The following is a 68,651-nucleotide window of genomic DNA, read 5'->3' as shown; positions in this document are numbered from 1 at the left end:
GAGGGACTCAAACGGCGCTTACTGAGCCGTAGCGGCCACCGTGTATTAGCAAACTGAAAGCATTTGTCATGCCATTGAATTGTGGCGTCACTTGTTTTGAGTAATTAATCGTGTTGATGAAATTAAATGGTCACAGTCTACAGATTCTGTTTTCGTTCGGCAAGTTTTATTATTTCGCATGATTATGTTTTATGCAGCAGGTGTGTTTGAACATATAGCAATGTGTAAGTCGGTCGTATAATGTAATTAAACGATTATATAATTCTATAATGTAGATTTCCGGTTATTAAACATTTTCTTCATTTTTTTTCCAAGATGTTGGGGCACTTCAAGGGACCATAAAGTTGAAGAAAAGCATGTTTATTTCACCTGCAGTCCGTTCCTGAATGGGCTGTTCCCTTGCGTTCCTGCCAAAGTTGACATTTGACGTTTGATACAGGAGTGCATGCCTTGTTAGGCTCTTTGCCTGCACAGTGCTGCTCTTGCATTTTCCTCCCGGAGGCGAAGTGACTCAGAGTTTCTCGGATGCATCTGTCCCTGGATACCGTGAGCATGGTGGACGACGGCTGCCTGTCGGCGACCAACTTCCACGAGATGGTGAAAGGCGGGGGGGCATCGGTGGGTGGCCGCGTCCACAGCATCGATGTCATCTTGGGCTTCAGCAAGGACCAGGACCCACTGCTGAACCAGGCCGAGCAGCTCAAGGCAGGGATCGGGCCCCTGGGCGATCCAGGGAAGCAGGGCCCAGCTCATATCTACGGACACCCTCCTGCTCTGAGGGAGAGTGTGGCTCAGTCTGACTTCCAGGGTAAGTGTGCAGTCCTGCACACAGGGACACAGTAGGGTCATGGACACCCTGGCAGATTCCGGGGCCCAACATTTTACAGGGGCCCCAGAGGACGTGAAAGGGACGTGATAGTGGGGGGCGGGGCCATGGTGACATTTTGTCAGAATCTCTAGTTACGCTCCTGCTTGCACAATTACTCCTGCCTGTATTCCCCACCTCTTTTGGCTTTGATATAAACAGACCCAGATAGCAGGTACCATAAGCGCAGATTGACCCGAACTCCTGGCCATGATGTTCAGACGCCCCAGAACCTTCTCCCCCCGCATTACATATTCTGCTGACTACAGGGAAAATAAGAGAGCATGAAACTGAGTGGAAATCTATAAATAAAACATATTGCTTAATATCTCAAAGAATAAGTCAGTGAAGACTGAATACCAACAAGTGACATCATGTTTACACTTATATACAGCAATTTAACCATTTTCTGAGGCTGGAAGTGCAAACTGGAGCACATTGCTAGTTAGATTAACCCAGGGACAAGTGTTTTCTCCAGAAATTAATGCATAGACAAATCTGTGAAAAGAGCCAAGTCTATTAACTTAAACGTTACAGTCCAAACTGGCGCAGTACTATACAGCACATTGACCTGTACGATTGTGTTGCTTTTATTGCTTGCTGTCCTTTACCGCTTAGGAGTTTGTGGTCTTACAATGGCAGTATTTCAGGAGTAACTCTTCTACTCTCTGTCCGATTCGCAGACTCGGGTCTGTTTTCCGACAAGTGCGAGGGGGAGGTGAGCGGGGGGCCGAAGGGCGGCGACGGTGAGGCGGACAGCAAGTCCCCGGACGGCCTGAGCGAGGAGCCGCCGAAGAAGAAGCACCGGCGTAATCGCACCACCTTCACCACCTACCAGCTACACGAGCTGGAGAGGGCCTTCGAGAAGTCCCACTACCCGGACGTGTACAGCCGCGAGGAGCTGGCCATGAAGGTCAGCCTCCCCGAGGTCCGCGTGCAGGTAGGCCTGCTCCAGCTCACCCTCATCCCTAGGGTCTCCATATACAGGACCAGTCAAAAGTTTGGACCCCCCCACCCATAGAAAGGTTTATGTGTACTATTCTCCGCATTGTACAATAATTATAAAAACATCAAAACTATAAAACATAAATGGAAATACATGCTGAGATTTTATTTGTTTGGGGGCAGCTCTGTAGGTTGAGCCTCAGAAGGCTACTGGTTCAAATCCCTGGGTGAGCAGAATGATCACACCACCGGGCCCTTAACCCCAGTCGCTCCCGGGACAGGCTGCCCCTCCTGTCCCCTCTATGCCAGCTTCATGAGGTGGCCTCCTGGGATGCTTTTCCAGAAGGAAAATGCTGAGCACTCATTGGCCGCATTTCCTTCACTCTCTGATCAAACCAAACCATTTCTGCTGTGTTTAGGTCAGGTAACCAGGTCACGTGACGTGACACTATTACTCTCCTTTGCAGGCGGCTTGTCGTGTCCAAAGTTTTGACTGGTTCTGTATGTCATCAGGCTTGAATCCAATTCCATCTAATACCATGTTTTTGTACATACTGAAGTACACAGAGGACTCTTACGTAAGGCTTGTGTGCAGGAAGCCATTAAAGATGCCGGGGGACGTGCTACAGGTGTCCGTGAGTTAAAATGAGCCCGTAGATCCGATTATTCTCTGGCAGCTGGAGATGCTCAGGACAGCCACAAGAAGTCAAGATGTCATTAATGAATGGAGGATATGGTGAAGATATGGAAGCGATTTGATATGGAGATCACACAGAATTTCTGTCAACGAGAGTTGTGTGTGTTCCATCATCTCCACAATAGGAATAGATTGATACTGAATTGAATTGAATTGAAAACTTTATTTGTCATATTTACAGGTATAAAAGTACAAGTGCATTTCTTGTAGAATTCCCTTGTTTATGATTTAAAAACATTAACAAGACTATTCATGTTTTACTATACAATTAAATAATTAAACAGATAAAATAGATAAACACGGTGCTCGATTGATAAATAAATTAGGTGCCTTGAGTGATAGAGATTGTTGAGGGTGTTGATTGAAGAGGCTGAGTTCAGTTTGAGCATGATGCTGGGGAGGGGGGGGGGGTATGTCTCTCTATACTGAGGGTCCTTAGTGACCAGCCTGATTTCTGTTGGAAGGATGCTGCACAGTCTCCAGTCTCCTTATTCTGCCTGCTTCTCCTTCCCAGGTTTGGTTTCAGAACCGGAGAGCCAAGTGGCGCCGTCAGGAGAAGATGGACGCCAGCACCGTCAAGCTGCACGACTCGCCCATGCTGCCCTTCAGCCGGCCGGCCGTGCACAGCGGCGTCGGCACCGTCACCAGCTCGCTGCCCCTGGACCCTTGGCTGACCTCGCCTCTGTCCAGCGCCACGCCGGTACACAGCATCCCCGGCTTCATGGGGGCGGCACAGGCATTTCCCGGCCACAGCTTCCTGAACACGCCCCCCACCATGGCGCAAGGAATGCAGCCGGTGGCTCCGCCCCCCTACCAGTGTCCCGCCGCCTTCGCTGACAAATACCCGGTGGAGGACGTGGACCAGCGCTGCTCCAGCATCGCAGCGCTGAGGCTGAGGGCCAAGGAGCACGTCCAGTGCATGGATAAGACCTGGCAGCCGATGTGACAAACCATGAGTCACAGCTAAAGTCACGCTGGGAAGAAGCTCTTCTCCATCCATGATTTAAACTCTGATTTTTGGATCTTTCTGAATAGTGAACTGGAAAGACGATGTATTAGGACACAGGTAGAGTTTCATAGGTAACATCGAGTTTTCCCCTGTTTCTTCCACCAGGGACCAATTTGGGACACTGGAGTGGCTGCCGTTTAATAAAGCTTCGGATATTTATAACGACAGCAGTGTTTTCCTGTTCTGAGGCCTTAGATTTCATGCTGGATAACTGTTATACCGTAAATATCAGCCGGGGCAGGGAGGCTAGTTCCAAGAAGAGTGAAGGTCACCAGTGTCACAGGTTGCAGAACCTGAATGTACTGGCAGAAGTGAAATACCTGATAAGACTGGTCGTTTTATTTTTCGTTCTTATTAGAAGCAAAGCTAATGGAATAGAGACCTTGTCGTTGTTTCTGCGTGGAAAATGTACGGTATTCCTCACAGCAAGAAGATGGCGAAATCTCAGCGACCTTGTGAAGTTTGCTGCACCACAACTCAAGGACCCCTGGCTTTTACACATTTTGTATGCATTAATACTTATAACAGATTAGATAAAGGGTGTATTTAAAATCTAATTTTGAATGAAAAAAATCAATTTTTTGAAAGAATCCAACCACAGAGGATCTTGCCTCACCTCATTGACATTATTGTTCTCAGTTTGTAATTAATGCAATAAATTCACTGGCCTATGCAATCAGTATGTTCAAGAACAATGTGTTCACCCTTGACAAATTGACTCTTACAAATAAATGTGTGATTCTAATGCAAAGCTTTTGTCGATGTGTTTTTAAGGTTTCGACTGGCTTTGTGTAGCCCGTGGTAGTTTGGGTTATCTGGGACTCCCCATGCAAGCATGACCTGAACCATCCCCTCTGCTGGAATGCATTCTGAAATGCGTTTTTCCCTGCTACTGTGTAAATACCCCCCCCCCCCCCAAATGCCGGTCCACGTTTCTTCAGCCAATCACAAGCAGTTTCACTGAGGCACAGTTTTTCTGTTTACAGAAGCACGGGTACATTTCATCCGTGAACAAGGTTATTACACCGACATTCTTAAATTCCTCTGAAGTTATATAACTTTATTCTCCACTAGCCAGCTTGGGGAAAAGTAAGGTTTGCCTGTTAAATTCCATTTTGCACTGTTACATAAAATTCATTTATGTTCTACTTGCCTTGACATGTTACTTTTACCAATCTAGGTTTTTGCCCATTCTACAATTTAAACAGACTTTAACAGGGTTAAACTGACTCTCGCACCGAGATATAGAAGGACAACTGGATTTGTTAATATGAAAGATGCAGCTCAGGTATGATACTACCTGCTCCTGGTCAGCTGGGAAGGTAATAGTTTCTTCACCTTTATCTAACCGATTATTTGAATTGTGGGGTTGTTATGACACTGAAGTGCTCAAGGTGTTATGGCATGGAAATGAGATTTCCTTGTTTCGTATCTTCTGTGGCACATGCACAAATGTAACCACTCACGAAGGCTTTATATCTTTTTGCTTCTTTCTACCTAATGCCTTTTGTAGCAGAAGGTTAATCCTGAGTCAGACCTTCAGCTCTGTCGTCATTCTGTGTATAACCATGGAGTGTGGGGGGGGGGGGGGGCTCTAACCACAGTCTGTTAGGTCATTAAATTTAGGCAGAAGCAAGATCCTCTTAACACTCAATTAACCACTTTAAAAGTGATTATCTCCTGCTCCCAGCTGATTTGACTGACAGCCGTCTGACAGCCTCAGCCTGTGTTTGGATCGGCCAGCGTGGACGGGGCGTCTCCCTCCGAGCTGTGAGCACCAACCTTCTGCCGCGGACATCAGCTCTTATCCAAAGTATATAAGACGCGCGGATTTCACTCTCCATATTTCAAGGCCATAAGTCATTTCTTTGCTGCTGCAGATTTGAAAAAGACACTTTTGAATGCCTGCTTGTTCAGATGGAAAGGATGATGATGACATCACAGGTGATAGTGTGCCAGGGCTCCATATCTAATAAAAGGCTGATTTGAGCATTTTGTGGAGAGTGATCTATAAGGCTGTGAACTAAGGGGCATAGAGACATGTTCCTACAGATATTTTGGGAGTACTGTGTGGGTTTGGGGACGATTTGGGCCTCACGCCCAATGCTATGAACGCCCCCTTTGCTGGGGCTCCTCTGCCGTTCCTGAGAAGAAGACGGTTTACTGAGGGGAACAGAAGCATCAAACACAAAACACTTGTATTAACCAGAGGTGGGTAATTCAGGTCCAAAGAGTAAAAGTCCAGACCAAGATTTTGTTTCAACCAATCAGTTGAGCATGAATTTTCACAGCCACAGAGTACACAACTGGCAGTACACAACTGGCATAACCAGAATGGTTTACATATCAAGCGGAATGTTTGATTACTTTGTTGATCGATATTAGTTTTTAAACTGTTCCATACACTGTTAAATGTTGAACTGTTTAAAACTGATATTCTGTATTCATTCATATTTTCTTCTTCTGTTTAATTTTTTTTGCATCATTCAGTTTTATAAACCTCATGACTGCTAAGAAAAGATCTAATAAACAAATCCAGTCAAATATTATTACATGATATTATAAGAACATAAGAAGAACATAAGAACTATACAAACGAGAGGAGGCCATTCGGCCCATCGAGCTCGCTTGGGGAGAACTTAAGTAATAGCTCAGAGTTGTTAAAATCTTATCTAGCTCTAATTTAAAGGAACCCAAGGATTCAGCTTGCACTACATTATCAGGAAGACTATTCCATACTCTGACTACACGCTGTGTAAAGAAGTGCTTCCTTAAATCCAGTTTGAAATGTTCTCCCATTATTTGATAACATGTTTAATAAGGAGTATCAACAGTATTAATATAATATATATATGAAATATTTATACAAAATCTGAATAAAATATTAATAATGATAATATTAAAAATATTATTTAAACTAAAAGTAGACACTTTTATAGTACAGGTTAAATTGTAAGTGTTACGGTACATGCATATTTGGCTATGTGGATAATTCGTGTAGATTATCTGGAGAGACATAAACATTCATACTCTAAATAAGCATAACGAGGACGTTTCGCTGCAGTGCGCTGTGTCACTGGGAAGCACCAAGCGGCTCCTGGGCCGGCGCTCTGCCAGCCCGTTAGGAAGATGAAGCTCCAATCAATCAGGCCTCGCTGGGAAGGGGGGGGTCCGCTCCACAGGACTCTCCACTCCCTAATCGCCCTCCCCGCCACTGCTCCAGCTGGGTTCGCGTTAGCAGCACGCAAGCTGCATTTCTGGGCAGATGGGAGACTGAGGAATGCCCTCGCTGGGCCATCTGCGGGGGGGCACCGGTGCCGTCTGAGGGGGGAGGTGCGCTCTGGTCTCATCTACAGGTACATTTATGGGGAAGCGAACACACACTGTGCCTGTTTAAAGGCGGTGTACTTTGCTGATGGGTAACTGCAGTAAATATTTGTCTATGAAAAGATCAGATTGATTTCTGAGTTGGTGAGATGGAGTGAACATCAAAGAAGCTACATGAAATCCAGCATTTTCTCTGGTTATGAAACATTAATCTTCGCTATTAATATTAAACTGATGACAGAGGAGGACTTTATATGGCAGAATCCATGTACAGAGGACTAAAGCGAATGAAAATGTGACCAAAGTGCACTGCGCTGCTAAACTAATGAAATAAACACCTTTGTTGCTTGTTTTCTGCAACATCGTGCTCCAGAATCAACACGAGACAAAGAAGCACCTTTTAGCAAAGCAGCGGCAGAGTTCAGTGCCTCTGTTTCAGAAGGCAGGCGAAAGGGTGCAGCCCTGGGAGGGAGGGAAGGAAGGGAAGAAGGGAGGGCTGCCCATGCAGCTTAATGATGTGGAAAATCCTCCAATTAGACCCTTTCTTCTGCTGGCCAGAATGAGTTCAGCGCGAGGTCCTCCGAGAGCCCCGGGATTGGGGCCCACGCCGGGGACCGCGCACACACTGACGGGTGGACATCTTGGCACAGGACGGCTGGGCTGGGCGAGCGCTTGTAAGAGCACGGGATCATGGGAAAAGAGCAGGACTGATACTGGGCTGCATTTCTAAAAGCCAGCTTTGTGGTGACACTTTGTTCTGTTCTGGGACTGACCTAGTAACAATTACACTAAAGAATTAGAACGTATCCTACAAGCAGCGTTCAGGGGAACAAGGATTTTACATTTTATGACTCCCAAAGTTCTATTTTATACATCACTTCATCAAGAACTCAGTTTGCCAGACACGGATTCCATTAACAGACCTAATTTTGGCCGATACCCACCATCAATGGACGGAGCATGACTATGGAATAAAGGCACACATTCAGATTTACCGCCGATGTCAAAGGAACATGCAGCCACATTCATAAATGAAGTTACTTGCACTGCAAGCACTGCAAACCACATTGACCATGGCAGTACGCAGTGTTGCAGTGACCTAAACAGTCTCACTAAAAAGCCTGCAGGTGTCGCTGTTACAGCCAGTGCCTTTAGTGCCGGCAAAGTGACAGGCTAGACTATTAAGAAATACGTCTGGATATCCTCTAGGCACCGGTGACCTTTGCTCAGGCTGGATGCTGGATACAAGGCTGAGCAATTAATTGAATTTCAATTCAATTACAATTTTGGCTTCCAACAATTAACAAAACAAAATAATAATCAAAAATGATTATTGTGCTGCATTTTGATTTGTGATGATACTCCCGTTTTGTCTTGTGTTATAAATCCAGAGCACCTCTTTCCAGAACCTTCTTATTAGATTCTCGGTTGAATTATATTCAGAGTTTAAGGAAATCCACTGTCAAAAAGACAAGCTTTTTTAAAGGTTCTATAAATGCACGGTACTTCCAAAGTCACTGAGTGATCGTGTCAAATAATCGTGATCTCAATACTGACCAAAATAACCATGCAGCCCTACAGGTGCCTGTTACACGGCTTTGTAAAAAAAGACACTTAGGTGGACGTTCACATCGGAAACAACACAGCACTCTTAAATCAGTGGATGATCCATGAACTGTAAGTAGTCTGTCGAAGCGCCACATTCATGAGATCACGAGGCATTATGGTGAATCGAGGCATTACGGTGAATCGAGGCATTGCAGTGAATCTCCCATTCTGTAATCGCTCAAATGTCATCAGCCGTGACTTGGACTCCTGCACTCAGCTTAGCCTTCACTACTATTAACGGCAGCATTTTACAGAGCTGAGGGTCTCTCACTCCCTCAGCCGCACGGAGTGTATCTGTCGTTTTACAGAGCTGAGGGTCTCTCACTCCCTCAGCCGCACGGAGTGTATCTGTCGTTTTACAGAGCTGAGGGTCTCTCACTCCCTCAGCCGCACGGAGTGTATCTGTCGTTTTACAGAGCTGAGGGTCTCTCACTCCCTCAGCCGCACGGAGTGTATCTGTCGTTTTACAGAGCTGAGGGTCTCTCACTCCCTCAGCCGCACGGAGTGTATCTGTCGTTTTACAGAGCTGAGGGTCTCTCACTCCCTCAGCCGCACGGAGTGTATCTGTCGTTTTACAGAGCTGAGGGTCTCTCACTCCCTCAGCCGCACGGAGTGTATCTGTCGTTTTACAGAGCTGAGGGTCTCTCACTCCCTCAGCCGCACGGAGTGTATCTGTCGTTTTACAGAGCTGAGGGTCTCTCACTCCCTCAGCCGCACGGAGTGTATCTGTCGTTTTACAGAGCTGAGGGTCTCTCACTCCTTCAGCCGTATGGAGTGTATCTGTCATTTTACAGAGCTGAGGGTCTCTCACTCCTTCAGCCGTATGGAGTGTATCTGTCGTTTTACAGAGCTGAGGGTCTCACACTCCCTCAGCCGCATCGAGTGTATCTCTCTCACATTTAATTTAAATAAGCAAAAGAAGTGCAGTGATTCCTGGGCCTTTGCGGTTCGTCCCAGGTAGCAAAAACCTTTATTTTAATAGCAAAAATAAGGAAGCCATTTAACACCTTTTAAGACAAACTGTGCTCGTCTTTCTGAAAATGGCAGTCAAATGAAATTTCAAGCAAGTTATTTAGTACCTATTTAAAGCAGGAAATGTTCCACATCCTCTATATATGTGTGTGTGTGTCTGTTAAATGACAAGGAACAAATATTTTTACACATAAATTATTCTGGTAAGACAAGTATGGGTTTAATATTGTATAATTTAATATTGTCACAGCATAATTTGCCACAAAAACTGTGGGATTAAAGCTATCGTGGGTTTGGGTAAAAAAAATGTAATCAAAGTCGTGTAATAATAATTTAATTAATGCCTTAGTGATGATTTAGTCAAGTTCAAGATGTGGAGTGTGTTATTAATGAGAACAGTCAGATAGTACTGCCTAATCTGAAAGGTGAAACCATGGAGAAAGGATCTGTGCTTTCACTGGTATTTATTTTAATTAGGGCATACTAGGACATTAAAGTAAAAGCCCATGTAGGGAAAAAAACAGGCCAGATAGGCAGGCAGTTAAAGCAGGTTACAGATTTAGGCAAATCGTGCCCAGAGAAGCTGGGGCCAGAATGGATTTAAGAGATTAGTAACAAGTCATTTAGGCCAGTGCTTGAGATTGTAGCTTGTTTTCTTAAACTACAAGTTTAACTTAAGGAACAATTTCAACTGGGCTTCTCCTCCTCTTCAACTTACTAGTACTTGTATGCTAGTTTGTTTTAAATAGGTCAGGCGTACGTCCAATTGCTCACCAACTCACTGTAAACTGCACCTGGTGTAATTAACTTGACTGACCACGCCTTCACTTCAGCCTGCACGTGACAATAATCACCAGCATTACTTCACGTGACAATAATCACCAGTGTTACTGCACGTGACAATAATCACCAGCGTTACTGTACGTGACAATAATCACCAGCGTTACTGTACGTGACAATGGCACAACCGGAGCAGACAGCAGCAAGTGTAATGGCTGAAAACATGGAACTGTCACAGAAAGGTTACAAATTCAGGCCAACGGCAGGCAGCTCCCCCCTGCCAAGCTATAATGGAAATTACCTCAGCTGTGATAAATGGTTTAAATTCTTGCACAAAAGCATCCAGCAAGCAATTAAATAAGAGCAATATCAGATGTAACACTTTCAGACAGCTGTATATGGATGCAGTACCACCAGGGATCATTAGATATCATACAATGACAGATAAAAATGCCTTAATGCCTCCCATTCTTAAAATTATATCTTGTGCAGTATACTATTTTAAGGTTATGAAACTGCAAAATTGCACAAGTTGCAGAAATTTCTGGCTTTTAATTAAATTCTTTTTTGGTACTGGATCTTCAGTCAAGCGGCGAGTGGACTGCGCAGGGAACAAGCTAAGGCTTTATTTTCCCCGCATGAAATGATGTTTTCTTTGAACGTTTCTTTGAATTGCAGGTACTTTCCTGTATGTTTTTCTAATCACGTAATGTCGTCGTTATTGTCCCTTCCCTCTTTGTAGGCTGGTAGGGAAGACGCGATCCTCAGTGGTGAAAATAAGGCAAAGGAGCGGAATTAATAGGGTTTGATTTCGACAGCTTTTCAATGGGATCTGGCTTTTTCACATGACATAATTAGGAGGTCAGTGGAGGAGGCCGCCTGGCGCCAGAGTTTGGGGATACCAGCGCGCGAGGATGAGGACAATCGGAAGGGACGCGAGAGTCACGAGGGCTGCTTGTCACTGTAAACTCAGAGTGACTCACGTAGGTCCTCAGTCGGATTTCTCAGGTTCCTTCTGTGTTAGTCTCCGTCTCCGAGCCCCACAGAGACGTCACTAAGAGGAACGGTCTGTCACGCACAGTTCGTCTGCATGTGCTATTTGTATGTATTCATGCTCTCGTAACCACACTGCAACAGTTTTCTAATTTTACCACTCGTTATTGTCACTGAATAATACTACTACTACTAATAACAACAGAAAGCAAACACCCTCTCGCCATGAAAGGCTAAAGGGACAGTTTAAGTGCTTTGAAATTTCCTAGGCTGCAGTTTCCATCCACATTCTCCACTTAAGTGTTTTATCAACGTGAAAATATGAGAAGTTACATTAACAAGAAACTAAAATAGATCTGCTGCTAAAAAGGTCATTATTTTCTAGTAGAAAAACAGAACACAGGGTCCACAGTCACCAGTAACCAAGGGTGTAATTTTGGCTGGAATATTGGGGGGGGGGGGGGGTTGAGGTCTCCCCCCATTACGGAGGAAACATGATTATTGGGGGGTTGTATTAGCTGGTTTTGATGTATTGGGGGGGCTACAACCCCCCCATAATTACGCCCATGCCAGTAACAGACATAGAGTAACGCATAAATCCATGTAACATCATTTTGGTTTTGCTGCGGCTTTTACAATCTTTTCAGCAGACGGAACTGCTATTGCAAGTTATGTTCAAGGTATCAGGCAGATGGTTTTCCGTAACAGCGTGATCCTCTGTGTGCGATACCGTAACGGCAAAAGCCAGACATTCAAGTACTCGCGCTCTGGCCGCACGCTCGCACACACAAAACGCACTACGTTATTAGCAGCCTCCAACGGGCAGTATTTGCTCTCCAGTGCCCTCTTGTGGTGTATTTTTAAGGATTACTTTTTTCACTCGCTTAGATCATCCCAGGCATCCATACAACATCCACAAAATAAAAGTCAGATTCTTATATGAATGAAACCTGATATTTGGAGTTAAGTTATACTTTCCAAGTTAAACTGTTCCAACCAAGACACAACTATAATTTTGTTTAAAAAAAAATAAATAAATACAAGAGGCACTCAAATATTTCAAATCGAATATTTGCCTTACAAAACATCAATACAGTGGTAAAACCTTAAGCCTATATTTTAATATTTTATTTAATATATTTACAAGGTCTAGTTTGTGAGAAACATTTGTGATGCTCCGAGAGCACAAAGTAGAAGCTGCATTACTGGCAGAGACCTCCCCCCCCCCCATCAGAATTTTCTCCAGTTTTAAGTGCAGTTGCTGCAGTTCTGGGAGAGACAGCATTGTTGTCTTACAGTTCTGCTGCTGCCAGTACTGCCAATGCCCCTTAAGCGCTCTACATATAACCTCACTGTTTAGCCAAAACACTGAAGAGAGCAGCACCAGAGTAAATGCAGTGGCCTGTACTACAAAGCGGGGTTACTGTCTTAACGGGGTAACTTGTCAGATTTAAGGTAGTCTGGGCAAAATGTAAATGAATGAATATGAGGTCCATTTAAACGGTGCTACCTTAAATCCGACAAGTTACCCCGATAAGCCAGTAACCCCGCTTCGTAGTACAGGCCACTGATCAGCACAAAGATGTTGTTTATACTTCAGTCTGACCAATCAGCATCTGAATATTTGTGATAGACCAAATCAGCCTGACCAGAACTCATCACTGCTCTGGGAGATTATACTACTATAATACTCCAGTAGTTAGTGGGTTTTGACAGCGAATGAATGCAATCCTGGGTCATCAAAGTGACACCAACATGACCATCTGCGTTGAAATAACTACAAAAAGAAAACACTGGTTTGTACAAAAATAAACTTTACTGCAAAACATTTTGGCATATTGACTATCAAACAAAACATTCTGAGAAGATGATTCAAGTGCAGTTACATTAGATCAGTGTTTCCCAACCCGGTCCTCTGGGATGTGCAGACGGTCCACATTTTTGCTCCCTCCCAGCTCCTGGTAAAACATGGACTGTCTACAGGTCCCCAAGGACTGGATTGGAAAGCACTGCATTCAAAATACAAGTTAGTTCTATACCTTTGATCTGACTGGAGTGGATCTTTGGCCCCTGACAGGGGTGTCTGCCGCTGTCATGCATTAGCAAGCCAGAAATAAATGTGCAACACTACAGACAGAGACCATGTGACTGTCACATGACCCACGCTTACACCGTAGTCTCTTGTATTCAGTTCCTCCACATCACAGGTAGTGATAGCTCCTCATCTCCTGCAATACGTCCTTCAAGGCCTCCTCCACGGTCAGCTTGGGGGACCTGTGATGTTTTATGAACTTCCAGAAGAGAGTGAAGAGAAAATGAGCATATTTTCATCCTAAAGCCACAAGGTAGTTTGTTAGCAGTAGTCAGTGTCGTATCGATAGAGCTGCGGTGTGTCGCTTTACCTCCCTAGTTTCCTCCAGCGTTGTGTAGCGGTACTCTGCAGGTTCCAGGGACTGGAGGGCGGAGGTGCGGAGATGCCTGCTGGCTTCCACAAACTGCCGGGTGAAGGCCAGCTGCTGCCTCAGCATGTCATTGAGGGCGAAGAGGGCTGGACTGTAGGCAGTGAGGGCTGCGGGGGGAACCAGGGGCCACAAGGGATCAGGTAGATTATTGGAGCCGTCACACCAAGCCAGCAGCTGGGGCTACAGTCAGGGCAAAAGGTAGCTTACAAATAAAGTTTCATAATTATTTACTCAATGGAAGAAACATTTGCCTAACAATACACAGAAATGTGCTTTAGTGGCAAAGGGCTTTGACATATGGGGCATGCAGAGGATCCAAAAAAACATTTCTGTGAACTTCGCATGACCAATATAAGCCGCATATGAGCATTGACACTGCCCGTCGACCATCCACACTAGAGTTACGGTATGGAGACGGAGCTGTAGTGCAGGCAGGGTGTTTGTGAGGGTCCATGCTTACCTTCCAGTGCTTCAGCACTGACGACGTGACTCGCAACAGGAGTAGGGTCTGCGTAGGACATTCCTACAGAAGGCCCCAAGGCAGCTGCATCCAAAACAACAACTTGGTTAAATCAAAAAAAAGGGATAGACCGCAGCGGGTGAGAGATATACAGCGACTGACCTGTGCCACAAGGGTAGGACGTCCCGTCTGGCTGGGTCTGTGTAGCTGCCTCCCTCGCATTCCTGCCTTTAATTCGAGGTGGGGAGATGGTGCCAGATCGGGAAGCCGATCTCGAAAAGGAACTCCAGTTACTTTTTTCGGATGACTCACGATATTTATGGGATTCTGACTGGAGGGACTCTTTTGCCGATCGTTGGAGGCGGCGGTCTCTCTCCGAGTGGCTAACGTCCTGGCCTTTGCTACCTGTGGATACGTCACTGTCCCCATGGAGATCAGAGGCGTCACAGACGCCCCCAACCGACTCCGTCTTGATCTCGCTCTCAAAGTCGCTTTCATAATCTTCTTCTGCTGGCCGAATCTCATTCTCGTTTGCGGTCTCCCTGGAATCCCTCACATCCAGGCCACGTGAGGGTAGCTCAGCATTAGTTACCTTTTGTACAACTTTGGTCTGAAAAAGACACGAGTACTTGACTGTGAAGGTCAACCTTAGCAGAATGCTAAGTGCTTCGGAATATTTAACTTGCCTTTTCTTCTCTGTCAGTCTCAGGTCTCCCGAAATCTGGCAGCAAGTCATCCAGGCTCATGACATTAATTCTGTACTCTGCATTGGACAGAAAAGATTTAACTGCATGGTTGCGCATGCTGAATTTTGCATACATGCTACCTTTGTCCGTGTATCTGTACGGACACCGTCAAGGGAAGTATGGATTAGGCGTTCAGCCCAACATACAACCAGCTAAAAACAAGAATGAGGAGTCACCCTCCGACGGCGTGGTCCTCCCACTAAAGGAATCGCTGGAGGATGGGTTTCGCACAAAGAGCCCCTCCAAGGACCTGATGTCACTGTGTGCCGAATCTGATGACACGGTGGTCCTCAAGAACCTAATCCTTGGAGACGTGGTCCTCTCAGGAGAGTGGGTTGTTGGCGGAGATGGGGACAGGGAACCTTCCACTGTGGCAGACCTCGCAGTGTGGGGGGGACCCCCCCGAGGATGAAGGCTGGCACTGGGGAGCTCCTGCAGCCCCCCACTTGGGGACAATGGGGAGGGCGGCTTGTCTTCGATGGAGGGTGGCGAGGCTGCCTGTAACTTAGTGCTGCTTTTAATGAAAGTCTTCTAATGAAAGAGAAAGAAACCACACACAGATAAACTGTTTCCTGTCTCTGGAATAGTATGATTAATGCAGACAGGAATGCTATAAATGAGACTGTTTTCCTAGAGTAATTTTTTCATTACAAGTGAACAGCAACGTAATTACAGTCAAACCTCAGATTGCGAGTAACTTGGTTTGCGAGCAAAATTTAAAAAATAAATTTTAACTTGATAAAAGAGAAAGGTCTTGCAATTTGAGTATTACGTAAACGCTTTGTCTGTCTAGCATCACGTAATCATAACTGAGCCGATGGTTCTTCTCTCTCTCACTGCGGGATTGAGGATAATCATCTACCATGCTCGGTCTCAGTCGGCGTGCCTCATTCGTAGTCAAAATTTAGTAGAAAAGCACCACCTGAATAAGGGTGTAGCAGTGTGAGTGATGAATCTGTTTAACGAAAATGCAATGTCACATTTCCGGGAAATCGAAAAGGAGGCAAAAGCGCCTGTCATTGGATAGGTTCCTTGTTAAAGTCGCACAAAAAGAAAAAGATTCCAGTGAGCCAACAGATAGCAGTGATTCCGTTATAGTTAAAGTCATCCTACAAAATAACCCTCCTCTCCTCTCTCTCATCTCCCTCATATCATCCACGATTCTTTTAAAAGGTAAAGTGCAGGTTAATTTGTTCTATGTATTTTTACTTTATACTTTGTATTAATAATTTTTAATGATTATTTTTGGATTGTAGAACGAATCATCTGAGTTTCCATTATTTCTAATAGGAAAATTCGCTTTGATATGAGTACTTTGGATTACGAGCACGTTTCCGGAATGAATTATGCTCGCAATCTGAGGTTTTACTGTATGTGCTTTGCCTTATAAATAAATAAACAAACACCTATTAGGTAAATGCATCCATCTGTTTTATAACCACTGACCCTAGAGTCCTATGGGGACCTAGACTTTATCAAGCAGGACAGGGTGAGCCAAGGGTGAGGGACACGCTAGATGGGATGCCAGTCCAACACATGGCAATGGCACATTCATGCACAGACACACAGACACACGCACGCACACACACAGACACACGCACGCACACACACACACTTTTGGTGAATGCCACACCCTTCCTTTCCTAGTACCTTTCCTTCGACACCCTTCTGAGATGCAGAGCGGCTCTCTTTCAGCAAACTGCCCTCTGAATCACAAGAACCTCCCAGTAAGTTCTCCATGTCCTCCTCGTCACTGCAAAGGCTCGCACCGTCGTTAATAAACCTGACGTGTGACGAGGGGAGGTTCCTGGGCGGCGCGATCTTCGGCTCCTGCTGAGCAGTCCTCTGCTTCAGGAAGCGACTTCCCCTCGCACTGAGGTCGTCGCTGGACGAGGGTGACACTGCGGTGGCCTCGCCGGGCACTGGCAGGCTCGCCGCAGGAGCCGAGGCAGCCTGTTTGCGGCTCCTGATGCGGTCCTCGATCACTGCGAGGCGGCTCAGTGCCACACTCCGGGAGCGGCCCTGCCACACGGAGACCGAGCTCGCTGCGGCCGCCTTACTCGCTGTGGGGGGAGAGACCGTCACGGGGGGGGGCTTCTTCAGAAACCTACTCCCTACCCCCATCGCCGGCTCCTCCTTAATGTATCTGTTGTCTGAAGTGTCAGACTCGCCATCCTGGGGTTTGGTTTCACTTTCATCAGATGAGATGTCACTCAAATGTTTGACTGCAGACTGCCTGGGCAGCAATGTACCCGACTTCAAAGACAGGGCGTTCATGTATTCCTTGAAACAAACAGATCATTTATTATTACAAAGTATGACAACGAACGAAACCTTCGTTAATATAAAATTTTAACTTCTTAACAATAAACAACATTTAAGGCGTTCTTTTTCATCTGACAAACACCTGGAGCTCATTCCTCTTAACAACATGTGATCTTGCCGAAAGTCTTTGTCCTGACAGCTGTCTGGTCGCCCTCTCCAGAGCAGCGCTCCGGCTGCCACTTCGGTTCCACATCGTAAACGTATAAAACAATTCTGGAAAAAGATCCAAAAACACAACAGGTTAATTTCATATATTTAGACAAGACAATTTTCCGCAGCCCTTTATCAGCACCGGCCGCTTCGTCATGCTAAAGCTACACCGTGAATTCCAGGTCTCGCTTTAAGATTGTGAAACCATCCCTTACTGTGCCGAAAGGTTTCACCATTATCACTCGTTGATGGCTTATCCTTTACGAGATCTGCATTTATAGCTCAAGCTTTTTCACAAATTATAGACTCAGATAGGCATACGGCAGGTGATAGCCTTTCGTATTACACTAATAACAGCCTTTCTACCTCATCTAACATTGTCGAGATGGTGGATTTCCACATGCTGTATATATTACCGAGATCGGTCACATGAACACCACTCTCAAATTTCTGCACAAATTCCTTCTCTTCGATTGTGATTGCTTTCCTTCTTTTCCTTCCTTAGCTTTTTTGGGGCCAAAGCACTGCACTGACCGAAATGACGCCCAAAAACAAGCGTATCTGGGTTCAGACTGACGCTGACAGGCGCCCCTCGGGCATCACAGCTCTTTGTTTACAGCCAGAGACACGTTTCGGCCTCGACCGGCATTCGGGTCGTAACCCAAGTTCTTCGTATGCCAGGCCGGCGTTCTGACAAAACGTCCTACTTTATCAAAACATCCTCCTGTAGTGCTAATCGACAGCCATAGCCCTAACCCTAACTCTTACCCTAACCCTAAACCCCCAAGAACCCCTAAAACTCTTACCTTAACCCTAACCCCTAAAACCTAATCCTAATCCCAAAACGGTGGGACTGCACATGCGCAGGAATGCTCGATAGGTAGGATGTTTTGTCAGAACACCGGTCGTAACTCGAGAGTCCACTGTACACAGTTTTGAGTATGTATTGAGTAATAATTTATAGATTCGAAACCTTGGGTTTATTTTTGATTTTCAAGTTTAAAAAGCAATTACTCGAACTACCAAAGCTTTTCATGACAATATGCAGACACGTACTACTACGGTATCTGTATCTCGTTGCAGAAACAAACGTAGATAGCTAATGATTTGGCTAATGTTTATTTTGGCACTGCATCATGCATTAGCTACATAATACAAACCTCACGGGCAGGCAGGCTGTCGGCTAGCTACGGTGACGGGAGTCGCTAATCTGTGGCGTTTACTGCATTGTCTTGCGCCGTTTTATCTTGTCTAATGCGTTAATTATAGCTATATGTATTCGTAGGGAATTTTCCTTTACGAAGCAGCTTGAAAACACATAAGCCATATTACTGCGGTACCCGTCTCCATAGCAAATGCAAGCGCGCGACTGTACCCTCTACGGAACGTGCGAAGGACAAACATCACAACAACCCCAACGCGTTGCCGCTAGGAGAAAACCCAAGCCGCTCTATTTATCGATTTATCATTCCATCTAATTTGGGAGATTATTCCCAGTTGTTTTTTGATTACACGGTATAGTTTACTTTAATTGCGTGATACATGTTGCGATATGTAGATATATAAATATTGCGAATGTAAACAAATTATCCTAATCAGACAGTTTGAATACTTCACGCTTTAAATTAGAATTACGAAAAAGCTAAACCGATTTTTACACGGATTAATTTAGCAGCTACATTTGAAGCGAGATAAATTAATTTTAATATAGCCACAACTCATTAATCTTCCTTTGTCACAAATATCAAGTTTAGGGGGGGAAGTAGCAAAATAGTAGAAACAGTAAATAGTAAAATAAAATAGTAAAACAATAAGGTGCATAGTACAGTGTTTAGCGTTTGCAAGAACTTATAAAAGACAGTAGTACAAGAAAGTGTGGTGTGTATATGTACATATGCACTCCTGCGTATGTACGAAAGAAAGGTTTAAAGTGAATGTTTTTTTAAGTGACTAGTTCTAAGGTCAGAGAAGGAACAGAGTTCATAGGGGGATGTGCAAAGTGTTCAGTATTTCAGCAGCTCAGTAGCCTGATGGCTTGCAGGCAGTCTTTATTAGAAACAATTATATCATGTCACGGTATAGTTAATTACCTTACAGAGTGTACATTAATTCTGGGAAAACTTTCATCTCGTCTTTCCCCCTCATCAATCACGCCGGCCGAACAGAGGGCGGACCCGCCTACTCCCGCAGCCCGCCCCAGGCGCGCACCTCGCGCCCCGCTCCGAAGCACTTGCGTGCACCTCCTCGGATTAATTCGTGGTGTCTCGCCATTGGCCAGTTTCTAGTCCAATGAGCGACGGCCATCTGTTCAGGAAAAGAAGTAAGAATTTCTGTGCGCTAAGCGGTGCGACGTCAGGTTACAGCAGAAGGGCGAAACATTGAGTTAAAACATGAATTTTTCTGGAGTGGTACTTGTTTTACTTATTGCAGCAATAGCTGCCAACGCAACTGTATACTTTAAGGAGCAATTTCTAGATGAGGGTAAGCTTTTCTTCTAATGTTGTTCATATGAAAAACTATCTTAAAGTGATAATGGTTATATTCATGCATCGGCCTTGTCGTCTGTAGTTTGACCTATCATATATTACTTTTCCCAGCTGAATAGAACTTCTTTTCTGTATATGCGCTATCTTTTGCACTTATTTTTTTCTGTCTCCAGAATACAGATAGATTGACTTCCTAATAAGTGACGTACAACAAAACTTTATTTATCCAGAGGGAAATTGTAACAAGGGATTGCTCTCATCGCATTTAAATATACGAAGAATACATAATACATTGTAAATCAATTATATAATGCAAATAAAATGAGGAATCAAAGTACAAATATATACCCAAAATAAACGGTGTTCTATACAAGCATCTGTTTTGTTTTACTATATGATTTTTATAGACTAAGCATCACATGACGTTTGTTACTTTCATTTACGAGCAATTGAATTTCAACAACCAAAAAGCAAGAAATCGGCACGTTTGCTACGGGTGTAGACATTTTTTCCCAGAACTAGAAACTCCTCGTGACTTGCAGCCTACATCCACTCAAACTAAGCAGTTCAATTGCCTGATCGTCACCTGATCGTGTTGGATGTGACCTAGCAGCGCAGTTCTTGGTGTTTCATAGATTTGAAATTGTTTTTTGTTTTTTTTTTTTGTTTGTTTTTCTGCTCCACTGGTAACTGGTGCTACTAATGAACTGGTTCTCATTCGGGTGTCTCTTGTTCTTGAAATTTGACAATTTCAAAATAGCATTTTTGTAACAGACCATTTTTCTTTAGTCGGTAGACATGCATCGTCTTTACTGCGTAGACCTGCTCATGATGTTTATCTTCTGTTTTAACACAGATGGTTGGAAGAGTCGTTGGGTGGAATCCACACACAAGTCTGACTACGGTCAGTGGAAACTCAGTGCAGGGAAGTTCTATGGTGATGCGGAGAAGGATAAAGGTGAGTATTTTCTTGTTTCACTTTCTGTTTGTGACTGAGCTGCGGGGCGTTTCTGGATTAATGGATTATGTTGGCGTGTCTTTCTTCCTCTTATTGCCACACTTCTAGTTGTGCAGGATCCTTAAAACATTTCCCTGTCTTTTTGTTAGTGTCATCAGTATTCAAATATATAAATTTACCTGCGTGTCTTTGCAAATATGTCTAAGATGCACATTCTGCACGTTGACAGCCGTCCAGTCATCTTGCATGGTGTGGTTCTGCGGAGCTGGTCCCATTTACTCGCTTTCACTGCGGTTTTCCCGCAGGTCTCCAGACGAGCCAGGACGCCCGCTTCTATGCCCTCTCCTCCCGCTTTGAAGCTTTCAGCAACGAAGGAAAGACGCTTGTGATCCAGTTCACTGTCAAACACGAGCAGAAGATTGACTGCGGGGGCGGCTATGTCAAGGTCTTCCCTGCTGACTTGGATCAGGCCAACATGCATGGGGAGTCGCAGTATTACATCATGTTCGGTGAGAGGGGGGGCTTCTCCCCCATTTATCTTCTCTTCTCCTGGGTCTTGACAGCTTGGAAAGTACAAAAGTTGAGGTTATTTACACTGCTGAGTCTGTGTAAAGGAAATGTGACTCATTTAATTTCAATGTTCGTGGGCAGGCTCAGACATCTGTGGTTACAGCACTAAAAAGGTTCACGTCATCTTCAACTACAAAGGCAAAAATCACCTGATCAAGAAGGAAATTCGGTGCAAGGCAAGTTCCAAGGGCCGGCTGACCGATTTCTGAGACATTCTGCGTGGTTATCAGTATAGCTGTGACTGGCCCCCTTTCTGCCGTTTCTGCTTCAGGACGATGAGCTGACGCACGTCTACACCTTGATTCTGCGGCCTGATCAGACCTATGAAGTCAAGATCGACAACGAAAAGGTGGAGTCTGGGACACTGGAGGACGACTGGGACTTTCTGCCCCCAAAACAGATCAAAGATCCAGAGGCGAAGAAGCCTGAGGACTGGGATGATCGTGCCAAGATTGACGACGTCTCGGACACCAAACCTGAGGTGACGGCCAGGACGTCAGACCGCCGACCTTTGAAGCTGATTGCCATAAAACCCTCATGCATTTAAAATGTTTATTTTTGTATAAGCTCTTCACAAAAAATAGCCACCTGCTGATTTCCCAAATCAAACATGAGCTGATTCTCACATGCCATATGCATCCTTTCATAACTGCCTATCAGTGTTGCGGTGATCGTGGAGTCGCTTCCACTCTGAATGGGGCGTCTGACTGGCACGTAATCAGCGAGGAAGTGTAGTGCTGTGCATTCGGAACTAATATGAACAGGGACTATAGCATGGTGAGGTAATGAAGGAACAGCATTGTGCTCTGTGTTCCAAAGGCAAAAATCATGTTACATTTTACTTTAGTTTGCCAAGTGCAGCTGTTAGTTAGCAAACACCTGAGAGGATCTGTTATATCGGTATGGTTCCTGCTCAGTGTTGTGAATGGCTTTTGTTTTTTGCTTTGCTCAGAATTTACTTGTGAAGCAGTTCCTAAGGCTGATCTTACCTAGTGTATTTGAGTCATGAAAAGGATTGAGAGGATCTTAAAGAAAATGTCATTTTCCTGGCACAAAATTTTATTCTCCATAGGCTTTCAGTGGAAATGATGAGAAGGTGAAATTTTCCCATGAAATAAGACAACTGATAGAAAATATATATTTGTAAAAATAATAATAAATAAATAAATATGTATGTATGTATGTATGTATTTTGGGGGCTTTCCTTGCTTCCTGGTGACTGACTGTTGAATGTCTTATTTCAGGACTGGGACAAACCGGAGAACATTCCGGACCCTGATGCCAAGAAGCCTGAGGACTGGGATGATGAGATGGATGGCGAGTGGGAACCGGCCATGATCCCCAATCCGGAATATAAGGTACAGAGCAGCGAGCTCCGCTGTGAACCTGCGGCCCAAACTGTCACTGACAGCTGATCCTATTCAGTTTTGAGAAGTGTACCTGAAGGGAGTGAAAGCATTTAAACCCACTTAAACTCAAACATGAATGACTGTGTTATGTGAGCGTTGCGGTCATGGCGCCTGTCTCCTCTCAGGGCGAGTGGAAGCCGAAGCAGATCGACAACCCCAACTACAAAGGAGTCTGGGTCCACCCTGAGGTGGACAACCCCGAGTACACTGCTGACGCCGAAATTTACAAGTTCGACAAAGTCGGAGTTCTGGGGCTCGATCTGTGGCAGGTGTGTGCGGGAAAGGGCCCAGAGAGTCAGCGAGGCTCTTAAAAACATCGCAGACGCTGTGCGCTCTCGCAGACGCTGTGCGCTCTCGCAGACGCTGTGCGCTCTCACAGACGCTGTGCGCTCTCGCAGACGCTCGCAGACGCTGTGCGCTCTCGCAGACGCTCGCAGACGCTGTGCGCTCTCGCAGACGCTCGCAGACGCTGTGCGCTCTCGCAGACGCTCGCAGACGCTGTGCGCTCTCGCAGACGCTGTGCGCTCTCGCAGACGCTGTGCGCTCTCGCAGACGCTGTGCGCTCTCGCAGACGCTCGCAGACGCTGTGCGCTCTCGCAGACGCTCGCAGACGCTGTGCGCTCTCGCAGACGCTCGCAGACGCTGTGCGCTCTCGCAGACATTCACAGACTCTCACAGATGCTGTGCGCTCTCGCAGACGCTGTGCGCTCTCACAGACATTCACAGACTCTCACAGACATTCACAGACTCTCACAGACGCTGTGCGCTCTCACAGACATTCACAGACTCTCACAGACGCTGTGCGCTCTCACAGACATTCACAGACTCTCACAGACGCTGTGCGCTCTCACAGACATTCACAGACTCTCACAGACGCTGTGCGCTCTCGCAGACGCTCGCAGACGCTGTGCGCTCTCACAGACATTCACAGACTCTCACAGATGCTGTGCGCTCTCGCAGACGCTGTGCGCTCTCACAGACATTCACAGACTCTCACAGATGCTGTGCACTGACGCTCACCACCCATCCCACAGGTCAAGTCTGGCACCATCTTTGACAACTTCCTGATTACTGATGATGAAAAGACGGCGGAGGAATTTGCAAACGAGACCTGGGGCGTTACCAGGGTAGGTGATGGCGTGTCTTAAGTTCATCTGGGTCGTGCGTGTTTGAGCTGATGAACCTTCACAGATGGTGTGTATTTTAGGAGCTCTGTCTCTTTGCCTGTGCCAGTTTGCATGGGAGGTCATGTACAATTTCCGGACATTTTTATATTTTATGTCAGGTCAAGAGTTTTGTCACACATGCGCAGGTTATTCAGTGAAATGCAGCCCCATGAGTAGGCTAAACTGTGCAATTAAAATGTACAAGGTATAAATTAAAAATTCAAAAGGAAAATAAACATGCATATATATGTCTCTTGTATATACATACAGATTCTTGGTACAAAAATTATGAAATTTATACAATATGTATTGTAAAGGTATATGCCATGGTATACGGCATAAACAGCATACAGGAACTTTGGGATGTACTGTATACTAGGTACATACAAGTAAATTACTGAATGTAAATGATGAGCGGTCAAGTAAATTATAGACATATGATGGACTTAAAGGAGTAGGATGCTATGACCAAAAAAGATAAATCAACTCTGGGCTGGTGTTAATTTGAGCTTTCCAATATTGTACATCTCTCACTGCAATATCTGATCTCTCTCTCTTGCACATCTCCATTCCCCATTAATTTGAGGCTCGTGTTTCAGTGGGGTTGGCTGCAGGGCGTCATTCATTCCTCTCATGCACTGCTGTGACATTTTCTTCCCTGTAAATCAGGACCCAGAAAAGACGATGAAGGAAAAACAAGAGGAAGACGAGAGGAAACAGAGGGAAGAGGAGAAAAGTACAAAGGAGGAAGAGGAGGATAACGAGGATGAAGACGGCGATGAGGACGAAGGGGATGAGGAAGACAATGATGAGGAAGGGGGCACAGCAGAAGGCGACGATGATGTACCCAAAGATGAGCTGTAAAGCGGAGCTCATTTGGCCGGATGTGTGTCCTGTCAGGGAAGCGAAGGCTCCGCATTCACATTGACACCCTCAGCCGTTCTGCTCGGACTCACACTCCGTGTTTTTGTGGCAGGATGAGACTGAGCATCTGATCCTTCTATTTTGGGGGGGGGGGGGGTGGGGGGAGGTAAATGGGCTCAAGAAATGTTTTTGTGTTTTTTTTTGTTTTTTTTTTAATAACCAATTAAACAAGGCCAGTGCACAGGCGTGTCTTGAATTCAGCAAAAGAGCTGTTCACCCTTCACCCGAACAATTGCCCTGGGCTGGGGGTGACTGACCCAGCCTCTCTGAACGCCTGACCAGCCTGTGCTCAGTCAGCGCCTGCAGGTGGACAGACCAGTACTGCCGTTTGCACTTTGTTCTCATGTGTGTAGATCTCATGAATAATCTGTCTCTGGTTTCCTGAAGTCATACTCCCTTTGCTAAACGGCAGGGGATCAGGCACATGTGTGTACATCTCGTGTTTTTCTTAGGGCTAAAATCCAGACTTGATTTGAAAAGTACTGCTTACACTTCCAGCTGAACCTCCTTTCCTCTGGTTATGTAAATACTGTTTCCTAGGGAGTAACACATTAGTATGAGATGTTTATTACTTTAAAGGATTCTTATAGGGGACAAAATTTAATGAAATCCAAGTGTAGTCCGAGTTTAAGGCAGTAGAAGCCAGATGCAACCACCTTACCTGAAACGCTCTTCTTCTCGATAATGTGATGACACTTAGTGTTACTATGGGAATTAGGATTTCTGGGTTGTTTGCGGAGAGCTGATGACAAGCTTTAGAACACGACAAATTTAGGGCTGACGCTGTACGTAAGAATTGCATCCGTAAAACTGTTATTTTGGTGCATTCAGAGATTATATCCCTTGAATATTTAAATAAATATTCAGTCCCAGTTTGCTTTTGCGTGGGTGGTTCTTTCTTAGGTTGATAACTGTGAATGTAATAAAAAAAATTCATTAACCATGAAAATATTTTGCTTAGCTTAAGTTTTTTTTTTCTGCAATCACAGTCCGATTCATTTTAAAATGAAATAAAATATATGTATAGCAAAACGGCATCCGTAATTAACAACCATGAAAAAAATTTATACAGGTAAACGAGGGGGAAACTTATTCAAGCAAGCATCCCAGTGACTATATTTTGCATTAATGCTTAATAACGTGACAAACGATGAGATTTTCCTGCGTCCTACAGCGCAGGCAATTGGGCGGACGCGACCCTCGGCGCTGGTGGAGCTGACGCCGGAGCAGAGCGAACCGCCTCCTAGTGATTCACTCCCAGCTGCTCATGTTTTGTCCCGGGCAGCAAGTAGATGGCGTCTGACTACGGCGCGGCCGCCCGTCTCCTCGCTAGATAGCTGAGTCACACAGCCGGGCGCTGTAGTAAACGGCGAGCGCTTTTCCCCCCTAATCGCCCGTGAATCCGTGCGCAAAATCGGTACCGATCGAGAGCCAGGACTTGGCGGGGAAGATGCTGACGATCACGCTGAAGACGCTGCAGCAGCAGACCTTTAAGATAGAGATAGACGAGGAGCAGACGGTGAGCGCTGCGGAGCGGGCGTCCGGTGTCAACACGCCGCAGCTCGGGAGGAGACGCCAGGAAAAGCCGGGGCCTTCCGTGCGGACGGCTCGCTGGGGGCATCGGGGGTGGTGCTATTTTAAATGATGTATTTTCTAATGGATCGCAGAAACATTTTGCTGTGGACGTGCATGCGCGACGTGCCCGCGCGGAGTAGGGATTTCCCCGTGTATTCGCACAGGAATGACAGTGCAATAATTTATTAGCCTGTTCCCCCTTATTTATTATTATTTTTTTGGAAGTGCCTTCGCCCCTTTCGATTGTCGCGTGTCTCGCAGCTTAAATGGAAAAGTCTAGCAAGTTCCTTTTATGAATACTTTTAGGACGTGAGCATGATCGATAGAAATGTGGTTGACACTGTGCTTTTTTATTAACGGTTCATGGTGGACAACCTTTGGATTTTATAGCAGGCGGGGTTAATGTTGCTGTTGTGGTTTGAAATATTAGTAGCAGCTGTCTTACTGTTAATAACGACGCCGATAATTAACCCAGTGAAATGTCTCCGATTCAGCCAGTTTAGGCCACTGATGTGTCTTTGGAAGTTAAGCTGTGGCGAATGGAAGAAGTGAAGACGGGGGGCAGGTTTTTGCCGTGCAGTTTTGTGTAAAACGTCCTGAAAGATTAAGTGCATTATACACGTGAATGCGACGGCTCGATATCTAACGGAGGGTTAAACGGTTTGTCAGGGTGAACAGGGAAACTGACATTGCACAAAAACTAAGAACTAGTTAAGTCTCTGATGTTAAATACATGTATTCCTTGTTGCTGATATAAATATTCCCGAAACTTAAAAAAATATATACTTATTATTTAAAAATAATATTTTAAAATAGTCTTTTTGGAAATCACTTATGCTTGATCAGCCTGATTTCAAAATTCAAAGTACATTTAGAGTAATTGTGTCTCTACGTTGCTGTTAGAGTATGACTGTGTGTTTGTGTGACCTGGGGTCCCATGTAGGCTGTCCCCCCCCCCAGCCTTGTGGCCTATGCTGCCTGGGACAGGCAACAGGCCCCCCACAACACTGACAAGGATAAGTGGTTACAATGGATGTAATTGATGGGTGTTAACTCCTGTCATTGTATTTCAGAGTTTAATTACCTTTATTTTGGTGTTGGCTGTCTTTTATGGTATTATCCAATACTAACTGATGTTAAGTGTAAATAATAATGTCAGTGTTTCTGTTCCAGTTGTTGTTCTAGAAATGAGTTTGCATCACTTTGGAATTCTTCCTCAAATTAATAACCAAATAGCCGACAGGATAATACTGGACTGCAAGTGAAAAGTAGACGAAAAAAACTATCGGCAGTTAGAGGAGGGTGTTTGTTAACATGGTAAATCACTCTGATTTGTACCAATGGTATCTTGCCTCATCTTAGTGCTTCAGGTGCATCAGAGTTACACAATTAAAGTAAAAAATGTCTGCGCCTTGTTTCCAGACTTGACCCCTGAGTTCCCATTTGCTGTCTGCGTTCGATGCAGGTCAGAGTTCTGAAGGAGAGAATCGAGACGGAGAAGGGGAAGGAGGCGTACCCTATGGTCGGACAGAAGCTCATCTATGCAGGTGACGGACACAGACATCTCCCTCTGCATCACGTCGGCATTTTTTATCTTTGTTTCCAAATGTAAAAAACTGTCGTGTCATGTTATCAAATGTTTTTGCGTGTTTATTTGTGCTGTTTCAGGTAAAATCTTAAACGACGACATACCCTTAAAAGAATACAAAATAGATGAGAAGAGTTTTGTTGTTGTCATGGTAACCAAGGTAAGCCCTGACAGACTATTTATCAACAGAAACATTGATATTATGTGGCTCAGTTATCTAATAAGCATCAGCCATTCAGTTTGCCTTTAAGTCAGCTTCACTCTGTATCATTTTTATATTTATACTTTGTTTGAATTTATAGAGACGTGTAGTTTGAGTATCTCTCCTGGCATTTCAGTCTGAAATCTTCATCTCTAAAAGTGCTTTATTCCGCTTCCCTTTGAGCCGCCATTCGCTAACTGTGCACATCCAGTGTGTCTCATTATCGGTTACAGTGAGTGTTTTGGTCCTGGAAGTTATTTTGTTCAGTAATAGTTATTTCTTTTCGTCTTTGCCAGCCCAAACCTACCTCACCGGCTCCGCCCCCGACCCAGCCTGCCCCCGCCTCGGCCGCTGCCAGTGCACCCTTGCCCGAGGCCCCCCCCCCGGCCCCCGTCTCCGCCCCCGCTCCGGCACCCCCTCCGGCTCCTGCCCCTTCCGCAGCACCGCTGCCCGTCCCAGCTCCTGCACCCCCAGAGGAACACTGCGCTCCTAAAACTGGGCCGGCCGTCTCCGCCGAGTCCTCAGAAGCCGCAGAGAAAAAGGCGGACGCTGAGGCAGTGGCCGAGCCGCCCGGTGCCGTAGCCGAGGCGGAGGCCGAGCCCCAGGCCGAGGCGGAGGCCGAGCCCCAGCGCGAGCCCCAGCGCGAGCCCCAGGACGAGCCCCAGGAGCAGTCCCAGGAGCAGCCGCAGGCCGCCACGCCTAGCCTCGGCCCCTCCAGGTGCGTGGCGCCATCTGCCGCGAATCCGGCCTCATCGCCACAGCCTGTCAGTGTGGATGCAGGGCAGCCGTGCCACACGCTCTTTGATCTGTTTGTTTGTTTGTCTAATTCACCCTTGTCTCTTCCCTGTAGCATTGCGGATGACCTGAGTCTTTTAGAAGAGGCGGCGTCAATACTGGGTATCACATTCTATCCGTCTGTCTTAACCGTCTTATCCAACCTGTCTGTTGTATGACTCCGTCTGTCTGTCCTATCTGTCTGTCTGTGGTATGACTCCGTCTGTCTGTCTGTCCTGTCTGTTTGTCTGTCTATTGCCTATAGTGTCTGTGTGTATTATATTTTGCTGTAACTCTGCGGATTTGAACATGCTCACACTCTTCCGTTTCCCACGGATCAGTTACAGGGCAGGCGTACGAGAACCTGGTAACAGAGATTATGTCGATGGGCTATGAAAGGGAGCAGGTCATCGCAGCACTTCGGGCGAGTTACAACAACCCGGACAGAGCGGTGGAATATCTGCTTACGGTAAGTCCATCACAACAGCGGGGAGCAGTGAACTTTCAGGCAGGGTTTGGTGCAGTGGTGCTGTCACTGCTACTGCTTTGTTTCACTGGTGTTTTTTTGTTGTGCTACTTATTTTGCACTGTGATCACTGGAAAACAGTATAAGCTGGGTGACTTCAGTACCTGGTAGCCATACTTTGCGGTGTGGCACCTGCATCATGCAGCTTCGTGAAGCTCTAGGCTTCCACTCTGTCATGGCCTCTGCATCATGCAGCTTCGTGAAGCTCTAGGCTTCCACTCTGTCATGGCCTCTGCATCATGCAGCTTCGTGAAGCTCTAGGCTTCCACTCTGTCATGGCCCCTGCATCATGCAGCTTCGTGAAGCTCTAGGCTTCCACTCTGTCATGGCCCCTGCATCATGCAGCTTCGTGAAGCTCTAGGCTTCCACTCTGTCATGGCCCCTGCATCATGCAGCTTCGTGAAGCTCTAGGCTTCCACTCTGTCATGGCCCCTGCATCATGCAGCTTCGTGAAGCTCTAGGCTTCCACTCTGTCATGGCCCCTGCATCATGCAGCTTCGTGAAGCTCTAGGCTTCCACTCTGTCATGGCCACTGCATCATGCAGCTTCGTGAAGCTCTAGGCTTCCACTCTGTCATGGCCTCTGCATCATGCAGCTTCGTGAAGCTCTAGGCTTCCACTCTGTCATGGCCTCTGCATCATGCAGCTTCGTGAAGCTCTAGGCTTCCACTCTGTCATGGCCTCTGCATCATGCAGCTTCGTGAAGCTCTAGGCTTCCACTCTGTCATGGCCCCTGCATCATGCAGCTTCGTGAAGCTCTAGGCTTCCACTCTGTCATGGCCCCTGCATCATGCAGCTTCGTGAAGCTCTAGGCTTCCACTCTGTCATGGCCTCTGCATCATGCAGCTTCGTGAAGCTCTAGGCTTCCACTCTGTCATGGCCCCTGCATCATGCAGCTTCGTGAAGCTCTAGGCTTCCACTCTGTCATGGCCCCTGCATCATGCAGCTTCGTGAAGCTCTAGGCTTCCACTCTGTCATGGCCCCTGCATCATGCAGCTTCGTGAAGCTCTAGGCTTCCACTCTGTCATGGCCTCTGCATCATGCAGCTTCGTGAAGCTCTAGGCTTCCACTCTGTCATGGCCCCTGCATCATGCAGCTTCGTGAAGCTCTAGGCTTCCACTCTGTCATGGCCCCTGCATCATGCAGCTTCGTGAAGCTCTAGGCTTCCACTCTGTCATGGCCCCTGCATCATGCAGCTTCGTGAAGCTCTAGGCTTCCACTCTGTCATGGCACCTGCATCATGCAGCTTCGTGAAGCTCTAGGCTTCCACTCTGTCATGGCCCCTGCATCATGCAGCTTCGTGAAGCTCTAGGCTTCCACTCTGTCATGGCCCCTGCATCATGCAGCTTCGTGAAGCTCTAGGCTTCCACTCTGTCATGGCCCCTGCATCATGCAGCTTCGTGAAGCTCTAGGCTTCCACTCTGTCATGGCCCCTGCATCATGCAGCTTCGTTTGACACGGGTGTCGTCAAACTCCAGTCCTGGGGGGCCGGAGCCCTGCACGTTTTTGGGTTTCCCCTCATTTAACACACCTGATTCAACTCCTTGTGCTAATTACCACACAGTTGAATCATTTGTGGTGGAACGGGGAAAGAACTAAGCTACACAGGGCTCCGGCCCCCCAGGACTGCAGTTTGACACCCCTGACTTGTATTAATTAATTAATAATGTCCAAGGCAACATGAGTGATATTTTTAAGGCGTTTGTTTTAAAAATTCATTGAGTAAAGAACAAAAGCTCATAGGAATGCTTTGTTTGTTGTGATTCGTTGTGGTTTGTTGTGATTCTTTGTTTGTTGAGCTTGATTTCAAAACGAAATCGACATGCATTTTGTCAGCATCCCGCAGTTAAAAGCAGCCTTGCTGTCTTTGTAGAGCTGTGTTTGTGCTGAGCTCGTGTTGTACAGTCGTGGATTTTTGCATTATACTGACTGTGGGCGGAACAACAGCTCCGGCTTCCCACGGAGACTTTCGGCCGACAGTGTGTCTATTCCAGTGTTAGTGCACATGACACCTGAACTGCCTGCAGCTCTACCCTTGCATTTTAATTGCTTTTTTTAAAAAAAAAAAAAAAAAAAACCCTTCATGTGGTATGTCTGTACTTCTGTGTTTTTAATCAGATTTCCTCCAGACTTTAATTGGCTTTTAAATGTAGGAGGAATTGGATTTGTTGTTGTCTCACCATATTGTTTGAACGCAATTCTGGCTCAGCGAGTTGGTCAGTTCGGTCCGTGACCCAGACAGAGGGTGACAGCTGAACGGTGGCTTTTCTGTCACAGGGAATTCCCTCCGAACCGGACCTGCCCCCCCGGGAGATGAGCCACCCGCTTCCAATGGCAAACCCCAGCACCCCCGCCACAGAGAGGCCTCCGGCTCCCCCTGCAGGCGGCAGTGAGCGGCCGGCCGCTTTCCTCCTTTCCAGATCTGTCTCCCTCAGTGCTGCCTTAGCGCTCGTCTCTTCTTCCTGTCTCGTGTGGCCATCTTTGAGATGGAACAATGCTACTTGGGGGCTCCTCTGCTGTACTGGGGCCGGGTGGGGGTGTCACTTGAAAGCTTTCTGCTTTGACGTGTGTCTCGTTAACCTGTGATTTCCTGTTCCGGGTGGGAAGCGGGGGCTGTGTCTTCGCCCGCGTCGCAGTCCGCTGGGAATCCCCTGGAGTTCCTGAGGAACCAGCCGCAGTTCCAGCAGATGCGTCAGATCATACAGCAGAACCCGGCCCTCCTACCAGCTCTGCTTCAGCAGCTGGGGAGGGACAACCCCCAGCTGCTTCAGGTCAGTGTGGGGGGAACCCCGGGGAGCCACACTCTCTGTGTACAGTGTGTGGCTTAACAGGTTCAGACGATTTGCCCGTCATCAGAAGGTTGTCGGCTCAAATCCCCGAGTCGGCAGAGTGATTTTATTGTTGGGCCCCTGAGCAAAGCTCGTAACCCGCAGACTGTCTAATCCTGCCCTCTCAATTACCCGCGGTTTTGGAGAAAAGCGTCCGTGAAATAAATTAAATGTAAAATTAAATGTAAATATCTGAAAGCAGAAAGGTCCCACCAAACACACTGTGAATGGTGCTAATTCCAGTTCGAACTCTTGCCCAGCAGAGACTGAAGTTTGTGCTCCTGGATGAATTTTTAATTGAGATTTTGCTCCTTGACACTGTCATGCATCACTTGCAGTCCATCTTTAAAATGCAGTATTTTTTTTAACGATCCGTTTTCCCCTTTGACCCTGAGATCTTTGTGTTTCTGTACTATTGTAATTTCACTAATGGATGTTGCCCCTGTTTGCACCTTAATGTTCCCTAGTTTAATTAATATAGTTTATTAAGCTACTGACCAAGCAACTCACCCCCCAGCCAAACATATAGACCTGTGGTATTATCGCCCACTGAAGAGACTGATTATTGGAGCTGGTACGTAGCATTATGCACTGCATCTTTACATGTGCATTTGGTTTGTTTCACAGCAAATCACCCAGCATCAGGAACGATTTGTGCAGATGCTGAATGAGCCGCACGGAGGTGACCTAGGCGGGGAGGGGGCGGAGGGGCAGGGGGTGCCACAGACGAACTACATCCAGGTCACTCCACAAGAGAAAGAAGCCATCGAACGGGTAACACTCGTTTAGCTCCTGTTTGTGTGCGGAGAGGCGGTGGCTCGCATGGAAGCCATGTGTCTGTGAGCGTTTCAGTCCTCACAGCCTTTTCTTTTCCTTTGCAGTTAAAAGCCTTGGGGTTTCCGGAAGGACTAGTCATCCAAGCCTATTTCGCCTGCGAAAAGAACGAGAATCTCGCCGCAAATTTCCTCCTCCAGCAGAATTTCGATGACGAGTGACTGTCTGCTTGCTTGAGAGGACGGGTGGAGTCGAGCAGTGGAGAGAGTGCTGTGTGCAAGAACAGGAGAGGGTTTCCAGCCATTGTCAGCCACTCAAGAATGTTCCTGATTGGGCCAAGCCATGATAGCCACGCCCCTTCCTTCTTCTGAAATCATTGTCGTTTACACACTCTCACTGCTGCTGTTCCAGTTGGATGTGCTGTGTGTGTGTGTGTGGGTTTTTTATTTTTATTTTTTGCATTTACACTGGTTTTTTTTTTTTTTTGCTTACCATGTTGCTGGACCTGCTTACCATGTACCTTCGAACCTTTCCCATCAGGCCCGATCGTTTTCTTTGTACGCGTGTCACATTCGGACATGGCCTGCTGTCCGGGTAGATGCTGTGCCAACATTGGAGAGCTAACGGAAATTAATTGGCAGATAAAAGATGAGATGCAGTTATGTTGATTTGGAATTTTGATGTCATCCCGTGCATTTCTGTCTGAGGATCTGTAGCTCTTGGTCACATTCAGGCCAACTTGCAATGTTTAACGCCTCACATAAACATATTGTAAATGGGGTCAATTCCCCAGTGGCTTTATAGGCTTATTTATTTTACTTTTTGTTGTTACTCCAGGATAAACGTGACCTGAAAAACAAAAATAATAATAATGTATTTCTGTTTCTACATACATATTTTGCATCTCTCTCGCTTATGCACTTTTTTGCTTTCACTTGCAGTACTAACGTTTCTCTAAACTCGCCAGTTCTCTCCAGAAAAAAAGGCAACAGATGATCCTTAGTTTTGCGAATAAATGTACTTTGAAAGCTAAAGGCAGCTAGGAAAGCAAGACCGAAAAATGACATTTTGTTAGATTACGACAAGCACAGCATTGTTTTAGAGGAAGGAAGAGCAGACATGCACTGAGAGTTGATTGATTGATGGCGCCACAATTAAAACATTTTCTCCAAAACTTCAGCGATAAACTACAGTCAGCGTTAGTGTGCTGCCCAATGAGGACTTTGTTTTATTATTATTATTATTATTATTATTGTTGTTCTTAAATTATTTTTGAATTCAGTGGCGTTGTTCGGTTAACACTGAAACAGAGTGATTTTACTCAAATATAAGAGTTTGCAGTTTAAATTAAATCCTATAAATGAAGTGTTACTAGGGGTATCGGGACGTTAAAGAATATTGTGGTTAAACTGATACGGGTTAAATGGGAAATACTGGTGTGCATGAAGACCAAGACATGTTTGAAAGGATTGTTTTTGTATGTGCATATAAATATTTGATGGGAAGACCAGTTACCGCTGAAATGCACACAAACGGCAGTGTTCATGATCCTCTCGATCTATTTTGTGAGTTGTCTACACCATGCAATATCTTACAATGAAAGACATTCGGACAAGAAAACCATGCAGGTTTTTTGGTTGTCTGTGTGTGTTTTTTTTTTTCCTAAAGTGATATATTTACTATGGAAATCACCACAGTAATATTTAGCTTGAACACCATGTAATGTACCTAAAGTAACTCAAGATTACAGAGCTACATGTTCCAGCGAGAGTAGCATACAAATATAACTCAATTAGAACATAATGACATTTATTGTTTTCCGGTGCTTTCCACTAATCCCCTCCACCCAAAAATTAATTATCCAAGATGATCTTTTTTCTTTGGAATCCTCCAAGGGATTTACATGAATTCTTATCCATTTTATCAAATAATATTTTCTTGAAGGTAACCAATATCTCTTCCCCAAATCATCTACTTTTAGCCCGATCTGCAAACTGTATTATAGAATCTATTTAGTCTATAGTAGCAGCACAAAATCAACACAAATCTTGGCAGAGTGTCTAAAATAGAAAGCACTTGGGTATGTTTGTTAAAAGTATTCATATTTCCCCTCAAAGTTTTGAACACATCTGACTGTTACCCTGCAGTGCTGTTGTAAAATACTGTAATTAGAACTTTGGTTTTTACAGAAGTGTGATTTAAAGAATAATACATTCATGATAAAGTGAAGGAATGTCGCACTGCGGTGAATAAGGCTCCTGTGAGCTGAAGCATGCTTGTTCATTTCGAAAACGAGCAGTGACGTCACTAACTTTAGCATCATTGTGAAATTTTTGATTATTCTTTTGCCTTTAGCGTAAAACAAGTCAATGAGGCGGAAACGTGTTTCAGCCATAAGCTCTTCACCTATCGAAGGCTCCGCTTTCTCATTAGTTCTGGGGTTCATTGTTTAGCAATATATAAAATAAATAGCTTTTACAAAGCTGTATGTTGGGTTGTGAATCCTCTTTTGTTTATTTTTCCTGAATCATGGTGAGTCATGATTTAATGGAATGGCCACACCTAAGTTCCTCCTGTCCAGGGTATTCTGCCAGCTCTGAGCTTTCTGGGCTGGGTCATCGTGGAGGATGGATGGATGGATTGTATGCTGTTACCATAGCCCCTAACTCCCAAGAAAAGCCAGAAACCAGACATGTGGGTCTTGCTTAATGTCTAAGATCGTGACCCTTGCTCAGAGTCACACCTAAATTTTTGACGTGTTATCAAAAAAATCATAGAAGGCTTGTGATGTTGTGGCACAAAGTCTGACCAAGAACATTAGATCTTATTCTTTCTCTACACCCTGGGACTGCAGCAGCAGGTGATGAACATAGGCAGTATAGTTTTACGTCATATTTCTTTAACGCTGTTGATGTGTACAATTAGATCATACTGAAACAGGCAAAATCTACATATATGTTGAAGAACTTCATTCAAATGACAATGTATCAGACAACAACAAGTAGTATATTAGTTTTTCAAACAAACAAACTGGTTTATGCAGAGTTCCAGTGTCATGCCCGCGAACTTACAGGCATTGCAGTAATTCTTTTACATGGATGGAAGGTGCCGTAACACAGCGATGAAAACGGTGCAATTAAAAACGAAGCAGACTTTCTGAAAATGACCAATGTTTATACATCCGTTATTTTCCATATAATGACATGATATGCACAATACGTTTGTCACAAAATAGCAAATAATGATTTTAAAAGGTTTATTAATACCTAAAATGAAACATTAACGATCCCAGTACAGATGAACATTCATAATAATGATAACAGGTAAGTGCTAAGTCAGTACCCATAGGGCAAAGGAGTAAAGGCAGTGCAAACGAATTTAAAAAGTACACAGAGTATCTTGAAAAGTGTAATATTAAGGAAATAATTTAGCAGATGGTATATTGCAATTAGAAAACATAGTATCTGACTTTTAACGTTACAGTTGGGATGTTTCCTGGTGTGTTATGGTTGGTAGTGTGTGGTGCTGTAGTTTGATGTAGTGCGTTGTAGTGTGCTGCAGTTTGATGTATTGTGCTGGAGTGTGCTGTAGTGCGTTGTAATGTGCCATAGTGCGTTATAGTTGGTTGTAGTTTGATGTATTGTGCTGTAGTGTGCTGTAGTTTGATGTTGTGTGCTGTAGTGTGTTGTAGTGGGCTGTCGTGCGTTGTAGTGCACTGTAGTGTGTTATAGTGTGCTGTAGTGCGCTGCAGTGCCTGATGGCAGCAGGCAGAAAGGATTCCCAGTAGAGCTTCTTAAGGCACCGTGGCAGAATGAGCTGATGTATGTAGGTGCTCCAACGCAGCTTCCCATGGAGCAGGTGGGCAGAATTGCCCAGTCAAGTCTGATGTTCAGGTCCCCCCCCCCCAGATAATTTTAGCCCTGCACCTCCTGCACTTCTTCCCCCTTGATGGTGACCGTTCTCAGATACTCCTTATCACACCAGAAGTCCACCACCAGCTCCCATGTCTTGCTGATGTTGAGCTGCAGGGTTTTTCTCCCTGACCCACAGGACAAAGTACTCTACTAGTCCTCAGTACTCTGAAAGTAAACAGAAAGGGAGACAGGACGGATCCCTGAGGTACCAGAATGTTGCTCAGCACCATCGCCAATGCACAGTCCTAGAGATGATGATGACCAACACTGGGGCACCTTTAGGAACCTCTGTTTCTCACACATGATAATAATCGATATGCTGTATAAATTTCTTTCAAAACGTCCACAAATACAGTTTGGAATTTGTTCGTTCACGATCTGAGAAACAAACGTAAAACACGCTTTGGGCAGACAAGCAGCACCACCCGCGTCGCCGTGCACGCTGCGCGCTCTCGGCCGCTTGGGGGCGCGTTTTCACATTGACCGGGCTGCGCATTTCCGCAGCAACAGGGAAGATGGCTGCGCTCACATCGCTCTCTCAGGTACAGTTATTTCGCTATACATTTTTTCTGCAGCGTACTGACTGTCACCAGAAGCAAATTCCGCTCAGCGGCCAGTTACTTGCATTATGTTACGGCGTTTTCATGTTTCAGTAGCGGTGGGGCGAAACAGCCGGTGTCCGGCGTGCGCTTCGCTACAGAGAAGCCGAGGCGGCGCGGCCTAGCTAGCTGTTTGGCGGCCGGGGGCAGCGCTCGCCGGGCTGCCCTACAGCCCTAGTCCGTTAGGCACCCTTCGGTACCCCCGGCCGGCCGCTCCGTGTAGGGCTACGGGGCCCCGGTGCTTTTTGTCGGGACCCAGTGCAGAATGAGATGTAAGAAAAATTCGGGGGTGATTACACAGCTGATGTGGCGGCTACCAGCCGACCACCCTGTGCCGGGGGGGTCCATGTACTTGTTGATTAACATAACAGGCTAACGGCATTATATTTATTTATTACTATCATCACTGATATATGCATTAGCCTTTATCTATCACGACCTTCGCGAATGATCTCATTTGCACGACTGTGATCACTTTTTAAGCAAATTTGGACTAGGTCACTTATGAGATTGATAATTAGCCCATTAGAGGAAATCTGGTCCTACAGATACCGGGTGATTTATGGCTGTCGGCGAATGGGGTCTTTCTCTGCAGAAATTCCTGTCGGGTTTTACTGCACGGCTTTGTGCGAGGGGGTAGTGCGCTATAATGTACCGTGTTGTGCCACAGTCTTATAGTTATACGTTAATGTACACAGTGTTTTAAATGCAGGGGTCATAAGTGGGGTGTAGCGGGTGGGGTTAATATCGGCCTGTGAAACCCGCGTCCGGTATGAGAAAAAGGGAGAGATTCGCACTGGCCGGCGATTCTGCACGTCCTTCGCAAATTGCTCAGTCATTATATATGAAGTTTTCTCCCCCTCCAGTCATTTATGTCCGGAATCTCCTTCAGTAACCTTTGTTTTGCTTTGCTTTTGAAACGCCAGTACATAGCGCCAGGCCGATTGAGTTATTACTGTAAATGGCCGCGTAACCTTTGCTTTACTTGCATAGTTTTATACGGAACTACATTACAATATTTCGCACATGTAAGCATTTATTTTAAGACCATGCATGCGTTTTATTTTTGCTGTTTCCGAATATTAATTTTCGACGGGTATCAGAAGCGTCTTTCTATCCGGCCGTTTTGCTATAGAGCCGCACTGAGTGAGTCACGGTGCATCCAGGTGATCAGGCTGCCCCCCCCCCCTCCCCCTTTATAAACACTACTGTTTATGTTGCTGCTATATAATACAGCAGCTATCCTCATTTATTTTACTACCTCCTTATAACATGGGGAGGGAATGTCTTTGTATTCCTCTGTAGTCCTTTTATTGGCTGTTTCATGATGTTAATCCTCCAGACTGTTTGGAGCCACATAAGTTATTTGTGATGACACTCAAAGTTGTAAAGATATATGGTGACAGTTTACAATATGTGGCACACGTCCACTTCCTGTTGCATCTGTCCCCATTCTCCCAGCTTTCTGCATACAGCTTGGTTAATTTGCATAGCAAAACAACCTGGCTTATTGCCAGTTGCCCGTAATGAATTTCGCCTTGATACTGTACTCTGTGTTTTCTCACTGTTGAATTTCCTATATCATATTCCCATGTGACACATCCTTTTGGAAAGTGGTGTAAACCGGTGTTTCCCAGCCCCGTCCTCCAGGGCCCCAGATAGGCCACGTGTGAAACACCTTATTAAAACCTAATGACTGAATGTGACTGGGTACTGATAAAAAAAAAAAATGAAAATTGGCACAGGTTTAATAAATCAAAACATTTTATTTTGGTATCAAATAAAGACGCAAAAAAAAAAATCAAGTTGAGTGATATTTTCCAGTTTTTGCGATACGACTACTGGGCTGCCCCCTGACCTGATGAGTGGGGGTCTCACTTTCATTTCCACGAAGGGTTTCTGTTTTTGATTCTGGGAAAAGCCTAGTTTTTCAATGTTTACTTTGGTGCCTAGTTTAGTGGGCTTTTTGTAGGCTTCTGTGAGAAAATTCAGGGTGAACTTCACCAGTATTTTAGCTGAAGAATGCTGAAAAATTATTGCATTTTGCGGAATAACTTCAGTGTGGTTTTTGAAGGAAATAATGACAGACAGTAGGTTGACGAAGAAGGGTAAGAAATATACCCTTTAGTTTTATGAAAAAAATATTCAAATGTGACATTTCTGCACGTAGAGGTGACAGGTTGAATCTGCAGCATTGTGTGCCAGTTGTTGCATTGCACTGTGCTTACCTGCCAGTACTGAACGTGACTGTGGAGATGTAAAGCAGAGACATGGTGTGACACTGCATGATGATGTCATTATACTGAAGGAGGGGCTCCTGTTTTGCAAAGTTCACTTCTGAGCACTGGGTCACTGTATAATGGCTGGGCTCACTGGGCATCTTCCGTGTCACTGCTCTGTTACATTTATCATGGGCAGTCTGCCTGTAGTGGCAGCTGGGCTCACTGGATTGTAAAATGTTCTTGTAGTAATCAGTAGTAGAATGTAGTAATCATGCAAAAAAAAAACCTCACACTATATATTTTTAAATATTTCAGGAAGCATTCGCAGTGTTTAATTTTTTTTAATGCTGTTTCTCATATTCATGGCTATTTTAACTGTCTGGAGCACAAACATGGCTTGTGTTTAAGGTAAAGTGTCTATTTCTTGCTATCTGAATGTTATTGGCAGATTGATTCTGCCGCTTTTGATAACTGATACATTTCTTTGGTAGCAAGCTTTGCAGGCTTAAAGCAGTGTGCAGTGAAGCATGTGTGTCATCTGAACATACAGAATGTTAAGTTAATGGGAGGTTAGATAAACATGAAATGCATTAAGAAGATTTAAGCTTGATTAATGAACAGCGAATTCGCTTGTTTAGGAAACTAGTAGGCATATTATGTAATAATGAAACAGTATTACATATCATCTTAATAAAACCATGAGGAAGTCATTGCTGTGAGTACAGTGCTAATAGCTAGCTGGCTCGCTACATCCGCCTAAGTGCCACTGGAAGCGTTGTGGTATTTGATCTCTCTAATTTGGGACAGGAGATCTCAGAGCTGACCACAGTTCAGAGAGATCCAGTGAACAGCAGTGCACTTACAGATTTTCCCTAAGTGGTCGGTCAGGCAGATGCTTCATAGATGTAGTGATAGTTTTGTTTGACACAGGCTGGCTGGAAGAAGGGGTTTCTTTGACTTGAATCTCGTTGTCTTCTGTCTCGCGGATACGCGGGTGGGCCTGTTGATTTGAATGAATATTGCTTTGCAGGTGTTCATTGTTTTATTGTCAGGGAGAAGTAAGCTCCTGCTGAAATGTGTCTTTGCCATTGAGTTCCTGTTCGGAATCACACACTTTTCCTTGGGAAAAACACAGCAGGCTGTTAGCGTTCTTGCCATTGTTTTTTCAGTGTGAGACATTATTGCAGAAATATGCTCAGTTTTAAGATGGGAGGAGTGAACCCCAAACACTTCATTTGGGTTGCTGCGATTGGTCGACGTAGTCGATGATGTCGATGCTGAAAATCCATCGACATCAATATTTTAAATCGATGTATCGTTTTAAGAAATCATTTTAATTAAATGACCTTTATGATTTCTAAAATGCTTCAGTTCATTGTAACAAATCGTGATGACTGGCAGACTGAGGCAACACCAGTGAATGAGGAGGAGGTTTGTTTAGGGAAGAACAAAGTTCTTTTGTTGCAGTTCTTAATAGGACTATAACAGACACCCGAAGAACACGGAACCCATTATAACACATGGTGGCTAGACGCCGTACTGTAAGGTACGCACGCGGGGGGAGACTTATACAAGCTGAGGACATGTGAGGATCGGACAGGGTTCACATAACACACAAGCAAACACACACTCCACAATCAGGAACACAAGTATTAACCATAACAACAGCAACAACAATACAAGGGCTATTTACGATGACATACACGGAGCTATATACACGCGCTCGCGATGTTTTCCTTCAGTATCACTACGTAATTATGGGAGTGGTTCACATGATCAGAAAACAAAAAAGTGTTTTGTACAGTGTGCGAAGTTCGATGGTGTACTTCCCCCGGCACTGATGTCACGCACGAGCACCTGCCGGGGAAACACACAGCCTTTCTGGATGATGGGCCGGCAGAATTGGCAAAACCACCATGAGCGCCGTCTATTCATGTTTATTACATTTCCATTAGTATGGAGAGCATTTCAATACATTTTGTACTTGTATTTAAAAAAAAATCGAATATTCTGCAAAAAGTCTCTCTGCCTAGTTTAACTGCAATATTTCCTCTTTTAAAAGATGTTTATCGCTTCCATGATTTTCCAAAACAATATCATGTGGTGTGCTCCACTGAACAGATTTAATAAGCAGAAGGATAGCTACCTTTGGACATCACGGTACGCATCTCATTAATATTTTAGGCGCACTACTGATCTGGTTATTGAATTGTGGATGAAAATAATGTCCGTATTGTGCTGAAAAGCCCTCGTCTCTTATCTAAAGCCCAGCAATAACATACAGTTTGTTGTTGTCAAAATAAAATTAACTTAAACTGTCAATTTGATTTTCTGGAGGGAAATCGACAGCGATACCCACTGCAACACTGTCACCGCTCTGACAGGCTTGCATGATGTGCGATATTAACATCGACATGGCATTTCATGCACGTGCAATCGTCACGTCACACGGACCACGATAGTCCGCTGGGTTCAAATCATCGATAAGTTGCACTAAAATATTTTTACTCAAAGGAAACAAATCTTAGCAGACATTGCAATTTTAATGATGGTTCTTTTCAGTACTATCTAGGGCTGCCACTAACAGCTATTTTTCTAGCAATCTATTGACTATTTTGCCGATTGGTCGATTAATCTAAACAATTTTCCTCCAGAAAATCAACTTCACTGTTTTAAGTTAATTTTATTTAGACAGCAAACTGTATGTCATTGCAGGGCTTAAATAATGGACGATGGCTTTTTTGGTGATATGCAGACATTATTTTGCCCACCATTCAATAAGCATATTGTCTGTCTAAAATAGTAATTAGAGAGTAACAAAATCTATATAACTTCGGTGAATCCTTATGGTTACTAAATTCGGCTAGCAGAGCGTGTCATATGCTACCGTTTTTGGTAAATCATGGAAAGCGGACATTTCTGTGGCTAACGTTGCATTATTGGGTCAGACCATAATGTCTTTTCAGATGTATTTGCATTGCAGTTGTGCTTTGGTGATATTGAGGCTCTGCTTTGCATTGCTGACACTGCATTTTCATTCGCTTTTACCGTGAAGAACTTCCACAGAAATGATGCTTTTGCTCTTTATCTGGACCCTCATCCTCCTGCCACTTTGGGGAGAAATCGAGAAGGAAAATTATTATCGCAGGTTTTCAATAATCGAGTTTAATCGAGAAATTGACGGCTGTAGTTAGGCGATGAACCTGAAACGTTTGAGGACCTGCAGGTGAGGTGATGAACCTGAAATGTTTGAGGACCTGCAGGTGAGGTGATGAACCTGAAATGTTTGAGGACCTGCAGGTGAGGTGATGAACCTGAAACGTTTGAGGACCTGCAGGTGAGGTGATGAACCTGAAATGTTTGAGGACCTGCAGGTGAGGCGATGAACCTGAAACGTTTGAGGAAATGAGCCCCCATCCCTGACACCCCCAGCCAGGGCTCGACAGGGTGTGTCTCACTGGGGAGATTATTACCTTTCACAAGTGATGTTAGCATTAGTACAAGTGTGTTGATGAAAGGCCTGGATTAAAGCTGGAAATGGCTTCTTTCCTGTACCGTACTGGGCCAGCATGTCGTGTCTCTTACTTAACGTCCTGGAGCCGTGATTGGCTGGACATTTAATAGATGAATGTTTTCTGCCTTGCAGTTTTCAAGTGGGAACCCGGTATATGAGAGCTACTACAGACAGGTGAGTGTCTGCTGCTGCATTGTCTGTCGCATCTAAATGTGAGAAATGCATGTTTGGATGCTGGCGCGTCTGTGTGCGGCTTTTCGTACTGGGGGGGGGACGGGTGGTCACTGCGTGTCAAACTCCCAGATGCTGGGGTGAGCCTCTCCCTTAGGAATGAGAAAATTAAGAGACATTAAGTGGCACCCGCTTAAGGACTCTGGGTGGCACCCGCTTAAGGACCCTGGGTGGCACCCGCTTAAGGGCCCTGGGTGGCACCCGCTTAAGGGCCCTGGGTGGCACCCGCTTAAGGGCCCTGGGTGGCACCCGCTTAAGGACTCTGGGTGGCACCCGCTTAAGGACTCTGGGTGGCACCCGCTTAAGGGCCCTGGGTGGCACCCGCTTAAGGACTCTGGGTGGCACCCGCTTAAGGACTCTGGGTGGCACCCGCTTAAGGACTCTGGGTGGCACCCGCTTAAGGACTCTGGGTGGCACCCGCTTAAGGGCCCTGGGTGGCACCCGCTTAAGGACTCTGGGTGGCACCCGCTTAAGGACTCTGGGTGGCACCCGCTTAAGGACTCTGGGTGGCACCCGCTTAAGGACTCTGGGTGGCACCCGCTTAAGGACTCTGGGTGGCACCCGCTTAAGGACTCTTGTAATCCAGTGTAATCCAATCTCTTCCCTTCCTCTCAAGGTCACACACTTTTGAAACTTTGTCTGCTGAGTGAGCACTGACACAGGGGCACCCTGTGTAGGGTTACATGTCTCATATAAAACTTAAATGCAGCCCTTGCGGTAAATGTCGCTCTTTGGATGTGAGTCACACAGTGATTACTTATCGTGTGCCGCTTTGTGCGCGAGTGGCGTGCGGGAGGCCGAGAGAAACATGGCAAGACATTAATGAGCGAATGTTTCAAAAAAGAAAGCTTGTATTGAAGATCTTTGCTTGCTAAACATGGTTTTAAATGACATTTAAAATAGCACAAGGGCCGACTGAATTATTGACAGGGATTAATTGAGGTACATGAGTTTAGAGAGATGCTTGAAGGGTTTCATTTAGCACCCCCTGGTGTTCCAGCAGGGGATGAGCAGAGCAAACAAATCCTCAGAGGGCTGCAGGGTGATTTTCGCCACTCTTGTGGCAGAGGGGCGGTCTGTTCCCTTACCCCCAACCCCTGACGAAAACTGGGTCGGTGATTGTAATGGCGTTCGCTTGGTGTGCAGGTCGACCCCGGAAATACGGGTCGAGTGGGTCCCACTGAGGCAGCGCTGTTCCTCAAGAAATCGGGCCTTCCTGACATCACCCTGGGAAAGGTGGGTGAGCGTGGGCCGTGGGGGGGGGGGGGTGTGTGCAGGCCAGACCCCAAGACGGCCGTTACACATGGAGCACATGGCCTGCCTTTCTGCTGTCCCTCGTACTGGTGCAGGATCAGGGCACTGATGGCTCTTCATGTTCCCTGTCCCCCCCAGATTTGGGATTTGGCCGACCCTGATGGAAAGGGCTTTTTGGACAGACAGGTAGAGCGCCCCCTCACCGGTCCGCAGCCCCTCTCCTCACACCGCCCATGTCCCCGTGACCCTCACATGTCGCCCCTGTCCTGTCTCTCCCAGGGTTTCTATATGGCCTTACGCCTGGTGGCCTGTGCACAGAGCGGTCAGGAAGTCACCCTAGCCAGCCTGAGCCTGAGCATCCCTCCTCCCAAGTTTGTGAGTAGTTTGTGTCCAGGCTCATCGCCGCGGGGGGGGGGGGGGGGGGGGGGGGAGGGACATGGCCGCTGACCTTTGTCGTCCCCGTCATGCAGAAGGACACTAGCAGCCCCTCACTGAGCACGACGGCGCCTTCGACCGACTCCCGCTGGGCTGTCAGAGTAAGTCCTACCCCCTGTCAGTGTCTCCATTGGGGTGTTACTGCCTAATTCGGGGGGGTGCTTTGATGGGAGGGTGCGGCTAATGCTGCACTGCCCCCTTGTGGCGTCCCACGCAGCTCCTGTGCAGCGGGTAGTGAGGGCTTTCCGCTACCTATGACATCATAGGCTTCTGACTGTGATGCGGATCAGAGGATGGAAACCATGGAAACCTGCACATCATTAAGCATGGAGGGTTTTTATAGCTCACCTTTTTTAAAAAAAAAACTGTATATATATTTGTGTTTGTATGTGTGTGTATTTTTTTCATTGTGTATATAATGTGTAGATGTGTTTGTGTGTGTGTATTTGTAATATATATGTGTATATCAATTCAGTTCAATTTAAATTTAGTTTATATAATGTCCTTCACAACAAAGTGGCCAGCAGGTGCTCTATGGGAATGTTTAGTGGTGCATTACATCATCATTAAGAAAGAATAATGCAATAACGGGGAAAAGGGAGGATAAAGAAATGAAAGAAAGAAAAAGAAAGCCTGATGACAACGGAGGAGAGGAACCAAAAACTCCCAAGTGGGGAGAAAGAAAATCAAGGGGGTCCGACGTCAACTAGCTGCCCCCCCCCCCCCCCCCGGGCATGCTGACATTATTGAAAAAGAAATGTATATACGTATATTCCTACATATTTAATATCGTGCATGTAAAATTGCTCCGCAGGTTTGTGTCGGTTGGTTTGCTTGTCCTCTGAAGGCCGGATGAGAAGCATCTCTGCTGACATAAGATGGGATTCAGCATCATGTTACACTGTCATATTGCATACTGTATGAAATCAAATGTATGATCCGATTGCACACAGATTTGCTTATGTGCCGTTTCTTCTGCAGCCAGAGGAAAAGAGCAAGTTTGATGGGATTTTTGAGAGCCTGGTGCCCGTGAACGGCCTCCTGTCGGGTGAGAAGGTGAAACCGGTGCTCATTAACTCCAAGCTACCTCTCGACGTCCTGGGGAGGGTCAGTGTGCCTGGCAGGCTTTTACCAGCCCTCGGTCTTCAGAGCTCATGTTCCTTCTCTGGATATTTAACCTTAGTTCTATGTTCGTTCTTGACCCTGCAGGTCTGGGATCTCAGCGACATAGACAAAGATGGACACTTGGACAGAGATGAGTTTGCAGTGGTGAGTTCCTCCCTTCCTGATGATTAAATGGCATCCTGACTGCATGCCCCACTTTGACTTGTATCCATGGTAACTCCCGTCTCCCCCCCCCCCCCAGGCCATGCACCTTGTGTACCGAGCCCTGGAGAAGGAGCCGGTGCCCCCCGTGCTTCCTTCCTCCCTCATCCCCCCCTCCAAGAGGAAGAAGCCAGCGGTGGGGCTCCCGGGCTCCGTCCCCGTGCTGCCGGCCAGCCCCCCGCCCCCCAGGGACAGCCTGCGTTCCACGCCGTCGCATGGCAGCATGAACTCTCTGAACAGCGCTGGGAGCCTCTCGCCGAAACACACGCTCAAGTCATCGCAGGTGCGCGACGTCTGCCGACGGGGGCCTCGCTCGCCCCGTTTGCCGACGGGGGCCTCGCTCGCCCCGTTTGCCGACGGGGGCCTCGCTCGCCCCGTTTGCCGACGGGGGCCTCGCTCGCCCCGTTTGCCGGGCCGGGCGTCTGGGGCGCTTGCTGAGTTCTGCAGCGTAATTTATTGTTGGTCTCAACTCGGCTGACTGTCCCGATCCTCGCCATGTGCAACTGAAATGTGCATAACATACAGTATCGACAGTAACCAATCGCTCATGGAGCAGGCTTAGTCCTCGGGGCTCAAACGCCCGTGCTTTCCGTTTCGGCAGCATTCGGTGAACTGGGTGGTGCCTGCGGCAGACCGTGGACGCTACGACGAGATCTTCCTGAAGACGGATGCTGACATGGACGGCTACGTCAGCGGCCAGGAGGTCAAGGACATCTTCATGCATTCGGGTCTCTCTCAGAACATGCTGGCACATATCTGGTGAGGCTGGGTCCCATGCCTGGGGCTGTATTTGGGGGGGGGGGGTGAATTACTGATGACTGGTATAGAGGCAGGCTTGGGCAGGGATGGACGTAACTGGTACACAAGTACGCGTTCACCTTTAAAAAGGATACATGTGTTAGCGTATGTGTGTACTTACGTGCATTTGCACTGATATGAAAAAATATAATGCATTTTAATCTTAATCTGCTAACTCATTTGCGGTATACAGGTTAAAATGCAAGGTATTTTCTTGTCATATCAGCGCAAATGCACATAAAATAAGTACACGTTTGCGCTTTTACAAACAATCGATTGTCGCACGTATCGTTTTTAAAGGTGAATGCATACTATGGTATACTATGGTAATTTTGGCTTGCCTCAGTGTTTTTGTTCGCTGAATCATGGGGACCAACCCCCTCCAGTGACTTTATCGCCAAACAGTTAATCGTGCTGGAATAGATTTACTTTTTAAAATGCTGTATACCGTGGTGTAATGTCTGGATGGCATGATGGAATGAAAAATCAGATCAGAGCAGGATGCCGCTTCCTTCATGGCCGTGCTGTCTGTGCCCCTGACGGGATGCCGCTTCCTCCATGGCCGTGCTGTCTGTGCCCCTGACGGGGTGCCGCTTCCTTCATGGCCGTGCTGTCTGTGCCCCTAACGGGATGCCGCTTCCTTCATGGCCGTGCTGTCTGTGCCCCGGGTGGGATGCCGCTTCCTTCATGGCCGTGCTGTCTGTGCCCCTGACGGGATGCCGCTTCCTTCATGGCCGTGCTGTCTGTGCCCCTAACGGGATGCCGCTTCCTTCATGGCCGTGCTGTCTGTGCCCCGGGTGGGATGCCGCTTCCTTCATGGCCGTGCTGTCTGTGCCCCTGACGGGGTGCCGCTTCCTTCATGGCCGTGCTGTCTGTGCCCCTGACGGGATGCTGCTTCCTTCATGGCCGTGCTGTCTGTGCCCCTGACGGGATGCCGGTCCCTTCATGGCCGTGCTGTCTGTGCCCGGGTGGGATGCCGGTCCCTTCATGGCCGTGCTGTCTGTGCCCCTGACGGGATGCCGCTTCCTTCATGGCCGTGCTGTCTGTGCCCCGGGTGGGATGCCGCTTCCTTCATGGCCGTGCTGTCTGTGCCCCTGACGGGGTGCCGCTTCCTTCATGGCCGTGCTGTCTGTGCCTGAGGTCGGATGCCGCTTCCTTCATGGCCGTGCTGTCTGTGCCCGATGTCGGATGCGGGTTCCTTCATGGCCGTGCTGTCTGTGCCCCTGACGGGATGCCGGTCCCTTCATGGCCGTGCTGTCTGTCCCTGAGGTCGGATGCCGCTTCCTTCATGGCCGTGCTGTCTGTGCCCTGCACTGTGCCTGTAGGGCCCTGGCCGACACCAGGCAGGTGGGGAAGCTGACACGGGAGCAGTTCTCTCTGGCCATGCACCTCATCCAGCAGAAAGTGAGCAAAGGCGTGGACCCTCCGCAGACCCTCACACCTGACATGATCCCGCCATCTGAGAGGGGCACACCTGTCACCGTGAGTACCTCCTCCCACCTCTCCTCACTCATGAAGCCCGCAGCACTGACCTTCTCCTGCACGTCTATGGATTTCAAGCACCGGCCTGTTGCTGCTGGACACAAACACCGTTAATCAGTGCCGGTCTGTCTTAGAGCAGCCTGCATGTTTAAAGAGTCCTCCTGCTTTCTGCTCCTCTCTGTTGCTCTCTGCTCCTCTCTGTTGCTCTCTGCTCCTCTCTGTTGCTCTCTGCTCCTCTCTGCTCCTCTCTGCTGCTCTCTGCTCCTCTCTGTTGCTCTCTGCTGCTCTCTGCTCCTTTCTGCTGCTCTTTGCTCCTCTCTGCTCCTCTCTGTTGCTCTCTGCTCCTTTCTGCTGCTCTTTGCTCCTCTCTGCTCCTCTCTGTTGCTCTCTGCTCCTTTCTGCTGCTCTTTGCTCCTCTCTGCTCCTCTCTGTTGCTCTCTGCTCCTTTCTGCTGCTCTTTGCTCCTCTCTGCTCCTCCTGTGTGACGTGTTCAGGGACCCTGTCCTTAGCCTGGCTTCCTGTTTCTTTCTGTTCTGTTCAACCTGTTTGCATCTAGTGGGTAGCGGGTGCTACTGTAAGTCCGCAATATCCTTGATTATTAGTGTATGTATCTTATCCATCTTTTCTGTCTATCTCTCCCTCTCTGTATTTCTGTCCCTCTCTCTCTCTATCTGTAAATGCATAGCATTTAATGAGCTCTGATTTACCAGATAGACTGCATCCCTTCAGTGTCTGTACAGCCCCCGCCTCCCATGACAGGCGGTTCACCCGCGGCCGCCCCTCTGTGGCCCAGACTCTGCCGTAACTCTCCGCCTGCTCTGCTTGACCTTTGATCCCTCGTGTCTTTTCCTCCATCTCTGTGCAGAACCTTTCAGGCTATATGACTCCAGTAGGATCTGAAATGGCTGCACTAACAGACATGCGCCGTGTGAGTAACCCCTCCCCCCACGTTATGCGGTGCCCCCCCCCATCCGTGGGCCATGTCGCCACCCTCTCTAGATCTGAAGCCACACCCCCCTTCTTCGGGTGGTGTTAGTGTTATGGGGCAGGTCTGCCTGATCCTCCATATATCTGTGATCTGGTGACATGACGCGGTGCTGGCTGGATCAGGAAATGTTCAGAACCAGGGTGGACTTCATAAAGTAGCGAGTTAGGATGCTGTGCTTGTGATAGGAAGGTCACCGGTTCACGTCCCAGGGTGACGTCACTTCCGGGCCCCTGAGCGAGGCCCTTAACCACCACCGCTCTGTCGTCTGACCCTCCTGTCTCAAAAACAGTGTGGTGCTTTGAATAAAATCACCTTCCAAGTAAATGAAAATGTGAAAGGTGCGTAACAGCCATGTTGTTTGTTTATATTTCATTGTTAATTCTTCTGTTGTCAGTGACGCAATGGTAAATTCACCAAAATGGCTGTAATACCTGTAATAGCAGGGCCGGAACAAACTGCGATCAGGTGACCGTAAGTGGTCTCCCCTGGGGAATAGGGCCACCTGTGCATAGGCAGCGTTGCTGCACCTTTAACTGTAAACAGGCCAGTGTCTCTGTCACATTGTTGGCACTGAAAGGACATGCGGTTCAGTTATGGTCCGTTAACGGTAACTAGTGTACGGTTTTTCTCTGCTTTGAATTGCAATGCTGCTGATGTTTCTGAACTGAGAAGCGAATTGCTGTCTGTAGTTGTGGGTATGTAATAAGCACACAGCACATGCATTTGCTGGCCTGTTTGGGGGGGTTGTGCAGTTGCCCCTCCCTTTGTACTGCCTTCAGCCTGCTCTTGTCCTCCTTCCTCTTCCCTCCAATGCTGTCATCATTTTGTCCACCCCCCTCCAACTCTCCTGTACGCCCCGCTGACCCTTTCTGCCCTCCTTGTACCCCCCCCCCCCCCACAGGACAGCACAAGCTCAGTTGGATCAGGGGAGTTCACTGGCATCAAGGAGCTTGATGACCTCAGTCAGGAGATAGCACAGCTGCAAAGGTAGGCCTCACACATGCACCACCGCCCCCCTCCCCCCCCCCCCCACCATACTGCACTGCGAGAGCCCCCCCCTGCACACTCTTTACTGTCCGTCCTCCTCAAGCTGTCTGTCTCTTCATGCAGGTTTTTGTGATGATCCTCTCCTTTTGTGTTGATTTCCTCTGGGTCAGTCCATCGAAGCGGCGCCTTTGCATCGCTCATCGTGCGCTCCAGTGTCTGCGTGCCTTTGTCTGTGTCTGTGTTTGTGCGCGTGCGCGTGTGCGTGCTCCGTGGTCACTGTTACATGAGGAGGTATGGGGGTGCGATGGATATTGTTCGCTGTTGCCATTTTGGTGGTTGTGCTGATTCTGAAAGGCACAGCACAGTTAAGCGCCCTGATAAAGTCTGTGTTCCTACAGTGTGTTGCTGTGCAGCCCTGTGCATGCACATGTCCCCGATTTGCAGGAATTTAGACTCACGCATTTGCTCTCAGCCTTGAGCAGTTCTCTATGAAGGATGATGGTTGAAAACGGCAGCAAGCATTGCTGCTGGTCATGTTAAAGGTGCTATGTTTAAGTACTTTTGTCTCCAGGGCTGGGGGTTCGAATCCGGCCCCTGCCCATGTTGCCTGTGCTTCCCAGTTATGTGAACCAGATGATGCATACCTCACAGGAGAAATGGGAAAGACGGACAGTGCCTCATTTAACCTCCAGATGGCGCTGTGACCCAAGCTGCTATGAACACTGCAGTTTGACAGATGTGCGCATGCAGGCCACTTTTGTGTGGCTGCTCGTGACCTGGCTGGGTGATTCATCGTGTTTGACATCGGTGAAACCCAGTACGTGGGTGTATTCCTTTTTTAAATGGATATCTCTTAGATGTGGGGAGCGCAATAGAAAGTTGTTAATAAAAGACATGTTGCAAAGGTGCGGTAAAGGCACTGTTTGCGGAGGCGGACCGGGGGGTATCGGGCGAGCGTTTGCCGAAGCGGGCCGGGGGGTATCGGGCGAGCGTTTGCCGAAGCGGGCCGGGGGGTATCGGGCGAGCGTTTGCCGAAGCGGGCCGGGGGGGTATCGGGCGAACGTCTGCGGAGGTGGGCCGGGGGGTATCGGGCGAACGTCTGCCGAAGCGGGCCGGGGGGTATCGGGCGAGCGTTTGCCGAAGCGGGCCGGGGGGTATCGGGCGGGCGTCTGCGGAGGCGGGCCGGGGGGTATCGGGCGGGCGTCTGCGGAGGCGGGCCGGGGGCTACCGGGCGGGCGTCTGCGGAGGCGGGCCGGGGGGTATCGGGCGGGCGTCTGCCGAGGCGGGCCGGGGGGTATCGGGCGGGCGTCTGCCGAGGCGGGCCGGGGGGTATCGGGCGGGCGTCTGCCGAGGCGGGCCGGGGGGTATCGGGCGGGCGTCTGCCGAGGCGGGCCGTGGGGGTACCGGGCGGGCGTCTGCCGAGGCGGGCCGGGGGGCAACCGGGCGGGCGTCTGCCGAGGCGGGCCGGGGGGCAACCGGGCGGGCGTCTGCGGAGGCGGGCCGGGGGGCTACCGGGCGGGCGTCTGCGGAGGCGGGCCGGGGGGCTACCGGGCGGGCGTCTGCGGAGGCGGGCCGGGGGGCTACCGGGCGGGCGTCTGCGGAGGCGGGCCGGGGGGCTATCGCCCAAATTCAGTGTCGGGTGTGTTCTCTCTGTCCCCCTCTCATTTTTCTAGTAGAAGTTGGTGTCGGGACTAAGGGGCTTAGATATTCATATCTTCTCCATGAATAGGGACAAGTACACGCTGGAGCAGGACATCAGGGAGAAGGAGGAAGCTATCAGGCTGAAGTCCGCCGAGGTCCAGGTGAGGTGTCCTGGCCGCTCCTGCCCAGCTCACGCTCTCTCCGTGACCATGGCCGGAATCCGAGGCGGCCTCAGATGAGATGCATGTCTGCACGTGCGCCACTCGAGTGGCTGTAACACGGCCCCCTTCTGGCTCCCCCCCGTGACAGGAGATGCAGAAGGACCTGGATCGGGAGACGTGTAACTTGCAGGAGCTGGAGGCCCAGAAACAGGATGCCCAGGACCGGCTGGAGGAGATGGACCAGCAGCGGGCCAAGCTGGAGGACATGCTCAGCGACGTGCGGCAGAAGTGCCAGGAAGAGTCTCAGATGGTAAAGGGAATCCCCCCCCCCAGCTGGTGCCATGGCTGCCGTAACATCACCACAGGCTGATGACTGGGAGTGTAGCACTGAATGTAGTACCTGTACCGTGATACCGTCCCCCATGTGTCTGCAGATCTCTTCCCTACAGGCGCAGATCCACTCGCAGGAGTCCAGCCTGCAGAGCCAGGAGGAGGAGCTGAGCCGGGCTAAAGCGGACCTGAACCAGCTCCAGCAAGAGGAGGCCCAGTTAGAACAAAGCATTCAGGCCGGCAAGGTGCAGCTGGAGACCATCATCAAGTCCCTCAAGTCCACACAGGAAGAGATCAACCAGGTGGGGCCTCCCTAGCGAGGCTTTTGTCGGGGGGGGGGGGGGTCAGTCCTGGTGCCTGCCATCGGAGGCGCCACAGTAAAAAGGCCGGCATGTGTGCCGCGTCCTGCTGGTCGCTGCTCATCATGGTCGCGCCTGGGCGATTCTCCCCAACTGCCATCGACCCTGGATTGTTCTCTGCAAAGCGCGGCCTTGTTGATCTGCGGCGCTTTGGGTGGTGTTTTTTTGTTTTGGCGTCAGAGTAATTCGTTTACCGCGACTCCTTTCGCAGTGCCGGGACTGTTTTCTGCGGTCGTAGGCGGAGGCACACCCAGCCTGACATCCGCGGTGTTGACGCCGTTAATCACAGCGTGTCGCTCACCTGGCCTTCCGTGCCGGGTAATGCAGGATGCTCTCAAATCAAGATAAGGGTGAGAAAAAAACAAGCGTTTCGCAGGCTTGACTTCGTCAGAAGAGGTCAAGCTGCACTACTGACAGGATCCAGTGATTTTTTTTTTTCTTCTTTCCATTCCCTCACAAAAAACGATTTTTTCTTCTACTTTTGAAGTTCAAATGTGATGATTTTGCGGTGAAGGTGCTTTCTTTCTTTCTTTCTTTCTTTCTTTTTTTGCATATCTTTCTATCCCCAACGTAAACATTACAGCATGGTGACTGCTGTCTGGAACATTACTCTTCAAGTGTTGCTATATTTGTTTTTGTACTTTTTTTTTTTTATTGCCCACTTAAGCGTACAAAGGTGAAGCCCAGGTTAGCCAACTGCGTGTGGCTGATCGGGGCGCTCTGGGATCGTCATGGCGACGCATCTTTCTGACCTGTTAGAATTAGGCATCGGTGTTGATGTTGAAGCGGGAGAAACCCCTGGAGGCCTGATTGGCTAGGTGGACACACAGCACGACTTCCATTAGCTAGGAGGAGAAGTAAACCGTGCAATGGGATTTGCCCTTACAGGAGCAGTGTTAACCTGCTGTTGGGGGTCCTTCTCTGAGCAACGGCTGTCCGTGGCCCTGCCGTCACCCCATTCGGGCGGCGTCGCTCTTTCCTGTGCACCCCCCCGCCCCCCCGTGCTCTCAGGCAGGGCGTGTTGGTTTCTCTATGAGAAGGCTCCACTCTCGGCCTCCGCTTTTCTCACTGCGAGCTCGAGCTCGAGCTGCTGGCCTGCGTGACACAGCATCTCTGTGGGAACAGCTGGTGTTTGCTGGGAGGGGCCCCTGGAGCCCGGGGCCCCTGGAGCCCGGGGCCCCTGCAGCCCGGGGCTCCTGCAGCCCGGGGCCCCTGCAGCCCGGGGCCCCTGCAGCCCGGGGCCCAGAGTCCAGGACGCAACAGCCCCACAACCCGTGTTGTCTTCCGACTTACCGTCTTAGATAAATTACCTTCTCACTTACCATGTTAGATAAACTGTCTTCTGACACTTAACATGGTTGATACATTTCTCACGGCTACAGAACCCCCCCCCCCACCCAGGATGTGGCAGAGAGGTTGCTGGAGGTTATGATGCACCTCTGAATGCTATGGAGACTCCCGCATGAGCCTTTGTTGTGGCCCCCATTGGCCTCCATTTCCGTCCCTCGTCCCCAAATGTTTATTATATCGGCGTCGGCACGACTGTTGGGCTGTCGGTGATATGGAAGGAGCTTAAATGTGCGAATCGGAGCCCGTGGTCCAGGCGAAGCAGGCCGCTCCCCCTCTCGCGTGCTGACTGAGGCCTGCCGGTGTCCTTGCAGGCTCGCAGCAAGCTGTCGCAGATCCAGGACAGCCAGCAGGAGGTGACCAAGAGCATCGAGCAGTACAACAACGCGCTGAATGGTGCCCACGGTGGCAGCATGACCAACCTGGCGGACATGAGCGAGGGCTTCTCCGAGAAGGAGAACGGCGGCGTGGGGGTTGCGGTGAGAGCCCTGCCCGTAATCCTGCCCCCCCCCCCCAGGGCCCGCTTTCAGGGTCCTCTGTGATGTCATCCTGCGGCCAAGGGTTTGCTAGTGCGTTCGGCTGGCTGCAGGATCATCTTCACCGTGTGTGATTAGATACATATAACATGCAATATTGTGCTACAGCTTTAGGCAGCAAGTGGGCAGTAACTGTATATTTGCTCAGGAAAATAAAATAAAAAATTAGAACACATGGAAACCAGATAAAGTGTGAGTTTCCTCTGGTCTCCAAAAGGTCCCCAGTACCTCCTTGGACGGCTAGATGAACAAACCTCTCTTCAGGGGCACCCCAGCCATTACACCATCAGCTTACTTAAATTATTGAAATGACTCGGTGAGGTATTGATTAGCCAAACGACGTGCTAATTCTGGCATCATATATGTGTGTGTATTAGGTAGAAAAACTGAAATGGCTCAGCTGACACCCTTTGGTAGATCATCTCCTCATAGTTTTACAGCAATTAATATACAACATAATCATTTTCTTTGCCTAAGACTTTTGCACTGTATACTATAAATTGACAAAATACTTATAAACAGGGAAATGTTATTGGCCCATCCGCTCAGTGACACTGGTGTGCTGATGTATTTTTGGCGGGAATGTGTACACACTACGTTTTATAGAGTGACTGATTTAGGATCTTGATTCACAATTGGCGAGACGGAAGTGTGAAGCAAAAGGCAGAGAGGCAGTAAAGCTGAGAGAGCTGACAGACGTGCCGTGGTGGTGCGAGGCGTGACCTGAGAGCCGCCTGTCTCGTTCACACGGCGGCATTCTCGGGATTCGGGATGCTACCGCGCCGACTCTTAGTGAAACGGCATCTCTGAGCAGCTACCACACCCCAGACCGCGATCCTCACTCGCTGCCTTCATCGTCGAGCCCTTCTGGCTCTGCCGGCTGTCTGTCTGGCCGTGGGTTTGCGTGTGTATTTATGCCATAATTAAAATCCCCTGTGATTATGTTAAAGACCTTATGCTTTCTATGCTCCGACGGAACTAAATAAACCAGCACTTGGGATCGGCGTTAATTCATCACGCCCGTCCCGTGTTGACAATGTGGGGGGTGTCGGCCCGATGCCACCTATGGGTCTCCTGTGAGAAACAGCTGAGTTTACCGTAATGTGCGGCGAGTTTGGGGAATCTGACACCTTGTGCCAAGCAGGCCCTTGATACCGCCGGGTATAATTCGGGCCGGCTGAGCGTGGCGGGAGACGCGAATCGCACGGGAACGAAAACTCTGCCGACGTTATTTTAGCGTAACTTAAGCCCGTGGCTTGCTGCTGCCCTGCGCGCCGTCCTCTCATTCACCGCATGCCGGCTGAACGCAGAGTCACAGTTTTTTGCCGTTTTATTTTCCTGTGTCGGCTGCTGGTATGCAGCGCAGCCGCACGGTATTGAACATGCGTGTGCAGATGGCATCAGTGTGGTCTCCGTGTTCGCAGGAGGAGCCCTTCAAGGCCAAGACGTCGGCGTTCAGCAGCAACCTGCCGGAGCTGCACACGGACCCCTTCCACTCCGAGGACCCCTTCAAGTCCGATCCTTTCAGAGGTGCCTTGGGTCTTGTCGCCATTACCCCCCTGCCCCCACCCTCTACCCCCTGGCATTTGTGAGGTGCAGACCGTACCCCCTCCACGTAGACGCCCGGTCCTCCCCAGGGAGCGGCTGACTCCTCCCCCCTCTGCTTGCTTTTTCTCCTCTGACACCTTAACTCCTGTTTTCTTTCCTCTCCCGTGTTTCTCTTCGCTAGGGGATCCTTTCCAAACTGATCCTTTTGCCAAGCAGCCACCCACCAGCACAGGTATTCATAGACCCCCCGCCCCTCCCTCCCTTCCCCAGTTTTGCTTAGTAAAGGTCGTCCAAAGTGTCCCTTTTGACACAGAGTCACAGCAGCGCACTTTGAAAGCCTCTTTATTCTGTAGCTTAGAGCAGTGTTCCCCAATCCGGTCCTCCGGGACCCACACACAAGACACATTTTGCTCCCTCCCAGCTCCCGGTAGGAGCAAAATCTTCAACTGTCTGCAGGTCCCCAAGGACCGGATTGGGGAACACTTGCTTAGAGCGTTAAATGTCTTGTATCTACATAATACACAAAATTGCTGCTTCACAAACAGCAAAGTGAAGTCTATTGTTGTTTCGTAATGACTTAACAAATTTGCCATGTGTGAAGAGCTTGAAATGTCCTTCCCAGAGACTCTGAGGCTGAAGGCGTATCTGCCTCTCTGCTCTGTGTGAAGGTACCACTGGCACAAACCGCATGTTATGTTCAGGTATTAGCAAGAAGTCGGTCAGTCAAGCTTCTCGTGCTGTCAGGGGTGATGACTCCTGTGGTTTCTATCCACCGCAGTTGATTTTGCTACTTGAGATGAGCAGGAAGTTTAGTTGCTTGCGGCTCATGGCGGGCAACTTATGAGAATTCGGATGTATGACCTCTTAGTATCCAAAAACGAAGGCAGTTTCATTAGGGCTCACTAGAAGCTCAGCAAAGCAGCGCCGCTGCAGGCTTTCTGACCAGCACAGCACGTAGAAACATTACTTTGTTCTCTGACAAATGCATTAAACTCCTGTTACAATTAGTTAGTTTGTATTGCCTGGGTAATACAATATAATTCACTTGAGCTAGCTAAGTATGGCTCGAACTTGATCACCTTTTCAAAAAGTCTGTTACTAGTAAATGAAACGCATCAGATCAGTTACGGACTAAGAATACTGCCATTGCTATCTGTATGGTTTCTTTTTTTTAAAAAAAACCTTGCTGGTCATTAAATTATGAAATCACTGGTTTAAACTGGGCAGTGGGTAAGGTGGTTCACGGCCAGCTGGCTGGTGAAGGTGCCCGGACAGAGCGCCGGCTCGCTGAGCAGCTCCGCGGGTGGTGTGCGTCCTCGTGAGAAGGAGACCTGGCCAGAGTGATCAGACCGAACTCTCTGCTCTCAGATCCCTTCGGAGGAGACCCTTTCAAAGAAAGCGACCCTTTCAAGTCCTCCTCTGAAGACTTCTTCAAAAAGACTGTCAAGGCCGACCCCTTCACCTCCTCCGACCCTTTCAGTAAAAGTTCCACACTCCCCACTAAGGTAATTATTGTTTTGGGTGAATGTATGTATATATGTATGCATGTCTGTGTCTGTGTGTGTATACAAAAAAAATACAAATATATATATAAACATTTCTTTGATTGGTTGGTTCATTTGTTCCCTCCCAGTCCAGCCACTTTCCCGGAAGTGACCCTTTCACCTCTACAAGTCCGAAACCGAAGGGGCCAGGTAGGCACTGTGGGCTTTGTTGTGTTTGTTAGAGACTTTGCTGTATGCAGGTATGCTCAGGAATCCAAGCATGTGTTCTCTCGTATGCTCTGCTCTGACCCCCGTCCCCATTAAAGCCGACTCTCAACACTGGTTTGCTATTTAGAGTGCTGGTTTACCCATTTTAAGAAAGGCTTTTGAAATCTATGTCATCAAAGCAGTAACATTAAATACAGGAGTATTAATGCAGAGTAAAAGGTGATCAAAGTACTTCAGACGTTTTGATTGGTTGTATGTAAATATACCGGGTAAACATCATAAAATCGTGTCCGTTTCAGGGCGGCCGCTCTGTATCCACGCTGCAGTGCATTTACAGCTACACAGACAAAGCCCCATTCATTTTAAAGCTTTTTTTTAGAGTATGCTCTTTACCAGATCTGGATTCTGTTTCCACGTCGGTTGTTTATGTATCAGGAGAGTGACGTTTGTGCGCTCGTATTTTTCTAACCTTTCGTAATTCTATAAATAGTGTGGTTGTTACTTAAGCAGCTCCATACCGACTAAAATTAGCCAAGGTGGAAACAAAGGCTGCATTGTCTTTCTCACTCCGACGACGGACCCTCGCCCGGCCGTCTGTAGCGAGCTCTGCACAGTGGTTATCCTTCATGCTGGCGGACGGCCGTCCTTGCCGGCTCTGTAGCTGCGACTGTTTTTATGAACAACGTCTGTTTATTAACTGTTGCTACTGTCACCGTTCCGTGAAGAAGTATTTTAGGAGACGCTCAGGGATATGGCCAGACTCTGCAAAAACCTGGAGTTTGCCGCCTTGCGTCTAGGCCTAACTTACAATGGAAATAAGCGCTTGGAAAGAAGAAAACAAAGTATATATATATATATATATATATATATATATATATATATATATAGAGAGAGAGAGAGGCAGTAGCGGGGGGCAGGGATAATGAAAGGGGGTCAGCCCCATGCTGTCAGAGGCACGAGCTATGACATCGTCTGTGTTTCTATGTTTTAGGTGTGTCGCAGTAAAACTATGTTAGCCACATGAGTACCTGTGAGTGCTGGGCCATTATACCGCTCTGCTATAGCCTCGACTGCACTGCTAATGGATGATTTCAAACGGCAAGATTCCATTTGCTTTCAGCTTAGCCAATCAGAGCTGGAGTTAGATTTGTGTTGCCTGGAGAAGCAAATGATCCTGATAGAGATTTCTGAATCTTCTAATTCACCTTAAATGAAATCAATTTGTAGTTAACCCTTAAATATCAGGAAGCTGGCACTAACCGGCAAGCCTTCATTCTAATCGGGTAGCCATTGACCTTTTAGTGTGATCGTTTCTGGAACAAGCTGACTAGCTGTGATTGATAGTGGCCTCGGCCGGTGCGTTGAGCAGAATAAAGGCGTGATGTTTGCTGTGAAGCTGTGCTGTCCTCCTCCCCCCGCAGATGTCTTTGGGACACTTGACCCGTTCGGAAGCAGCTCCTTCGGCGGCAGCGGGGGCGGATTTGCCGACTTCAGTCAGATGTCCAAGGTGGGAGTACCATGCCGGGGGGGGGGGCACCATGCCGGGGGGGGGCCGGGGCTCTGCCACGATGGCTGTGGTGGCTGTAGAGTGGCGTCATCATTGCGGGTCTTAGTGTCAGGGCACTGCCACGCCCGCCCTGCACTGCCACGCCCGCCCTGCACTGCCACGCCCGCCCTGCACTGCCACGCCCGCCCTGCACTGCCACGCCCGCCCTGCACTGCCACGCCCGCCCTGCACTGCCACGCCCGCCCTGCACTGCCACGCCCGCCCTGCACCTCAGCCATATTGATGTTGCACATATTTTACCAGAAATCTCAGTATTTTTGTATTTTGCATCCAGCTGTTATTGGATACTTACATCAGCCCAGCAAACTCTGCCCCTCTGCCATAGATCAGGGATCCGTTGGCTGCCTTGTTTGGTGATATATACCTCAAATATTACTGAGGTTTGTGATGCCCAAAAGTTAATAATCTGTGATTATTATAAAATTATAACATAATAATATAAAAAAAAAATAATAATAAATAAAAAATGAACTTTGGGGGTGAACCGTGCTCCGGCCCAGTATGGATTGCTGGGCATCTGTATACCCTTAGGGCAGCAGACTCTTGGGGTTTCCCTTTAACACGCTTCACACTGATTGCTTAACTGGGTGGGGAATTTCAGCTGTGACACGCTAGAAGATCCTTTGACTCTAAACCAGAGTTTCTTGGGGATCAGTGACCTGCGGCTGTGCCCCGATTCTGTGCCCTGTGGCTGTGCCCTGTGGCTGTGCCCTGCGGCTGTTCCCCGATTCTGTGCCCTGCGGCTGTTCCCCGATTCTGTGCCCTGCGGCTGTTCCCCGATTCTGTGCCCTGCGGCTGTTCCCCGATTCTGTGCCCTGCGGCTGTTCCCCGATTCTGTGCCCTGCGGCTGTTCCCCGATTCTGTGCCCTGCGGCTGTTCCCCGATTCTGTGCCCTGTGGCTGTGCCCTGCGGCTGTTCCCCGATTCTGTGCCCTGTGGCTGTGCCCTGCGGCTGTTCCCCGATTCTGTGCCCTGTGGCTGTGCCCTGCGGCTGTTCCCCGATTCTGTGCCCTGCGGCTGTTCCCCGATTCTGTGCCCTGCGTCTGTTCCCCGATTCTGTGCCCTGCGTCTGTGCCCTGCGGCTGTTCCCCGATTCTGTGCCCTGCGGCTGTTCCCCGATTCTGTGCCCTGCGGCTGTGCCCTGCGGCTGTGCCCTGCGGCTGTGCCCAGCAGCTGACGTGTTTCTGCTTCGATCTGATCTGCTGCTGTTTCTCCCTGGCAGGGCTTCTCAGAGGACCCCTTCAGCAGGAAGACGGACACCCCGGCGTTACCGCCCAAGAAGACTGTGCCACCACGCCCCAAGCCTCCCAGCGGTAAGCAGCAGGGGCAGCCAGCAAGCTGCCATGTCCCAGGAAAGGCAGGGCACTGCACCGGCAGAAGTTCAGGCCGCTGTAGTCGGGGCTGCTCACTCAGCCGTGAGAGGTGTCCTTCCCGTTTCTCAATGATAGCGTCTGTGCAGCTGGAGGCAGCGAGCACGTGGGTGCGTGTGAACAGGCGTACAGCGTGTTTCTCAAGCTCCTCACAGCAGCCCTTCTGTCATCCTGATGTCAGCGCTCTGCATGCAGAGGAGGTTTCGAAGCAGCACAGAGCAGCATCTCAGGGCATGAGGCACATCAATCACTGTCTACACACTTTTTAAAATATTTGTTTTGTCAGATATGGCAAGGGGGGGGTCCCCCATCGAACTGCTTGGAACTTGCACAGGAAGAAAATGGCAAATTCCATCTCTGATTTTTTAAAACTCAGATATCATGTCCCCTTTCTCACAGTAGCCAGTTTAGACATTTTATTAAAACCAGGATTGAGTAATTCTGCCCCTTAGAATTCCAGCTGATTATCAGATGAATTAAATGCACAGTCACTTCTTTAGGGATGCCCTGGCTTTCTGACAGGCTGGCCTGTGCAGGAGAGATTCGGTATTTTCCGTCAGCTGTGTATTTGCCGACGTCACCACGCTTCCTACAGCTCCGTCGCTCCCAGCCACTTCCCACGTCAGAAATATTGTTTCTGCAGATCGGAAGTCGCTCCGGCTGCCTGTGTGGCTGTGGCCCAGGGTTCGAGAGTGCAGCCTCAGGGAGCCCTGCCCCGGTTCTGCCTTAGAGGGGGCAGATACTCGAATAACATCTGCAGCATTGCGCTGGAAAGAGCCCTAATGGAAACGGTGTGAAAGCACCTTTTTCAAAGGTGTAAGAATATATATAGGCGTAAACAGGAAAGGGCCACTTCTCTGATAAGGCTACAGAACAGCGTGTGATTATTTTTCCCCCCATGTTTCACGATCAAGAAGAGAGTCTTCTGGTTAAATGGTCCATTTGCTTTGAAAGCTACTAAATATGTTCAGAACTGAGTAATTCCACCATCAGGTAAAATGCATAGATTACCAACAGAATATTCAAAGTATTTTTTTCAGTTAACTGCAGATCGATGGTGGCAGAATCTGATTTTAATATTTATCGTATTTATATTGGTCTGCTTGTATGTTTTATATTAAGCTATATAGATATCTTTGCTTAATATTCTTGATTCATTTTATTATTTTTATTCCCTGAAATTCATTTAGATATCGAAAAATGCCTTTTAAATGTTGCGGATTTGGGTTTTGAAAGAAGCCTAATGTGATGCTCAGCCGCCGGGACTGATGTCGGGGTCGGAGGGCCCCGTGGGGCCCGCGGGGCCCGTGTGCTGAGCGTGCGTCGCTTGGCTGAGTCGGCACGCGGCACGGCACACGCCAGCATGAGAAAGCTGGGCTGACGGTTTGCTGAGAGCAGCCGCAAGCAGGAAGCCGCGTGGGTGTCGATTGGGGGAAGATCTGCGGTGCCCTAACGCAGAGATGTGGAGCCCCACCCTTCGCCACTTCCTCCGTGCACTTTCACGGCACCCTGCTGCCCCGTGTACACACACACACACACACACACTTCTCGGGCCTCGAAAGGCTGCCACACGGATGCCTGCGTTCACGCTGTTGTTTGATCGATCTTTCCTTTCTTTCCTTCTCCCCCAAACATAACAGGAAATCATGTTTAGCTGAAGCAGAGGACAGTTTAATGGCGTAGGGAGCGTCCCAAAGGTCATGCACTGGTTTGCAAGGTCCCAGTGCAGTCCCTGTCCTGTGCATTAAGTTTTCTCACTTGGTTACTCAGTCTCTGTCTTCATCGCTGTCCACTCTCACTGCTGCCTGCAGACGCTTTCAGTAACTGTCCTGTAACATGGTGCATTAAGCCGCACAGTTGCACTCCTCTGTTTGTTTGTTGTTTTTTTGCTGGGTCGGGCTTCTCGGAAGGTTTCGGCGAGTTTGTCTTCTCATCGTTGTGCCGCCTCATTTGCACACGCTCGATTAAGGATGCTTCGTGATATTTTAGGCCAGGGTGGAGCTCATTGCGGTGAAGTGTTTGCCTTTATGTGAAAGAGAGAAACTGATTGCTTGACTGCTTTGTTCTTCTGTGAAATGTTAGCCAAGCTTTTGTGTATAAATACCTGCTCTATTAAGTGTGGTTATAACACCTTCTTAAAGAGAAGCAACCTTCCCATGACAGACTGAATCACCCCCCCATCACCTTTTGGTTCGTTAGTTGTGCACATTGTGCAATTGACTAAGTGCAGTTTCAAGGCTCACCTGATCTCAAATGGGTGATAAATGAGTGCTTGTGAAAACTGTTATAACGTGAAATCCTGAAATGTGTGAGTTTCCGCTTGTCTCAGTGCAGCTGCCCGAAGGGGGGAAGAAAAGTCCTAGAATTTGCTGAGTTTGGTGCTGTGCAGTACGACAGTGTCGTGGCAGACCTGCTCTGTGCCGGTCAATGGGCTGGCACTCGTTCCTCAGTCCTGTGGCTGTTGAAAGCCTTGTTGAGTATTTTATGTCTTCAAGTGGAGTTAAAATGATTTCGCAGAAAGAATATTCCCTTTGATAGGGAAGGTCGGTTTGTGTAAAGTGAAGTGCTGAGTGTGGTTTTGGTGCCACCACGAAGCTGCAGAAACTGCTGTGGTTTGCAGGGGAAGAGCAGGCCTCCCGTGACCCTCCGCTGCAGGTCTGACTGAAGAAAACAAGATCACAAAAATGTACCGAACCTAAAAGCGTTACAGGCAAAAACTAAGCAAATAGAGTAGCTTCTGAGTGTTTAAAAAGTAAAAGGCAGGCAATCAGTGAAGCAAATCCTGGTGTTTGTTTCAGTTTACAGTGCTGACACACTGGAGGCACAGGGGGGCTTGTGGGTAATAATAATAATTGTTTTTTTTTTTCTTTTTCTGATCCTTTCAGGTAAAACCACTCCAGTAAACCTGCCCAGCACAGGAGATTCGTCCAAGTCGCGCGACCCCTTCCAGCCATTTGGTGGCGATGCCAGTGACCCCTTTCAAAGTAAAAAGGGCTATGGAGACCCCTTTAGCGGGAAAGACCCTTTCGCACCTTCCTCCACAAGTAAAGCTTCTAAAGACTCTTCCTTGGGTTTTGCAGACTTCAGCTCTGTAAGTTGAGTTCAGTGATACTCTCTCTGTCCAGTCCACTTTTTTGCTTTCTGCCTTTAGTGATCATGACTTTTTTTTTATTTTTATTTTTACTTGAGATATCTGCAGCAGAATGCACCACCAGTTTCTGCGCTTTCACTGCACCTTGCGCACCAGCGAAACCTCCGACTCCTTCTAGGTTCGGATTAAGCTGAAGCCAGGATTAGCTGGGATACACCGGTGGCCAGTTTTTCTTTTTTTTTAAGCGAGGTCACAACCCCCAGTCTCGTGTAACCTCTGGTGTTAACCTCGCGGGCCTTGCGAGTGAGGGGTTGTAGCCTTTATAGGCTGTGATGTCCTCTGTAGTCCCCAGTGAAGCTTTGGGAGAGGATTAAATGAGCATTAGGCCTCATCTGCCTCCACGCTGCACATTTACAGACCTCTGACAGTGCAGTGACTCTCTCTGAAGGACCGATCGCCCTTGTGGCTAAAGGCGATGCAGTGAAGTGCAGAGCTTGCAGTTCTCTGTTTCACAGTTCACCCCTGCAGCATAGCGTCAGGGTTTGCGGCGATCGTGTGATTCTGTAATGGCGAGGGGAAGCGGCTGCTTGTCACTTCCCTCTGTGCTGCTTTTGGCACCTATGAGACACATGCTGGTCATCCTGTCAGCGGGAGGATAGTGGTGGGGGCTCTGCTGGTGGCAGGGGGCACGGTGCGGCCCGTGCCTCCAGAACAGCTCCTGGCACCCATGCGAGTCTTTAGCCTGACCAGCTACCCCAGTGAGAGCTGCGAAGGGTGTGTCAGTGCTCTCTGCTCCCATTGGTCAGAAGAGTCACTGGCCCCGCCTCTGTTTCCTTATTCTGTCCCCTGAGTTGTCAGATATGCGTAACCTGATTGGCGAAGTGGCGCAGCCTGGAATAAGTTAGCCAGTAGCCTCCAGGTTTCCTCCACCAAAGGTCCACATGGTTGCCTTTGTGCTTTTTTTTGCGTTTTTCCCTCTGGGTGTCGCTGGCCACACCCACGCCTGTCGAGCACCGCGACATGCAGAGCTTAGCAGGGGGACCCCCTAAAATCGGCGGCCTGTCGCTCCGTTTCCCTTCGCTGGTAGCAGCAGCAGCAGTATCACTACTCAGCTCTCAGTCCTGAGTTTCCCCGGCATGTAATTGGTGTGCATTCCAGTACCATGCAGACGTGGCCCGTCCTGGGCTTCTCCTGCTTTGTCTCTCTCTCTCTCTCTCTCTCTCTCTCTCTCATGTCCCCCCCGCCCCTCCCAAGCTTTTCTGTGTATCTGGGGGCCTTCTGCTTCACCACTTAGCGTTTCCCAGCTCAGCGATGCAGGCTGAGAATGTCCAAGATGGCCGCCGTGTGGGTAACCTTCCACTTGCGGTCGAGCTGTTGGGGTTGGTAGCGGCCTTCGTCTCTGGCTGGGTGGTTAAGCGAACGCCTCCTGGTGGTCCCCGTGAACATGGTCTGCATGTGGAGAGAGTGTAATGCGTGTGCCCCCCGTGATCTGCCCCCCGTCCCCCCTCTGCATGTAGTCACCGTCATTCCCCTCTGTCTGCTCACTCGCTCCTCGTTTATCGCCAGCAGAAGCAGGTCTAGGTCTCTGTTCATGTTATTGTCAGCAGCTCTTTGCCGTCACTGTTAAGTGTCTGTGCTCTAACACCATTTTTCTCGCAGGCACCGAGGCAGGTAAGCCGTCCGTATAGCCGGGGGTCTGTGAGCGTTCGTGTCGCCCGTATGGCCGGGGGTCTGTGAGCGTTCGTGTCGCCCGTTTGGCCGGGGGGCTGTGAGCGTTCGTGTCGCCCGTATGGCCGGGGGTCTGTGAGCGTTCGTGTCGCCCGTATGGCCGGGGGTCTGTGAGCGTTCGTGTCGCCCGTATGGCCGGGGGTCTGTGAGCGTTCGTGTCGCCCGTTTGGCCGGGGGTCTGTGAGCGTTCGTGTCGCCCGTATGGCCGGGGGTCTGTGAGCGTTCGTGTCGCCCGTATGGCCGGGGGTCTGTGAGCGTTCGTGTCGCCCGTATGGCCGGGGGTCTGTGAGCGTTCGTGTCGCCCGTATGGCCGGGGGTCTGTGAGCGTTCGTGTCGCCCGTTTGGCCGGGGGTCTGTGAGCGTTCGTGTCGCCCGTATGGCCGGGGGTCTGTGAGCGTTCATGTCGCCTGTTTGGCCAGGATGATACCCCCTGACCTGCCATGCAGCAGTGGTCAGGCTGAATTCTCCCCCCCAACAGAGAGATTAGCAAAATCAGACCTTCCCTCTGGTTACTGCAGATTTAATGAGCATATGTGCTTCAACATATTTGGATGTGGTGATACTGTAGGCCGAAATGGCCGTGCATTTGTAGTTATAGTACAGAATATTTATCTGTAAAATGGCTTCAAGACGCAGAACAGCATGTGTTCTCACATATTTAGTCTGAAGATGTCTGTGACACTATTGCTACCTCAGGTTTACTTTTCATCATTTGAATGAGAGATGAAATTTAAAATGTTTCTCCGTTGCCAGTTAAATTCCACATTTAACCACCATTCCACATGGCGTACGTTTGTAGAGGAGACTGCGGGGAGATACTGATATGCAGCCCTGATTCTCTGCCTCTGAAGGCATTTAGACACCTCTGCAAATTGCAAACCGTATAACAAGTGACAAGCATTCCTTCGGAGGTGGCTTTTGGCTTTGACACGGGTCCGGTGGATAAATGCCAGGCTTCACGTTTTCACAGCTGTGGATGTTAATGTAAGAACCTAAAACCAGGCCGGCAGTGAGCTCCCCAAGTTCGGCTGGAGTTTCACGAAAGCCTGCTGAGTTGAACCGGGTGAAATTTGTCTGCACAGGTGCTTCCTAGGAACGTACCGCAGCGAGCGTAGGGAAACAAAGGGTGCATGCGTGTGAGCGTTCGTGTCTGTGCACTCACAAGGAGCCGCTTAAGCATATGAAGGTATGCTTTCTAATTGATGGGCTGCTCTGGTTTAACAGTGTGGTCAACAGATTATTGGTATCTGATATTTGTGACATGAGTGGTAATCAGTTGGCAAGGTTAAAGTCAGCTGATCAGAGACCTGAAACAGCAGGAGCAGTGTGTCGCCCCCCCGTATCCAAGAGTGCAGCTGGTGTCCCCATAACCCAGTCCACTGTCATTCCCAGCATTCCTTGTCTTCCTTTCCCAGCATTCCTGGTTGTTATTCCCAGTGTCCCTTGCTGTTTCCCGACCGTTTTCTTTCTGGATGCCTTTAAAACTCGGACTAGAAGCGCGGAAGTTCAACTTGTGTTGAAATGCAGTGTAATGCCCTACACAGTGATTATGGCGACATCGTCCCATCATAACTGCGGCTTTTTAGGGCCCGCCGATTGGCTCCCGGAGCGAGTGCTGTGTGTAAAGCTCCCATGTCCCTCTCTACCTACCCGTTCCCCCCGTCCCCCGCCACCCCAGTTTGGAAATGAGGCCCAGCAGCTGGAGTGGGCAAAGCGGGAGAGTGAGCGGGCAGAACGGGATCGGCTGAAGAGGCTGAGACAGCAGGAGCAGGAGGATCTGGAGCTGGCCATCGCGCTGAGCAAGGCTGAGATGTCCAACGCGTGACCCACAGCTGGGCAGCCATCACCATCTTTGGGGGGGGTGGGGTGGGGGGGGGGGGCTCTGATCTGTGAATGAATGTGGTATGCGCTGTATAAACTGTACAATAGTAGTCAAGTGATGTTTTTAATTTAAGAGACTTTTGTTTTCTGTGTGGTGGTTTTAACACCGGGCCCATGAGAAGGAGGGAATGTGTCAGAGTGCAGGGAGAGTGCTGTGCATTCCTATTGGAACCGGGGAGGGGGGGAGGGTTCCTATTGGAGCCGGACTGGGGGGGGAGGGGGGGGGGGCTTCATTCTCTCGCGTGAAATGGATCATGCAAGTTTGTTGACATGGATAAGCAGTGAATGAGAAATCAGCCTGTGAACAAATTGTACAGATCTATATTTTTTCCTTCAGTGTTTGCAGGCGTCTGCATGCTGTAGATGCCCAGGAACTAAGGAAGGTGCTGTATGTGTTTGAGGTCGCAAAGGCTGTTTGAACATGTGAAGGTTTCCTAAGCAATTTTAAAATACTATTATATACTGTGTTAAGGGGATATAGTGTTAGGGGGGGCAGACATTTATGGGACTTTT

At 48.2% G+C, this 68,651-nt stretch overlaps 5 protein-coding genes across 15 annotated transcripts in view; 4 read left to right on the top strand and 1 right to left on the bottom strand.

Annotated features, from left to right (window-relative positions):
- Positions 1-4,174, top strand: part of LOC111860351 (retinal homeobox protein Rx1-like) — a 5,432-nt gene extending 1,258 nt beyond the window's left edge. Inside the window, exons 2-4 of the mRNA XM_023843969.1 lie at positions 316-808; positions 1,549-1,805; positions 3,022-4,174. Of these exons, the coding sequence (XP_023699737.1) occupies positions 526-808; positions 1,549-1,805; positions 3,022-3,453 (972 nt within the window). The 5' untranslated portion in view covers positions 316-525 and the 3' untranslated portion in view covers positions 3,454-4,174. The remainder of the gene's footprint in view (positions 1-315; positions 809-1,548; positions 1,806-3,021) is intronic.
- Positions 4,175-12,993: 8,819 nt separating this feature from the next.
- On the bottom strand, positions 12,994-18,755 carry c15h19orf44 (chromosome 15 C19orf44 homolog). 2 transcript variants are annotated; one of them, XM_023843915.2, is made up of 9 exons: positions 18,500-18,755; positions 17,272-17,402; positions 16,515-17,147; positions 15,041-15,395; positions 14,805-14,881; positions 14,281-14,728; positions 14,119-14,202; positions 13,599-13,765; positions 12,994-13,487 (listed from the first exon to the last, which is right to left on the bottom strand). In XM_023843915.2, exons 2-9 carry the CDS (start codon positions 17,380-17,382, stop codon positions 13,398-13,400), a joined length of 1,965 nt encoding a protein of 654 aa, XP_023699683.2. In that variant the 5' UTR covers positions 17,383-17,402; positions 18,500-18,755; the 3' UTR covers positions 12,994-13,397. The 2 variants fall into 2 exon arrangements, with proteins under 2 accessions (XP_023699683.2, XP_023699684.2); XM_023843916.2 differs by lacking the exon at positions 18,500-18,755 and adding an exon at positions 17,756-18,160.
- Positions 18,756-19,642: 887 nt separating this feature from the next.
- LOC111860325 (calreticulin-like) lies at positions 19,643-25,724 on the top strand. The gene is made up of 9 exons (XM_023843917.2): positions 19,643-19,820; positions 20,682-20,783; positions 21,089-21,292; positions 21,435-21,529; positions 21,625-21,834; positions 22,598-22,711; positions 22,888-23,031; positions 23,797-23,889; positions 24,598-25,724. The coding sequence occupies exons 1-9, from the start codon at positions 19,730-19,732 to the stop codon at positions 24,790-24,792; spliced, it is 1,248 nt and encodes a 415-aa protein (XP_023699685.2). The 5' UTR covers positions 19,643-19,729; the 3' UTR covers positions 24,793-25,724.
- Positions 25,725-26,036: 312 nt separating this feature from the next.
- rad23ab (RAD23 homolog A, nucleotide excision repair protein b) lies at positions 26,037-35,604 on the top strand. Of its 6 annotated transcripts, none has more exons than XM_072700127.1 (11): positions 26,518-26,988; positions 27,601-27,744; positions 27,850-27,974; positions 28,096-28,175; positions 28,514-28,935; positions 29,068-29,114; positions 29,333-29,460; positions 31,794-31,905; positions 32,124-32,287; positions 32,972-33,118; positions 33,226-35,604. In XM_072700127.1, the coding sequence occupies exons 3-11, from the start codon at positions 27,887-27,889 to the stop codon at positions 33,337-33,339; spliced, it is 1,302 nt and encodes a 433-aa protein (XP_072556228.1). In that variant the 5' UTR covers positions 26,518-26,988; positions 27,601-27,744; positions 27,850-27,886; the 3' UTR covers positions 33,340-35,604. The 6 variants fall into 6 exon arrangements, with proteins under 6 accessions (XP_023699830.2, XP_072556228.1, XP_072556227.1 ...); XM_072700126.1 differs by having other exon boundaries at positions 26,518-26,992; XM_072700125.1 differs by having other exon boundaries at positions 26,518-27,087.
- A 1,886-nt stretch (positions 35,605-37,490) lies between these two features.
- On the top strand, positions 37,491-68,336 carry eps15l1a (epidermal growth factor receptor pathway substrate 15-like 1a). 5 transcript variants are annotated; one of them, XM_072699471.1, is made up of 25 exons: positions 37,491-37,574; positions 43,500-43,541; positions 44,745-44,834; positions 44,991-45,038; positions 45,132-45,227; positions 45,323-45,388; positions 46,269-46,394; positions 46,497-46,556; positions 46,654-46,896; positions 47,215-47,372; positions 48,737-48,893; positions 49,759-49,821; positions 50,783-50,868; positions 52,598-52,670; positions 52,819-52,980; positions 53,105-53,302; positions 55,021-55,185; positions 56,667-56,772; positions 56,972-57,022; positions 58,159-58,295; positions 58,424-58,484; positions 59,924-60,009; positions 61,291-61,381; positions 64,324-64,529; positions 67,936-68,336. In XM_072699471.1, the coding sequence occupies exons 1-25, from the start codon at positions 37,548-37,550 to the stop codon at positions 68,080-68,082; spliced, it is 2,745 nt and encodes a 914-aa protein (XP_072555572.1). In that variant the 5' UTR covers positions 37,491-37,547; the 3' UTR covers positions 68,083-68,336. The 5 variants fall into 5 exon arrangements, with proteins under 5 accessions (XP_072555572.1, XP_072555575.1, XP_072555574.1 ...); XM_072699474.1 differs by having other exon boundaries at positions 64,324-64,482; positions 67,936-68,077; XM_072699473.1 differs by lacking the exon at positions 49,759-49,821.
- Positions 68,337-68,651: the final 315 nt, after the last annotated feature.

This window comes from Paramormyrops kingsleyae, chromosome 15, assembly GCF_048594095.1.
Source record: "Paramormyrops kingsleyae isolate MSU_618 chromosome 15, PKINGS_0.4, whole genome shotgun sequence".
Lineage (NCBI taxonomy): Eukaryota > Metazoa > Chordata > Actinopteri > Osteoglossiformes > Mormyridae > Paramormyrops > Paramormyrops kingsleyae.
Note: the sequence above shows the minus strand (reverse complement) of the source record. Positions and strands in the feature narration are given on the sequence as shown.

Bases quoted from the DNA above. Each gene is read 5' to 3' on its own strand.
- c15h19orf44 (XM_023843915.2), bottom strand. From the start codon at position 17,382: ATGTGGAACCGAAGTGGCAGCCGGAGCGCTGCTCTGGAGAGGGCGACC. The intron at 15,396-16,514 runs GTACTAGGAAAG...CTCTTTCATTAG, and splicing joins AGAAGGGTGTCGAAGGAAAG to AAGACTTTCATTAAAAGCAG. The intron at 14,203-14,280 runs GTCAGTCGCTGT...TTTTGGATGCAG, and splicing joins GTCCTACCCTTGTGGCACAG to CTGCCTTGGGGCCTTCTGTA.
- LOC111860325 (XM_023843917.2), top strand. From the start codon at position 19,730: ATGAATTTTTCTGGAGTGGTACTTGTTTTACTTATTGCAGCAATAGCT. The intron at 23,032-23,796 runs GTGTGTGCGGGA...CCCATCCCACAG, and splicing joins TGGGGCTCGATCTGTGGCAG to GTCAAGTCTGGCACCATCTT. The intron at 23,890-24,597 runs GTAGGTGATGGC...CCTGTAAATCAG, and splicing joins AGACCTGGGGCGTTACCAGG to GACCCAGAAAAGACGATGAA.
- rad23ab (XM_023844062.2), top strand. From the start codon at position 26,303: ATGCTGACGATCACGCTGAAGACGCTGCAGCAGCAGACCTTTAAGATA. The intron at 27,975-28,095 runs GTGACGGACACA...GTGCTGTTTCAG, and splicing joins ACAGAAGCTCATCTATGCAG to GTAAAATCTTAAACGACGAC. The intron at 29,461-31,793 runs GTAAGTCCATCA...TTTCTGTCACAG, and splicing joins CGGTGGAATATCTGCTTACG to GGAATTCCCTCCGAACCGGA.
- eps15l1a (XM_072699471.1), top strand. From the start codon at position 37,548: ATGGCTGCGCTCACATCGCTCTCTCAG. The intron at 57,023-58,158 runs GTATTCATAGAC...CTCTGCTCTCAG, and splicing joins GCAGCCACCCACCAGCACAG to ATCCCTTCGGAGGAGACCCT. The intron at 60,010-61,290 runs GTGGGAGTACCA...TCTCCCTGGCAG, and splicing joins ACTTCAGTCAGATGTCCAAG to GGCTTCTCAGAGGACCCCTT.